Consider the following 72,089-nt stretch of genomic DNA (forward strand, 5'->3'; position numbering starts at 1 on the left):
ATTTCGCTCGGATTTCCCCATGTTGGTACCGCCAGACGGTGTGCAGTCACTGTTCGTGAAACAAGGTATATGTACGAGTCTCCCACTCACCCCCACGGTCTCGACGACACCAAACAGCACCAGCCAGCAGCGGTACAGTCTCAGGGTCACCCCTGGTGTAAAATCTTGTTTGGACTTCAGTAGCTGGGCTGTCCGTGCGTCGATCGAGATCCAGAGTCAGTATGAACACCTCTGCCACTCGGCGTGTCAACAATGTCCCAGCAGGACGGTTATCGGGCTTGGGGTATGTAAGGCACCAGTATAGTGAAGCACAAGACAGTTAGGCCCATACAATCCCGTGACAGTGTTGTGTAATCCTGGCTCGGGCGCACCTCCAGCCCGATGTTGTGCACTATATCTCCGAAGTTCCACAGTTTGCAGGGCCCAACGCAGTATCCTGCCTCAGTTTTGTGTGTGCTGCGTAGTGGCACCAATGTGGACTTAGGCCTTCCAGTCAGTGTATTAGTCCACAATCGCTAGCCCTACCCCCCAAGTTTCTCGCCTCATTGGTGCAAATGTACATTCATTCTTGCCTGGCGTGGCAGCAGGGTTTTCAGTGCAGCGTGTTGTCGGGGGTCAGGCAGTTGCATCAACGTCTTTCCCAGTCACAACCCAGGCATCGTGGGGGACCTGTGCAGGATCGTCGGCCACAGCACCGGGCCATCTGCTGTATATTCTCCAACCAGGTGCGCTATGTATGTCGCATGCCAAGATGAGCCGATGCAGGAGGCACACGTCTCCCGGGAGGCGCCACGCCAGAAAGCCTCCGTCACAGCGGCTCCCAGTGCGATCGTCTCTGCAGGATCCTCCCAGGTCAGGGGCTCTCACCTCGCAATCTCCCAGCTCTCACCTTCTGGCGGTAGGCTCATGGAGTCATGTGTTGCTTCATCCGGAACGCTGGCTAACAACAGGCAGTAGTTACAAAGGGACCTCAGGGCACGGCGTGGGTCGCAAGCAGTACGCAGAATCTTCAGCACTGGAATCTAGGAGAGCGCCGCCGCCATCTTGCGATCGCCGGTCTTTGAGCTCAAACAGTAGTAAAAGCAGTGAGGAACAGCATTCCGACTGTATATTTGCTTCTCGCTTGCTGCTAGGGGCATTCAGCAACGCAATCTCATTATTTTCAGTCACTTTTGGACACAGCAACAGCAGCATTTTAGACGCGATTTGCTCCATCCGGCAGAGCTGTGTTACATAGCAGCCATCTCGCTGTGCGCCCTCTAGCGTCCTTCCTGGCTGTGCTGAACTTGTGCCTGTGTTTGTGTGTTTGTGACCGGAATGGTCTGGGGCAACCTGTATCATAGTGTACTGGACGTTGTGGTTCCTCTCCATGGAAGTACAGATTTTGCAACTCTTCATTTTGTGACCGAAATTGCCTGGTACAACCCATCTCAACGTGCACTGGTCATTGTGCCTCATTTCCAGGGAGGTACAGAATTTGCAACTCCTCGTGTTTGAGACCTGAAGTGTCTGGTGCAAATTATACCAACTCGCACCAGATGCTGTGCCCGGATTACCTGGGCATGACCCTGATCATCGTGTACCACTCAGGGTGACTCCTACTATCGAGAGGCTCCCCTGTGTTACTCCCCAATCTCTCCGTACCTAGCCCCTCCCAAAGACATCTTGGCGCCAGTTTGTAGCGAGACTGAGATTGACTGGGTTGAAGGAACACTTCCGAGACAGTTCAGAGGAGGTTCAAGAAACTACGTGACTCCATTGTGTTTTGAGATCTGTGAGTGAACTTCCTGAGTGGCTACTAACCTTCCCTTGTTTATGTCTACCTCCAAATTAAAACTTGCCACATATCCCCACCTCCCGCCTCAGTTTTGTGCGTGCTGCGTAGTGGCATCAATGTGGTGTATGAGTGTATTAGTCCACAATTGCTAGCCCTCCCCCACAAGTTTCTCGCCTCATTGGTGCAAATGTACATTCAGTCTTACCTGGAGTGGCGGCATGGTTTTCAGTGCAGCGTGTTGTTGGGGGCCAGGCAGTTACATCAACTTCTTTCCCAGTCACAACCCAGGCATCGTGGAGGACCTGTGTGGGATCGTCAGCCACAGCACCGGGCCGTCAGCTGTATATTCTCCAACCAGGTGAGCTATGTATGTCGCATGCCAAAATGAGCCGATGCAGGTGGCACACATCTCCCGGGAGCCGCCCAGCCAGAAAGCCTCCGTCACAGCGGCTCCCGGTGCTATCGTCTCTGCAGGATCCTCCCAGGGCAGGGACTCTCACCGCAATCACCCAGCTCTCACCTTCGATCAGTAGGTTCATGGAGTGATGTGTTGCTTCATCCGGAACGCTGGCTAACAACAGGCTGTAGTTTCCAAGGGACCTCAGGGCACAGCGTGGGCCGCAAGCAGTACGCAGAATCTTCAGCACTGGAATCTAGGAGAGCGCTGCCGCCATCTTGCAATCGCCGGTCTGTGAGCTCAAATGGCAGTAAAAGCGGTGAGGAACAGCATTCCGATGGTATATTTGCTTCTCGCTTGCTGCTAGGGACATTCAGCAATGCAATCCCAATATTTTCAGTCACTTTTGGACACAGCAACAGCAGGATTTGAGATGTGAATTGCTCCATCCGGCAGAGCTGTGTTACATCACAGCCATCTCGCTGTGCGCCCTCTAGCGACCTTCCTGGCAGTGCTGAACTTGTGCCTGTGTGTGTGTGTTTGTGAATGGAATGGTCTGGTGCAACCTGTATCATCGTGTACTGGACGTTGTGTCTCCTCTCCATGGAAGTACGGATTTTGCAACTCTTCATTGTGTGAACGGAATTGCCTGGTGCAACACATCTCAACGTGCACTGGTCATTGTGCCTCATTTCCACGGAGGTACAGAATTTACAACTCCTCGTGTTTGAGACCTGAAGTGTCTAGTGTAATTCATACCAACTCGCACCAGATGCTGTGCCTGGATTGCCTGGGCATGACCCTGATCATCGTGTACCACTCAGGGTGACTCCTACTAGCGAGACTGAGATTGACTGGGTTAAAGGAACACTTCTGAGACAGTTCAGAGGCGGTTCAAGAAACTACATGACTCCATTGTGTTTTGAGGTCTGTGGGTGAACTTCCTGAGTGGCTGCTAACCTTCCCTTGTTTATGTCTACCTCCAAATTAAAACTTGCTACATATCCCCACCTGCTTCTTGAGGACCAAGACTCAGGGGCTGCTTTGGATGTCGTTCAGAAATTGTTCCGAATGAATCGGTCTCGGAATCGTTTTCGAACAAATCGGGTCCTGCGAGTCCGATCGACCGATTGCGATGCTTCCCAACATCGTTCGGTTGGACTTCCATTGACTTCAATGGGAGCTTGTGTTCCAAACAAGAACACAGCTTCCCATTGAAAAAAGGGGTGGTTGGGGAAAAACTTGCACCCTGTGGCGGGCACCCCATGGTGCCTGCCACACTGTGCATGGTTGTGGAGAAGGGTTCCAAGGGTACCCTCACAGGACTGATTAGGAAGGCCCTGGGTGAAGTGGGTCCTTCTACGGGCCCCCAAAGACAGATTCCGTCAGCTCTTTTGAGTCAGGCAGACCAAATTGGAACGGCTGTCCAAATCAGTCATCGTAATCGCTCGCTTGGGAACCGTGTCGGACAGTTCGAACACTATCCAGCCATCGTAAACGGTCCCTGGGAAACGTGACTGAGTCGGTCCGAAAGGCGAATTCCGAATCAGATTTGGACGAATCGAATCCCATTCTGAGCCTTTCCGAACCACATCGGAATCGGCCTAAAAGTGTGACTTTGGACGCATGAGGCCTAGTATCCGGGAGGTAGGCTGGTTTTCTTCCATCCGGGGGTGTAACACAATCTGGGTGAACCAGAGGGTGTAGGAAGGCTGGGGTCATGGAGTATGCGGGGTGTGATCCTTGGACCTGCAGGGTACTAGTAGAACCGCTTTAAGGTGCTGAGTGCGTATGTATGCAAGAGTGTTCCATACAGACTGGCCTGGTATCTGTCACATCCGCGGTGGTGCGGTGTGAGTGGGAGTGATGGTCAGTCGACCGCCCGGGTTTCACGACACTGGCCGACGGTGCCGCTTGATTAGTTGATTTCATGGCAAAAGCACAATACATTTGACATTGGGTTTACCCGCGTGGCTCCTGCCTATGGTGCTGCTAAAAAGTGTTCTTGTTTCATGTATGTACATAACTTTGATATCATTGTGACCCGGGGTTTCCACTATAACTGTGCAGGACTATATTATCAGGATTGCTAGGGTGGGCCTACGGTGGATAGCGTGTTGCACCGTATAAGGGTGCTCTCTCTCTCTTTTGGGGGGTAGATTAGGAGTTGTCCACAGTGTACATACTGTTGATATCATAACAATACTAATGGGCCTAGTAGTGCTAGTAATATTTCCAAATGTATTTTATGGCCAAAATTATATGATGTTCATGTTATAATGATTGAATATGTGTGTTTAATATAAACGTTATTTACAAACATCCTGTGTGAAGTCTCTTTTGTGACGCTCAGTATATTTATTGCATGTGACTGCTGTGCCTATGCTTTACACATTTCCGCTGAGGAACGCCTGACTGCTCAGTGCCAAGCTACCCAAGGGTGAGCACAGGTTATACAGCAAGTGTAATCACCCGCGTTTGACGGGAGCGGTAGGTTCTGCCTGTCTGGGAGCACCCCTTCAGCCAACCAGAAAGTGCCAGTTCTAAAAGTGATATTTGGGCATTGGTCTGGGATGGGGGCCCTGCATGAATAGTGCAACAGAAACTAACAACAGGATGGTATGATGGGGAGATAGCCCTACCTGATATCCAAAAATACTACTGGAGGTTAAATTGACCACCATAAATTGTTGGGTCTTCCGTTCCCCGGAGGAACCAGCATTCCAGATAGATAGACTGGTGCTGCAACCAAGGGGACATCTCAGGGCTCTTTACAGTACTCCGAGGCACTCGCCCTCCTCCCGTTCAGGAATAAATTAAAAACAGTACTTTTTGAGGAGGCATGGGGCGCAATCTGAATCCCCTCTTGTGAAGGCTGGATCTTTTTTTGACAGTGCTTAGAGACCTGCTGGTGATAATGCGCTTGATAAATAAAAATTAACATAACATAACAGCAACATTCATGGACCAATGGGACTGTAGTTGACCTCTAGCACACAGCCACACAGGCCCTAGGCTGGAGGAGTAAGATCACGCAGGCCACTCTCGTCTGGGACTCAGCAGCATTCGGTACACTGGTAAAGTTTGACATATGGGACCTCATTGGTCTATATCGAGTGGGAGTCTTGTGGACACAGGAAGATGTCATTCCCTTAACAGACTTGCAGCGGGACTACCAATTGATGCCGGTCAAAACATATTGCTACATACAGGTATGTTACGCATTGAGGGCGGTGCTGCTGAAAGCAGCGGAACTCTCAGAGTCTTTGCCCCTGAAGGACAGACTGCTTGACGAGTACATGCCACATAAAGCCTCATCCCTAACGTACAAAAAGCTACTCAATGATGCTCCTGACACTCTCAGGCAATTGAAGAGCACTGGGACCATGACTTGGAAGTCCAGGAGGACGAGTGGGCAGAGGCCCTGGTGTCCCCTGCTGAGGTGTGTATACAGGTGGGTTTCCACCTAGTTCAATTAAAGATCCTTCACTATTCCGATCACACTCAGACCACACCGGCTAGAGGCTGCATGTATGGGTTAGGTATGTGGAATTCCCTCACTACCTAAGCAAAGTGATGTCTCCTGAATATCAAAGAAGAAACAGATTAGCTCCTTATGGAGCGTATATTGTTCAGCCTAGGGCTGGCTGTAGCTAAACTGAATGTGGCAAGACTATGGGGCGCGGAAAGGCGCTGCAGCTGGTGGACTGGAAATGTGATGAAGATTGGTGTATATTGACCAAGTGGGTGGTATAGGAAGGCCAGGGGTGGCCCTAAAAGTGGGCAAATATCTGGGGACGTTGGAATAGCTACAAAGGTAATATATGTGATGACCTCGCCCCTGTCAGTTTGGAGGAAATGCTGCCTAATGTGGTCAAGTCCAACATTGCTGTTGACGGTGGATGGAGAAAATGGAAAGGTCTGATGTTTCAATGAAGACAGTGTCAAAGAATTACCAGTGCACAGGTCGATTTTTGTATTTCTTTTTATTGTAATACCAATAAAAAAATCTGTTAAAAAAAGAAAAAGTTCCAACACTCAATATGCAATACCACAGCCCCCCTCGAGGTAGGCACCCTACTAGTTGTCAGGCCATCACCTGGGCTACCAAGTTCCCATGCAAATGGTGTGTTGTTATTTCCCACTCACATGCAGCAATATCCGGGGAATGTAAACAACTAGGCCATGTTCACAGGGTTTCTCCTTCGGCCCCAGTCAATAAGATGTAGTTACTTCGAGTCAAGAAGGGTTGCAAAAACCAAATGCAGTATATCCCCCGGAGCCTGGTAGACCGAGTTCTCAGCTTACCTGCTCTGGCGGAATGAACCCTGGCAGCAATACAGTGCAGTCCTACCCTGGATTCGGAAAATTTGGGCTGCACATGGTCACACATGCAGCTCCTGGCAGATGTCGACTTTCTCTCCTGAGCCTCACCTACCAGTGTCCTGACGATCAAAGTTGCTCCTGCTCCTTTCAGACACAGTAAGTCTTGTTTATTTATTTATTTATTTATTTATTTATTTATTTATTTATTGCTATTTATAAAGCACGGCAAATACCCGTTTGTTCGTCCTTGCTTGGGGATGAGGGCAGTCTCCTTGCTATAGCGGGGCTCTGACGGCCTCTCCTCCAGGGGCGGCTCTAGGCTCATGGTGGCCCTGGGCAGGGAGCGTAGGTAGAGGCCCGGCCGGGGCCCGCACCATTTCTTAAGAGCCTCAGGGGCCCCAGTAGGGGCCCGCACCATTTTTAAGAGCCTCAGGGGCCCCAGCCAGGGAACGTGCACCATTTATAAGTGCCTCAGGCCTGGGGTGGTGGCCCCTGGGGGTTTGGTGTCCCTGTGCAGGTGCACAGCTTGCACATGCCTAAGGCCGCCCCTATCTCCTCTGATTTTGGGCCTCCTCATATATAAAGCCTCCCTCGTCTTAGTTGTAGCACCAATTTGGGTCATGGGCAACAACCCAGACCTCCACCCTCAGCACTTCAAGGGTGCCTGCTGGCATACGGGGTCACTCCAACGATCCTCACTGTCCTGTCACGCTGGCCTCAGGTTGCCTCTTCTACTGCCCCTCGTGGCATTTGAGGTCATGGCAACTTCCCACACACGGGCAACGACCCAATTGATGTGACACCATTTCTCAGGACACGGCAGCCCCTTCTAGCATAAGGGGTCACAAATTTCCACAATGCTGCACACGGGCAATGAAACAATTGATGCAGCACTGTCCTTCGTGCACAGAGGCTCCTTCTGGCATACTGGGTAGCCAATCTTTATATCGTGGCAAACAGGATGGTCTCTCCTGGTGTATGGGATCACCAAACTTCACAATACAGCAAATGGGCAATGGCCCGATCGGTGTGGCACAGTTCCTCACACCTTGCTCAGGTGCACCACACATCTGGGCTTCTCTCTGGATCTCGATCCCTCCAACATGCTCCTCTCCCTCAAGGTCACATAGGTCTTGGCAAGCAGGCAGGTAATGGCGCTCAGGACTCCAGGGCAGGTGATCTTGGTTTCCCTGGGTGATGTCCTCTCACCCAACAGCGAGACTAGCAGGCTAGGCCCCTAGTCCTGGTCACAGGCGGCAGTCTTGCAGAGCTTACCCTCCTCATGCAGCCCGGCTGACTGCTTGGCAGAAGACAAAGTATGCGGTCTCAGACTCCCCTACTCATAGTTCTTTTGCAGATACAAAATGTGATTTAGGGGCTCGACCTTTGAAGCTTTATGTTGGGTTTCAACTTCTTTGATATGGACATCCCTCCCCTTCATCCTTCCTTCTGAAAGATGTCTGTCACAGCAGACAGGACTCAGAAGCTGATTAACCCACAACAAGATTCACAGGAGTGACCAGGGTTCATACCTGGATGTCAACAGTAGTGATCTATGCATCAAAGGGTAATCTCGGGCCCTCAGCCCTACCTTTATGAATCCCTTATGAGTCCCCGCTCACTCTTACTGAGATGTGTCCATTCCCTTTCCTTGTCATCTGCCACTGAATCAAAGAGCCCTTTGAAATGCACAGAGAAAGCCTGCCTCCCCCTCACCCTGGCAGACTTCTTCCATGACAAGATCTCCACCATCAACAAAAACTTCGAACCCTAACCCACCTTCTACAACCTCTACAGCCTCTTAGCTCCCACAGATGTGAACCCCGACTACCTACTCACCACACAGAACACCACTGCCATCATGAACGCCAACCTCTCAGGAGCACTCACAGACCCCAGGCCCCACCACATCTTGAACCTCTGAATTTTCAACGCATCCACCATCACGTCCACTTTTCCCAAAGAACGGAAACACGCAGAAGTCAAACCTCTTCTCAAGAAACCATCCTCCTGTCCAAGTGAACTCAAGAACTACTGGTGCATAGCTCTGCTCCCCTTTCCCGACAATTTTTTTTTTTAACAGCCATTAACCGCCAACTTACTCAACACCAGAAGAACAACAATCTTCAGGACACTTTCCAACCCGGATTCCGCATCAACCACAGCACCGAAACTGCCCAAATCGCTGCCACCAATGACATCAGATCACTCCTGGATCTGCGAGAAACGGCCACCTGGATCCCCCTCGACTTCTCAGCAGCGTTTGAAACTGTATCCCACCACACCCTTATCAAAAGGCTTCATCACATTGGAGTCAGAAGAGATGCCCTCAAATGGTTCAACTCTTTCCTCAATGGAAGAACCCAGAGAACCCGCCTACCACCTTTCACCTCACAACCCAAGAACATCATCTGTTGCGTCCTTCAAGGCTTGACCCTCAGCCCCACTCTGTTCAACACCTAAATTACCCCTGTGGCCAACAACGTCAGAGCCCATGAACTAAGCAACATATCCTACACAAATGGCACCTACCTCATCATCTCTCTATCAGAAGAATCCTTCACCATAAGGGCCAACTTCCACATATGCATGACAAGCGTCACCAACTGGATGAAAAACAACTGCCTAAAACTAAACACAGACAATACTGGAGTGCTGATCGTCTGGAACTGCACCTCCCTGTGGAAAGATTCTTGGAGGCCCTCCGAACTAGGACCCTCATCCACTCTGCCATACCAAGCCCACAACCTCTGCATTATTCTGTACAGCACTGACACTCAAAGTACGGCCCTGTGGACGCATTCGGCCCTCCTGACATTTAAATGTGGCCCCCTGCTCACTAGCAACTCTGGGCTGGTGTTTACTCGACTCAGCACTAACAATAAACTGAAGCTAAATAAACAGGCACACATTTATTTAAATGTTAATTTGTGTTGACGAAAGAAAGTAACTAGTGAGTCCTGCACTGCACAACTTTAAGAACATTTTCATTTTTAAAGACCTCTAGCAGTAAAAGTGTAAAAATATGATGGTCTCTTCAAAATTCAAAAAGTGTATTTAGTTAACCCGCAGAACTGTTTCACCTTTGTTGATCAGATTATATCAGTGTAGTAAGAAGTATTATTTTAAAAGTGATAGTTTTAAAACATGATTTTATAAACATTAATTCTTCCCTCCACCCTGCAATAATGACAATGGTCAACTAAAGAGGCAAATCAGTTGATATGTGCATATTTTTGGGTGAACTGGGTTCCTAGTATAAATAAACTAAGTTATAAGTAATCAAATCAAAAACAGGAGAAGGTTTTGTACAGCGCACTTTCTTAAGTCATTTATTTTGAGGTACTCTTATTTGAGATATGAAGAAGAAGGTGGGCAAGTGAAATAAAACAATTGCCTAGCGTCACACAATTTGATTAAGCGGAGAAGCTGGGATTCATCCGAATTTTTCTGGTTTCACATTGTACAATTATGTTTCGCTTCCCTTACACCTACCATTCCACCAACTCCCCCCCCCACCCAACCGCCACCCCGCTGGCAACAATGCGGCCCTTGGTCACATCACAGATCAAACTTATTGGCCCCTTGGAAGATGTTTGTGAGTACCCATGCTGTACAGCAAGCTTACCATGAAAAGGCAGATCAATGAAGTCTCAATCGCCTGCTTCCTCACTCTCTGCATGCTCCAGAAAATATTTAAATGACTACCTATCAACACCAGACGAACCATCACTCAAGCCCTAATCAGAAGCTGGCTGGATTACGACAACGCACTCTAAGTCGGAATTGCCACTCACCTATTAAAGAGACTGCAGACCCTACAGAGCTTAGCAGCCAGACTAATCATCAACCTCCCAAAAAGGTTCTACATCATCCCTCACCTAAATGGCTCCCCATTCAGAAGAGGTGTCAATTCAAGATGCTCATCCACACCTAGAAAACCCTACACTACCAGGGACCAGTTTACATCAACCACTGCCTGAACTTTCCACAAACCTCCAGACTTCTGTGCTCTGCCTCTCTCTCCCTTGCACACACACCTGCAACCGCCATAGCAACAGTGGAGGACGCTCCTTCTCCTACCTTGCGGCAAAATCCTGAAACGACAGCCCTCTTCCCCTCCGGACCTTGTCCTCCCTCCTAGAATTCCGAAAGGACTCAAGCCTGGCTGTTCAGCTGGGCACTGTTGAAGCCTCAAGACTCTCAGTCCCTGTATTTGGAGGGGAAACTTGTGCACGGGGGGTTGATAAATATAAGAATTGTTGAATTTATTCAATACATAACCACTTAAAGTTTAACTATCACATTTTAGATACACAGTGTTAGGACAGGGAGGGTGCTAACGGGGGCGGATCACATGGACACCCACACCCGGGTACCATGGCACCTGAGGTGCCTCAACGGATGGAAAGGGGGGCGGGGGCAGGAAGGGGGGGTCATACAAGCAGGGACAGCTAGTAGGGGGGGGGCAGAACAGGCTGGAAAATACTTACACTGGAGATACCGATCATACTAACCTTAGCAAAATAGAAAGAAATAAAAAAGCAAAGGTTTTTTTTTTCAGAGTATATGAGAAAAACTCCAATGGCTAAGATTAGCATATTGTCAATGAACGTATGCGGCCTCAATGATATAAAGAAAAGACAGAAAGTAGTAGAGGGTCTAAGAATATCTGGGCCGAATATCGTGTGTCTCCAAGAGACACATATTGAATGGTCGCAGCATTATCTGTTGAAATCTCTAGGATATCGACTTATAGCAGCTACATCACAGGGGACACGTACTAGGGGGGTCGCAATTTTAGCAAAGGGCAGTGGGCTACAATTTTCACAGTCCAAAGCGGATATTTTAGCTAGATTTGCAATTACAGAATGCCATCTTAATAATGGTGAAGGTAAATTCACATTATGTACAATATATGGGGATATTATTGACGATCCAGAGGTATTGATTAAGGTGTCCAACGAGTTATTTCACTGGCCCCTCCCATTGATTCTTTGTGGAGGTTTTAATATTCATTTACCCTATAATTGGTCCACAGATCCTGGGTTTATTTATCAAGGCAGGAAACCGAAGGTCTATCTCGCTCTTAAAGACTTATGTTTTCAACACGGCCTTTCTGATGGCTGGGCCATGAGTCACCCAGGCGACCCTGGTTATACTTATTATTCATTTCCACATTCAAAACATGTAAGATTAGATTATATGCTGCTTTCGAATAGCTTACGCTCTACATGTCAAATCAATAAACTACCTAGAATTCTGTCGGATCACAACCCGCTTAAACTTAATCTAATGAAGGGTCCTGAAAATCTAATATAAATATATGGACATTTGAAAGAGCTTTGCTATACAATAACGCATACAATTCCCATATGAGAACATGGATTCCAGCTTTTCTATCAGATAATATCGGGTCTACCTCCATCGACATAGTCTGGGACACTTTGAAAGCAGGGGTTAGGGGCGAAACGATGAAATTCTCCTTTCACCACAACAAAACAGAAAAACTAAAAATGGCTTCACTGGAAGAAGATTTGCGTAAAGCAGAAGAAGGACTTATTAAAACAATACAGGAAGGTAACCCAATTGCTAATGCAGAGCGCAAAGTGGCTATCGCAAAAAATAACATCTTGGCAATATTAACTGATAGAGCAGCTAGTAAGGCTAATATCAACAAAGCTAAAATATATGAGCTTGGGGAAAAAATGGGCCACCAATTAGCTGTCAGAACCCGCAAAGAGATATCTTCTGCTCTAATTAAAGAAATTAGGGACCCGGATTTGGGTCTAAGATCAGATCCATCTGAAATATGAACATCCTTTCAGAGATTTTATAAAAACCTCTATCACGAGGATAATACCGAATGCGGTGATCCCAATATTTATATGGAATCATTTACCCCATCACACTTGGAAATTGCTGATCAGGAGATATTAGATAGTACAATCAGCTTTGATGAAATACTTCTAGCAATTAAGGGCCTGGCTAATGGAAAGGCTGCAGGCATGGACGGGATTCCAACTGAATTCTACCTTAAATTCGCCCCTCAACTCGAGAACATCATAACCCTCCTTTTCCAAACTATCTTCTCCGGAGGGAACCCGCCTAGGTCATGGTCCGTTGCCAAGATAATAGTATTTCCTAAAAAAAACAAAGATGAGAAAGAATTAGGCTCATATCGACCAATCACACTGATTAACAGGGATTCTAAAATATATTCAAAAATACTAGCAGATCGATTGGCTCCCGTAATTCATAATATTGTCTCAGAACGACAACATGGTTTTGTTCCCGGAAGGTCTAAGACTGATCATATACAAAGGGTTATTTCCCTCTTTGATTATACGGGGGTGACAGGAGACCCTATGGCCCTCATATTGCTCGATGCAGAGAAAGCGTTTGATAGGGTCTCCTGGAAATTCCTATGGGCGGCCCTATCAAACTGTGGGATAGGCAGAAACTATTTAACAGCAGTCCAACAACTTTATGTAAACCCCAGTGCCCACGTATTAATCAATGGGGCTCTATCAGAAAGCTTTGCCATCACGCGGGTACAAGACAGGGCTGCCCCTGCTCGCCCCTCCTATTTGCTATCTATATTGATGTATTTATACACAACTTGGAAAATAATAATTTCATTCCCCCAATTCAAGCTCGCAACGTAGAAACTAAATGTCTGGCATATGCCAACGATATAGCTATTATCACAGGTGACCCTAATAACGCCATTAAGTGGATAGAACAAGAAGCCCACCCCTTCGCCAAAGTCTCGGGGTATAAATTAAATCGTAGTAAAACTCAGATCATCATAAATAATAAAATCACGATGCAAGATCCACGTATAATTAATAAAGCAATTTAGGCGTGAATATTAACGCTAATATCGAAAAAATGGTTGATGATGATCTTAACCCTCTCATTAGTCGCACTAAGAAGGAACTACTACGCCTACAAAATTTACAACTCACTATTGGAGGGAGAGTTAATGTAGTCAAAATGTTATTTTTTACGAAGTTTCTCTATTTTTTTCGCACAATAAACCTAGAATTCTCCCAAACAGTTTTTAAAAATATAGACGATATGTTTTCACGTTTTATATGGGGATAGCATAAGCCACGAAGAGCACTCAAGTGGATCACTTTACCTAGAGATCGGGGGATGGGCACTGCCAAACTTTAAACTGTATTATTGGGCAACAGTGTTGAGTTTTAGTGCATACCTTTTGAAAGAAGACACCGATGTCCATAATATTCCCACTCCGCAAGAACTTATTTTGGGAGATGGTTGTGCAGGTTGTTTATGGCGTCACTCTAACGATGACCATTTTAAACAGGTGAAATTCAAGACTATCTCTAGCGTTGTTAAAGTGTGGCGGAATGTTAAAAAACTAGTTGGTCTAGGTCGGTATTCCTTTTATACACCTACAATACAGAATTCGGATCTCCCAGAAATATTTCGAGATTCAATATCGAATAGATGGGCAGAATTAGGGATAAAACAACTAGGGTGCTTTTTTTCTGAGAATGGTATCAAGTCTTTTGAGGAACTAAAAACCGAGTTCAAACTATCTAATAGAGATTTCTTCAAATACCTCCAAGTGCGGGATTTTATTTTAAAGAAAGGGGGAGGTCACATCAAATTCCAATCGTGGCAAACGATGGACAAATTATTATCTATAAGAAACCCCTAGAATTGGTGAGATATATGAAGGACTCAAAGTCGTTTTGTTTCTTCCAGGAAATCAAAGGTCAAGATAAACTCCTTTGCCAGGAAAGGTAAGTTTTTGTCCTTTCAACAAATTGCTGCTTGCTTGCGTTGGGCGCCTTTTTACAATAGGAAAAGGTTTCACTTAGCTTAAAGTTTTCTTTCTTTTCTTGCAGCACGAAGCACGAAGAAGAGACTTCCAATCCGGATGGTCTTGGGCGTTGCCAGGTGATCGGGTTCTCTGGATACAGCTGACGTGAGTTCTCTTCGTGGACGGATGAAGGCAAAGCGTCTGGAAGCGTCAGGTGTGGCTATTTATACTCGAGCCACACCCGAAGGATTGATGACGCACCGTGCACTCTCTCTCTGCGTGCGTGTGCGTTTCCAGATTATTCTTTTCTAGCCGGTCTGCCCGAAGCTGATCTGCCCGTAACAGAGCCTCCCTTCACCGATCCTTAATGCAAGTTCAAGTTCAAGTTATAATTCACAATACCACTTTACAGAATCTGATACTGCAACAAACCATCATAACCTAGACAAGAGCAATAATTTGAAGCAGAAAATGTTACACTAATAAATCATAATCATTAAAAGATCTTTCACTATGGCGCGCAGGGTGCACAGGACAGGGGTGGGTTTTTAGAAGGGCTTAAACTCCCCTCTCCAAGGGCATTAGCGTGACGGAGTCATGACAGTACTCCTCTCTTAAGAGCCCTCCCAATACTTGAGGAACTGGCTTTGGTTTTTCTGGGTACTGAAGATGAAACTGTCTTACCAATCGTGGAGCATTGCGTAAGTTAGAAAGAGGTTCCCAGGATCGCTCCTCTGGGCCATAACCCTTCCAATGTATTAAATAAAACAATTTCCCACGGATTCTTTTTGAATCTATGATTTCTGAACCTCAAATTCTGGAACTCCATCAACTTGTATAGTTGTGGGGGGTTTCCTAAATCTGGTCATAGGATTACATGGTTTAATCAATGACACATAAAATACTGGATGAAATCGATATTTGAGCGGCAAAGTCAACCTTACACTAACAGGATTTATTACCTTTTCAATATCAAATGGCCCGATAAACCTAGGACAATTTCTTACAAGTCTTTATTTTTAAATTCTTTGTGGATAACCACACCTCGTCTCCAATGGAGTATTTGGGTTGTGGTCTTCTGTGTACATCCGAAGTACTCTTTTGTCTTTCTTTTGCTTGTGCCAAATGATAATGGGCCAGATTTTGGATGTGAACTAGTTTTTTAATGTGTTCCTCTAAAGACGGGATTATAAAGGGAAACCTTATTGACCCAGGGATAATTTTTGGATGAAAACCATAGGTACTAAAGAATGGTGATAAATCAGTGGAGGAATTATCCATGTTATTGTAAGCAAATTCCAATATCCATAATATATCTGACCATTCTTGTTCTTCCTCCACTAATGCACATCGTAAAAATTGTTCTATGGTTTGGTTGGTTCTTTCTGTTAGGCCATCAATCTGAGGATGATAACCAGAAGATGTGCGGACATCCATGTCTAAAGTTTTTCCTAAGTTTTGCCAAAAGTGAGAAATAAATTGAGGGTCTCGATCTGAAATTACTACTGAGGGGATGCCATGTAAGTGAATTATTTCTTTAGAGAATATTTGTGTTAACTCTTTAGCAGATGGGATTTTCTTTAATGGAATGAAGTGGGCCATACGAGAAAAATGATCTACCACAGTCAAAATGGTGTTAAAACCATTCGTAGTTTTTGGAAGATCGACTATGAAATCAAGGGATACAGTATGCCAGGGTTGAGGTGGTATTGGAAGTGGAAGTAGAAGTCCACTCGGTGCTTGATGTTGTGTTTTATTCTGGGTGCAAACTACACAGGTTTCAAAATAAGTCTGAACATCTGTTAACATAGATGGCTACCAAAATGTTCTTTTAATCAAATGACTAGTTTTTGTTACTCCTGGATGTGCAGACATTAAAGTATAATGATGTAATTGTATCACTTTCTGTTGAAGTTCTTGGGTGGGTACCATAATTTGTTCATTCATGTACAATAAGTCATCTTTAACTTGCAATAAAGGATACTGATTTTGCCACTCTTTCATTGTTTTTCCTTGTATATCTTTTTTGATTTCCTCTACTACATCAACATGCGTAACTCCAATCTTAAAACAGTGATCAGACAATACTGGCTGGGTTTTTTCAGGTAAACAATATTTTTCTTCTGGGATTCCAATACGTGACAAAGCATCAGCTTTTTGATTCTCTTTTCCTGGGCGATAAGTGATTATAAAATTGTAATCATTAAAGAATAGTGTCCAACGTAACTGCCTAGCGGTGAGAGCTTTTACTGAACGCAAGCTTTGTAGATTTCTATGGTCCGTATAGGTTGTCACTGGATGTCTAGCACCTAACAAATAATGACGCCATTCTTCGAAAACTGCTTTGATGGCTAACAATTCTTTGTCAGCAATAGCATAATTTTGTTCAGTAGGGGTAAGCTTTCTTGAATAATATGCTATGGGATGCATCTGACCAGTTTCCTTATGCCTTTGAGATAGAATACCCCCAATGGCAAATTGTGAAGCATCTGCTTCGACTATGAAGGGAATGGATGGATCTGGATGCATGAAAACTGGTGCAGAAGTAAACTGTTGTTTTAGATTTTGAAAGGCTTTTTCTGCATCACTAGTCCATTCAAATTTTACATTTTTTTGTAATAACCTAGTTATTGGGGTTCTAATTTGAGAAAAATTACAAATGAATCGCCTGTAAAAGTTGGCAAATCCTAAAAAACTTTGAATTTGTTTTACTGTGGAGGGACTGGTCCAATCGAGAACTGACTGTATTTTGTTTGGATCCATCTCAAATCCTTTTGGACTTAAAACATACCCAAGAAATTCTACTCTTGTAGTATGGAAGGTACTTTTTTCTAATTTTATGAACAAGGAATTGTTAAGGAGTTTTCGAAGAATTGCTCTTACTTGTTGTATATGTTCTGTGGTGTTCTTAGAATAGATGAGAATATCATCTATGTAAACTATGCAACAAATATCCAAAAAATCTCGTAGAACTTCATTTATAAAAAATTGGAAAGCTGATGGAGTGTTACAGAGTCCGAATGGCATGACTTGATACTCATATAAGCCAAATTTGGTATGGAATGTGGTCTTCCATTCGTCTCCGCTTCGGACTCTTACCAAATGGTAGGCTCCTCGCAAGTCCAATTTGGTATAAATGGTAGCATCTTTTAATTGATCTAATAAAATTGGAATCAGTGGAAGTGGATATCTGTTCTTAATTGTCACATTATTTAGAGCACGGTAGTCAATACAAGAACGGAATTCACCTCCTTTTTTAGGAATGAAGAATAGAGGTGAAGATACAGGTGACTTAGAATGTCGAATGAAACCGTTGGCAAGGTACTCATCTAGATATTCCCTCAGGTGTTCATTTTCTTTTTCAGTGAGGGCATATATCCGACTACATGGTAAGGTAGCCCCAGGCACTAAATCTATTCGACAATCAAAATCCCTATGTGGTGGTAAAGTATTGGCCTATTTTTTATCAAATACGTCATGAAGATCAGAATATTCCTTTGGAACTCCTTCCAACAGCAATACACTTTTAGAGTCCATAGGAAAATTATGACCTTGTATTAACAATTCTGAAATGTGGGGTTGAAAACAAGAAGAATGACAAAATTCAGAATCGAATAGTACTGTTTTCTTAACCCAGTCGATTTTGGGGTTATGTTTTACTAGCCAAGGTATTCCTAGAATTAAACGAAACTGAGGGGCATCTATAATATCAAATGCAATGTCTTCTTTATGCATGGATAAACACGTCATTTGAAGAGTTTCAGTGTGATATTGTATGAGTCCAGATGATAATTCCTTACCGTCGACTGCTCTAACCACCTCTGGGTGAAGTTTAGGTTCTGATTTAAAATCTAATTCCTGCAAAAAGTGTGTGTCAATAAAATTGCCTGTTGCCCCTGAGTCAATTAAAGCGTCAACTGACCAAACTTTTTCTTTTCTTTAGTGAGACTGTAAAGAGATTTTTATACTGAGGTGATGAAAAGTTACATCTGGCGTTGTGGAGGCCAAATTAGATAACGTACTCGACAAACTGACCTCTTGTTTTGTCGAGCAAGTTAGTTTTCCGACTGCTGAACTAAAGCTGCCTCAGTGTTTTTTCCTTTAGGCTTATTTGGGCGTATTGGACATTCTTTAACGAAATGTCCTGGTTTGCCGCAATAAAGACATTGATTTAACTTTCTCCTTTTGTCTTTCTCCTCTTTAGTGAGAGGTCTTTTTATGGTACCTATCTTCATTGGTTCTCCTAAATCTAATTTAGTTGAAAGTTCTGTCTTGAAACTAACCCTGTCTTTGAAAGAAAACAGCTTTTGTTCAGTTTTCCCTTTTTCCCCTCTGCGTTTAGATAATCGGTGATTTAATTTAACCACCAGATCTATGAACTCTTCAATATCATCAGGTGGATCTAAGATTTGTGTAATCATATCTTTTAGCTCATCTTTTAGGCCCTTATAAAAAAGCGAAACCCTCTTACCTTCTGGCCAATGAGCTTCTATTACTAATCTGTTGAACTGAGATATATAATGTAGTAAGTCTGATGAACATTTTTGTAAATGAAGTAGTTCATGATCTGCAGACTGAACAAAAACATGTTTAGCAAACAATTTTTTCATAGTATTCTTAAATCGTCTAAGGTCATAGAGAATAGGGTCATCACGTTCAATAATTGGCACTGACCAAAGGGCAGCATCTCCTCCTAGATAGGATAATATGAATGCTATTTTAGAAGAATCATCAGGAAAAGCTGTGGGTTTGGCTATAAAATGTAGATGACATTGATTTAAAAAGACTGAGAACTTGTTACTGTCCCCATAAGACCTTTCTGGTTGTGCTAAGGGAACTGGTACTGGAGTAACCACTTGAATCTGAGTTGGTTCAGATGGAGAACTAGAATGTAAGGTTTGGAGTCCTGGTTGAAAAGTTGGTGGCTTCAACACCGATCTCTGAGTTGGGGAAAAACTCCAGGTACTAGGGCCAGAAACATTTGCTCCTTGTATACTGTTTTGTATGACAGTAATATCCCTACGAAGGGCGGCATTTTCAGATTGTATACTAGTCAACATATCTGCTATGTCTTGCAAGGAAATCGAGGCTGTAGGATCCATAACGTCTTGCCTTCTGTCAAGGTTACAAGCACTCTTACCTGTAGGATGCTTGTAGGTGGATTTCGCAGAGACGTTATGGACCAACTTCCCCGAGTTCTAGGCAACACCCAGTGATTTTAGATTCACACTAAGGTAATTAAATAGAATTTAGGGAGGAAGGCCGGATCGGGGACGCTACTTGTTCCTTGGTTGTCGACCTGCGAAGCAACAAAGAACACTTCTGTAATCTTAAACCCCTTTTTTTAAGACCTGTAAACTATCTAAGTCTACCCTACAGTAATTCTCTTTTGTTATACTCTAAGAGAGCCTACCTGCGACTTTAGAAGCTAGGCTTCGCGTCCGTGTTGTCGTTGTGAAGAGTCTTGTATTTTGCGTGGGTTGTTTTCGAGAGGGTAGAGGCCCATTCAGTAAAATCTGTGCTCCTAAATAAAACAATTACATGAAAGAATAAGTTACTGTTTTTTCCTATGTCGAATTGCACCACATTTATATTACCAATCTGTTCTTTGTATCACTTACTCAAAGTACTCTCTCGAATCTTTCACGTTCTTCACAACCTATGTAAAAAAATATGACTAGCAAAAGAAGCAACTAACTAAACATAACATCAAATTTACAAGATTTCACTTTGATTAAGTCTCAAAGTCGTTTTGTTTCCTCTAGGAAATCAAATGTCAAGATAAACTCCTTTGCCAGGATTCAACAAATGCCTTCGGATATGCTTTCAGGTAAGTTTTTGTCCTTTCAACAAATTGCTACTTGCTTGCGTTGGGTGCCTTTTTACAATAGGAAAAGGTTTCACTTAGCTTAACGTTTTCTTTCTTTTCTTGCAGCACGAAGCACGAAGAAGAGACTTCCAATCCGTATGGTCTTGGGCGTTGCCAGGTGATCAGGTTCTCTGGATACAGCTGAGGTGAGTTCTCTTCATGGACGGATGAAGGCAAAGCGTCTGGAAGCGTCGGGTGTGGCTATTTATACTCGAGCCAGACCCGGAGGATTGATGACGCACCGCGCACTCTCTCTGCGTGCGTGTGCGTTTCCAGATTATTCTTTTCTAGCCGGTCTGCCCGTAGCTGATCTGCCCGTAACAGAGCCTTCCCTGCACCGATCCTTAATGCAAGTTCAAGTTCAAGTTATAATTCACAATACCACTTTACAGAATCTGATACTGCAACAAACCATCATAACCTAGACACGAGCAATAATTTGAAGCAGAAAATGTTACACTAATAAATCATAATCATTAAAAGATCTTTCACTACGGCGTGCAGGGTGCACGGGACAGGGGTGGGTTTTTAGAAGGGCTTAAACTCCCCTCTCCAAGGGCATTAGCATGACGGAGTCATGACATTCTCTCTCTCTTTTCTCTCTTTTTTTCTTTTATTAGCTCAGCTTCATGCTCACTGAACAAATGTATATACCTTTCTTCATATTTTCTATAATCAATAAAATGTAAGATTTTGCTACCTGTTCTGCAGGGGTGGGGGGGTAATGTTGTTTATACATTTCAAATGCAAATAAAAAAATTTAAAAAAAGACTCTCAGTCCCTGGTTACTCTTGTGGATGATTAGCCGTGCTTTATAAATCCTGTTTGATTGATTGATTGATTCCTTATCTCATGAATTGGTGACCAATAACTTCCTGAAGCAAAACAATTGCCATTACAAAACTGTGCTGGCAATGGTATGGTTTGAGTGGAGAAGTTGACATATACATTATGCCTCTTTAATCAAAGAATGTAAAAAATCGAGGCATGATTAGGAGAGGCAATAATGTAAAATTATAACACTTCTGCGTGATCACCAAAAGAAACTTGCAATAGGGATGGCATCTCTCAAATTAGATATGAGGTTAATGGTGAACCTTCAACAATTCTAATCAATTTAGTAGTATTTGTAAGTCTTTTCAGATTATCATTTCAGTGGCCCAATCCTGAAGAATGAACATTCCCAGGCACGATTATCCAACAACAAAGAGGTATTAATGACATTCAGTTCGTTATAAAAATCTATAAGAAAAACAAATGACTAGCAGCAGTATTCCTAGATTCGTTCAATAGAAACCAGCATATTCCTTTCTTCTTCTCAGAGGAAGATTGAAATCTTCCAGTTTTCCTCAAAGGCCATTTAGCACAGAACTTTATGATATGTCCAGCGTTACCACAACATAGAGATACACTGTCACTTTTTATCACTCTCAAAGTACACCTCACTACTCAAATGTGCATTGTCCCTTCCCCAGACAATCGTGAACTGCATTCTCAGACGAAGGACCTCTAGAAAAAGTAGAAGAACTTTGTTGGGACTTTATTCTTTCCATTCTTCTCTGTAATCTGTGCTTAATTAATAGTGCTAAATCAGTTAGTTCGGAAAAAGAAGCAGGACATTGTGATTGAACAACGTTGTCCTTCATTTTCTCCTTCAGGCTACGTCGAAGCAATGCCATTTCAGTTTCTTCAACCCAAATAGTATCACTTGATGGTGAAGGAAACAAGCAATATAATTCAATACTTAATTTTTCCTTGCTGGGTATCACACAGTGCCTCTTCCAGGGAATACTCCAAACATGGTGTTCACACATCTTCTTAAAAGCTGGTGAGAAGATATCAAAAGACTGTAAATACACAAATGAGTTGGTTACTGAAAGAGATGGCCAAGTCATTGTCGATCTGCATAGGCAACTAATCACAGAGTTCACCATGGCTTGTTCTCAATTAAAGTGTACATGGTGAAAATATTTAAAGAATCCAAAAGTTCCCTTAGTTTTACTGGATCTCCAGAAAAATATGGCACACTTGAAGGAACTCCTGAGATGTCTATAGACAAGGACCCCAAAGTCTGAGTAAGAACTGATCTCTAAAGGCGTAAATCTTATGCTAGGTCCTGGAAAGGCTACATTGCATTACCAATCCTATGGAGTATGTAGATCTATAATCTGTCGAGGAATGGGCACTGAGAAATCTACTGAGCAAACCTGATTGCCCAAGGAAAGGTTGACTCTTCCTACTACTTACAAAGCCACCGGCACAAACTTTTACATGAGAAAGGTGTCAAGTGTCTATTTAACGGGGTCGGAGTTAGTAAGAAAAGAACACAAAGGGTTAAAAAGTGTATTTCTTTATTGAAGATGGAAATAACACTTCCATTGCACTTTGCCGACTTTGGGGCTGAGATTTGATTGGAGCGGGACTGCGAGGACCAGCAGTCTGTGCAGCTTTCCATCTGCTGCAGCTGGGTCCTCTTCCTGCCCCACCTCCCAGGATTACAAAACGACTCACGGCCCCCGCTCCGCGGGAGCCGCTCGCAGTCGAGACTTTTGCTGGGTTGTTTCCTGTTAGCACCGGACCTGCCATAGCACTTTGCCGACTTTGGGGCTGAGATTTGGAGACACCCTTAGAGCGGGACTGCGAGGACCAGCAGTCTGTGCGGCTTTCCATCTGCCGCAGCTGGGTCCTCTTCCCGCCCCACCTCCCAGATTACAAAACGTCTCACACCCCCGCTCCGCAAGAGCCGCTCGCAGTCGAGACTTTTGCTGGGTTGTTCCCTGTTAGCATCGGACCTGCCATAGCACTTTGCCGACTTTGGGGCTGAGATTTGAAGACACCCTTGGAGAGGGACTGCGAGGACCAGCAGTCTGTTCGGCTTTCCATCTGCCGAAGCTGGGTCCTCTTCCCGCCCCACCTCCCAGGATTACAAAACGACTCGCGGCCCCCGCTCCGCGGGAGCAGCTCGCAGTCAAGACTTTTGCTGGGTTGTTGCCTGTTAGCACCGGACCTGCCATAGCACTTTGCCGACTTTGGGGCTGAGATTTGAAGACACCCTTGGAGCTGGACTGCAAGAACCATCAGTCTGTGCGGCTTTCCATCTTTCGCAGCTTGGTCCTCTTCCCGCCCCACCTCCTTCTACTTAGCTACGCACATAACCGCGCATCGCGGGACGCGCGCGGGCGAGCACCGGACGAAGCCCGGGCCAAGGGCGGGCCCGTTATAGCCCGTTCGAGACCGCGAGAGACCGGACCGGGCACATTCTCTGAACTCTTCTACTTGAAATAAGCGTGTGCATTGTTGAGTAAGTTATTGTGTCTCCATTTACTTTGTCAGGCCACTTGATACTATGTCTACACGTGAAAGTAGAAGTAAAACTGCTAATGCTGGGGCAACGCTGACGGGTACCTTGGACAACTTCATAATAAGAACACATTCATTAATTGACCAAGGCATAGTTCTCATGGAACGACGCGTCTCGCAAGACCTAGCAATGGCAAAGAGATCCTCCAAGGGAAATTTTGCGACAGCCCATACTGAAGATCATACCCTAAAAACTAACACTACTAAAACACAAGTGCTTATACACTGTCCTCCTTCCACGCCTGATGGTTTAACAGATAATTCTTTGTTGAATTGCTCGCAACAGTCCGAGGCACCAGAAGTTGTTATAATATCATCAAATACCGAACAACCGGAGATGTCTTACACCAGAAAATTAATGGGGAAACGCACAGGGGCAGTTCCTAAGAAAAAGCGGGTTAATACTAAAAGCATGGGAGATAGGCATTCAAAGGTAGCCAGGGGGAGGGGTGGGAGTGATATTTCTTACAGATCGAAGAGGGTGGACGATGTTAATAATTCTCAGTTGGAATTGAACCAAAACCTGTGTAGCAGAGCCATTGAAAATGCTGTGGGTAGGACTGAGGCGGGAGAAGACCATTTACTTTTAAAATTGGGGGCTTTGTTAAAATCTTCCTTGGAACCTTTAGAATGTAGACTATTAAACATTGAGAAACAGCTGTCTCTTCTTGAAAAGACTACTATGAATTTAACGGTTCCTATGCAAGTAAAACAGCCAGAAGTGGGGACTGCAAAGTCAAACAAACCTCTGAACTTAGAAATAGTTCCCTCAACACCACCCCCGGTGCAAAAACAAGCCGTCAATGCCGCTACTACATTAAAAACGACAATAGCTCCAGTGGAACTGTCTAAAACTAGCATGCAAGTCCCAGGAGACCCTATGTCCCTTAAAAACTATTCTAGGGAGCCACGGGGGAACACACTAGATGGGAAACATTCAGGAGGTTTCTGCCTTAACTTGCCACCAGAATCTAGTCCGTACCTAGTGGTATTAACAGGAGTGCCAGAAATAGATAATTCTATTCATGAAACGCACATGGCCCTAAAAAATAAGGTGTTACACTGGCTTAATATAAATCGACCACTACACCCACATGTAAAAAGTGAGATACTGATGGTGCGGAGAGTTGCATGGGTGGGATATAGCTGGAAAACTATCCCTGGGGATTGTGTGGCGGTCAATTTTAGGGACCCCCGCACAGTAGACTACATTTGCCCCTGGGGTAATCAAAATATAAGATCATCAATAGAACCCCGGCCACTCTCCTTTTTTTACCCACCAACAACCCCACCTGATCAATGGGATGAGTGGACCAGGGTTACGAACCATGCCCATGGCAGAAGGGAAAATAGAGGGTACAGGACAATGTTAGAATGGGGAGGGTCACCAACACAAAATATGTATAGCAGCTTAGATCTGGTTGACTGACTGTACTCAAAGGAGGAACAAGAATTAAATCTGGTTCTGAGGCAGGGAAAATTGGACCCCATTAGTGTAAACAAGATAAGTGTTATGTTATGTTATATTTACTTTTGTATAGCGCGCGGCTACTCAAAAAGAGTGTCCCGGCGCTTTGAGTAAGGAGAGCTACAGCACAATAACATAACACAGTTAAAAGAAGACAAAAGGCAGAAAGGGCAAACAACAAAGCGGCCTACTGGGTAAACAACCAGGTTTTGAGACCTTTTCTAAAAGCAAGTAGGCTGGTGGCTCCCCGGAGTGTGAGCGGCAGAGAGTTCCACAACTGTGGCGCCAGTAGTCCAAAGGAGCGACCTCCCAGGTGAGCTCTCTTCACTCGCGGGACAACCGCCAAAAACAGGGATTCTGACCTCAGAGAACGAGCCGGATGATAAAAGGCAAGTCTCTTTTGGAGGTACTTTGCTCCCACCGCATGGAGAGCCTTATAGGCCAAAGTCAAAGCCTTAAAGGCAATCCGTTTGCGGATTGGAAGCCAATGAAACGTCTGCAGCAAGCCCGCTGCACTGGCACGTCTGTTCAAACCAAAAATAGCCCTCGCGGCAGCATTCTGCACAACTTGAAGCCGCTGTAGCAGATACTCTGGCAGGCCCAGGTAAAGAACGTTCGAGTAATCTAACCTAGAGCCGATCAGGGCCTGCACAGTCAGCTTCCTGTGCTCCTCAGACAAAAGGGGAAGAAACCTCTGCAGCATCCTAAGGAGGCCGAAGCAGGTGCCCGACACACCAAGGATCTGGGATTTCAACGTTAGCCCCTTGTCCATCTTGACCCCCAAGTTCTTAGCAATTTGGGATGAACAGGACGGAGGGAACATATTGATGGGCCACCAAGCCTGCCAGTCTGGCTCCGTATCGCACCCAAAGAAGAGTACCTCGGACTTATCGGAATTGCACTTGAGGCTGTTCAGTTGGAACCATTGAAAAACAGCCCCAAGGCAATCCCGGATACTCTCCCCATCAAAGTCTCCTCCTCTCTTACACGAGAAGAGGAGCTGGGTGTCGTCTGCATAGGATACGATCTGGGCCCCAAACGACTCCGCCAGCGCCGCCAAAGGGGTCATGAAGATGTTAAAAAGGGTCGGGCTCAAAATAGAGCCCTGTGGGACCCCGACACCCAGAGGCGGCATCACGGCGGAATCTGGCGAGGCCCACACCGTTTGCCGGTGGCCAGCTAGAAAGGAGGAAAAACAGCTGAGCACCGTCCCCCGCAGTCCTATCTCATAGAGTCTTGCGAAAAGGCCATCATGGGGGACGGTGTCGAAAGCCGCCGACAAATCCAGCATCACCAGCATGGCTTTGCCCCCAGTGTCCAGAACCCCTTTAATGGTTTCTGAAACCTCAAGGAGCGCGGTCTCTGTGCTGAGATTTGGACGAAAGCCCGACTGGGTGGCGTGCAGAATCTCATTTGTCTCTAGAAAATTGGAGAGCACCGTCTGAACATGCTTTTCCACAATTTTCGTGAGAGCCGGCAGCAGAGAGATAGGCCTATAGTTGACTGGGGCCTTCGGATCCAGACCAGGCTTCTTAAGCAGAGGAATGACCATTGCCTGCTTCCAGGCCTGCGGAACCACTCCCTGGCTCAATGAGAGATTCAGAAGCGGGTTCGCCAACGGATTAATCACCTCCGCAATTTTCGCCAGAAATTTAGCCGGGCACGGGTCCAGAGGCGAGCCCGATTTGAGATTGCCCATGAATGCTAAAGAGGCAGGGGCAGAGATAGGTGGAAACACGCCCAACGTCAAACCTGGTGAGGCCAGAGGGGACAGGTTAGCCTCAGGGTTAATCGGCCCAGCAGGTGCCACCGATGGAAAAGAGTCCTGTATAAGTTTGATCTTGCTAGTGAAAAAGATAGCAAGGTCCGAAGCCCAGGAATCAGATGGCCTCTCATCAGAGGTATTGGACCGTGGAGATATACATTCTCTCACTATAGTGAAAATCTCCTTACAGGAGTTGGAGGCGGCTTCTATCCTCCCTTCCAGGTAGGCTTTTTTACCCAGGCGGATGTCCCGGTGATAGGCCTTAACCGCCGTCTTATAGGTCAGCTTGGCCACAGTATCGTATTGTGCCCGCCAGGCTCTTTCGGCCACCTTACACTGCTGCCGCGTAGCCGACAGTGCTGCGGTGAACCAAGGAGCGGAGACCCATTTCGGAGTCAATCGGGGGGCCAAATCCGGGGCAAGATCGTTTAGCCTGTCTAAAAGCCATGCTTGCAAGGACTCCAGATCCTTCTCCAGGTCGCCTGAGAGGGGGCAGGGGTGATCCAGGGCGGCCTGGGCCAGCATCGCAGGGGTCACTCGATGGTAAGCCCTATGGACTCGACCCTGCTGCTGAGGCAGAGCAACAGCCGATTTAACTGTGCCTTTGATCGAAAATTTAGCAAGCAAATGGTCTGACCATAGTACCGGGATAATCTCTATCACCTCAAGAGGGGATGACGAGAAAACCTGGTCGAGAGTATGCTCCTTCTCATGCTTAGGCCCCTGAAGATAAGGGATCAGCCCCAGCGGGGCCATAGCCTCTAAACGTTTGATAGCGGCTGGGTCCGACGGATCATCCATCCGGAAGTTGAAATCCCCGGCCACAATGCAATGTTCCACTTTCAGGGCCAGTCCCAGCAAAACGGAGTCGAGGTCTTCAAAAAACGTTCCAGGTGGGCCAGGTGGTCTGTATACCAGTAATCCCTTAACTGATTGGTGCGGAGCCAGAGTGATAGAAAAAGCAAGGGTCTCAGAGCTGCGGATGTCATCCACTGGTAAGATAGCACAAGACGTGCCTTTCTTCACCACCAGTGCCACTCCACCACCCCTTCCCTTAGCTCTATCCTTCCTGAAGATATTATAATCAGGCGGGATTGCCATGGCGACGTCCGGATTAGAGAATTCTCCCCACCACGTCTCAGTAAGCATAAGACAAAGTGGCTTTACCGTATCAAGGAGCTCAAAAATGTCTTGTGCATGTCTACACGCCGATCTAGTGTTTAATAGCATGCAGAGATATCCAACACTGGCGATGTTATTGTTGGGAGACGATGACAGAGCGCGGCTGGGGCGCCAGCCACAGCCAGGGCAGCTGGACTTACCTCGATGGCGGCCGGGAAAGACAGTGCAGCAACCACTAGCTAGATTATCGAGAGAGCGGAGTTCCCCAGGAGTATATCGCAGCAGGGGTGACCCAGGATGACACATGCCTGGTAACAGAGCCCAGCCTGCCGCCCCGAACGCCTCCGGGACGCTGACGGGCAGGACTCTGGCTTGACTCCGGCGCGAGTCAGGCGCCACCGCTGCGCGTCTCCGCTGCGCGAAGGGAAGTGAGCTTTAAATGCAGCCTCACCTGGTCTCCAAACGGAGCACTAGAGCGCTGGATCAGGTGAAGCGCTGGAAGAACAGCACCCCCAATATGGCGGCCAGGCGCCACGAGTGAACAACCACAATCCAAAAAACTCCGCTCTACAAGCGGTGGGGGGCCCAATTATGGTGCAAGTGTGTGGGCGCGGCGGCAGTATTAAAAACAGGGGCTAAAGAAATGAAATCAACAGAGATACAAAAAAACGGTAATTTTAAAATTCAGGAGCGCTGCGCGCCTGCTGCAACATAAAACAGAGTGGGCATAGCGATCGAGGATTATTCGACATATGTGTCATTGTATTTCACACCGTAGTGTGCTAGAAGCAGCTATTGGCGAACTGCCTGACATTGTTATGTGTCCGGTGGTTGATTTTGCAAAAAAGTCCTCGCCCCAGTTAGGGGTAGAGGAAGTACAAGGATCGACAACCAATCAAATAGTATTACAAGTTATGTCAGGCTGTGAGGAAATTAGCCCACCAATTATCAAGATGGACAAAGTTATTATCAAGCTGTAATGGCAGAGTTTTTGGGCTCTATTTAGCAGTGATATAGATCATTAGTCTTGCTCACATCTAGGATAGGTATTCTTAGCCTGTGTTGGCCCTTTTAAGCCCTTTCTTTCAGACCTAGAAGAGGATAGCTGCTTATAGATCCTTTATTTTTGACTCTAACCTGTCTATTGCCTATTGGCTTTGACATACTAGACACATTGGTATGGTTTATGTAGGTATTCTGACAGAGCTAAGGGGCATTTCATCCCTTTCAGGCCTACAGGCCTAGAGCTAGAGAGACTCCATCTTGATGAAGCTGAGAGGCTTTTCAGGGTAAAGGCAAAGTTTATAGTTAAGGCTGTTTTTCACTTGGAGAGAACCGGTCTGGGCCAGCCCTTATCGGTAGGCTGTATTATTCTCTGTGTGGAAGACACAACAAAAGGCCGGCCGGCTGGGTGTGTGTCCTTGATGCGAGGTGATGCAGAGACCTGGTGTGCGGCAGGCGGATGGCTGGAACTTTCCATGAGGAAACAGCATTCTATATCAGTGAAGTGCAGAGGCGGAGCCAGTGAGTCGTGTGGAGGTGGCGGAACCAAGCAGTCGAGTGGAGTTGGCAGCGCAGAGAGGGTTCAAGCTAGAGAGAGAGCTGACTTGAATTGAAGGAGCAGAGAGTGTTGGTAGATTTGGAGGAGTGGAATTGCAAGAGGAGAAGAGACAGGACATGCTTGGAACAGAGAGAAGACAAACAGACAGTCAGTGAGCTGGAGCTGAAGGAAGCAGTCAGAAGCAGTTACTTATCAGGAGGAGGTGTGAATAGCTGGAGTCTGAAGTAATGCCTTTTAGAAGAGACGGAGGAGAGATCGTGGACTAACCTGTGGGAGCAGAGGGAGTTATTTGGACATTGGTGCAGAGACAGAGTGAACAAGCTAGTGGAATGAAAAGCATCAGAGCGGCAGGAACCATTAGATTGAAGCTGGAAGGTGGAGACAGTTCGTGGGGGAGAGGAGTCCAGTGCAAAGTGATCAGCGCAGAGGTGTACCCAAGAGTGCAGGAGAGAGAGAGAGTCTGAGATGAGCCAAGGCACAGACGAGAGAGGAACCCAGATGACAGCTAGAACTTCACACTAATCAGGTGAACTCCACCCTTAATCTTGTCCTTATTCCCTAAGCTATTGTATGTTTAATTCTTTTCTCTTTCAGCGGTGTGTGCTATCTATAGTCTTTGTCAGTTACAGATCTGTGTAAGTGTTTATATTGTTCTAATAAAACCAAACTGTAAAGTGCCTTGTATCCTTGTTCAATCTAGGTAAATGTATCTCCTAGGTGTTTACTATTTTGTTATGAATGGATGAGTAACCCCAATCAGGTAAGTGGTGATCACATAAATAGGGAGTGAGTGGACCTATGATGCCAAGAATAAGAGGTACATTATATTAATTGGCTAACTCCTAATAATGTAGTAGCAAGCCCTTAGTGAATAGGGAGAGAGACTTCCCAACATATAACTGAAGGTGTTCATAGGAATGTGGTCGTCGTTGATATGCGGCGTTAGTGAGAACGCTGGGTTGGATACCAGCGTGTATACCCACAAGATTGTGGCTTGCATAAGTGAGAGCGTCAGGTGGGAGACTGGCGTGTAGGTTTGCCGGATTGCGAACCGTTTGGAAAAGAGAGCATTGGGTTCTGCAGGCCCATGTGTAGACGCACCGGATTGTGTGTCATATCTGCCCTAGGGTAGACCAGTCTGGGTCGGGGTGGCCGCGAGACCAACTGATGTGAATATAAGTGTGGTGTAGGGTATGGATATCCCTAGTAATCAGTGAGTATTCTTAGTATCCCTATAGATTTAGTGGTGTTTTTAATAATATGAGCTTGTATATTGCGAGTTCCCCATCCTCAGGTAGGTACCCAGGTGCCTGTATGGATGGTCCTGAGGAGGGATGTGATTACGTTCTGGCTGGGTTGGAGGGGCCCCTAGGGGCTGATCCCATCTAATCAGAAAATCCAGCCATAACACAAGCCTACAGCAAAGGGGAACTTTTTAACCCTCCTATCATGGAATATAGCAGGCTTATCAGGCAAAATAGCTGACCCAATATTTATGTCCTTTATAAATGAATTTTCTATAATCTGTCTTCAAGAGTGTTGGAAGAAGGAAGCCATTCATATAAATGGCTTCCAAACCTTCCACACACCCGCTAAGTATACCTTGAGGGGCAGAGACTCTGGAGGTCTCTGCATTTATATATCTAATACCATAGACATCATTGTAAAGAAGCAGAATTTGGTGTCAACTTACTACCAGACCTTGAAAATCAGTGCGGGAGGGACTTTAAACATCACTCTAATTAACTTTTACAATAATATCCCAAAGTCGGAATTAACAAAAGTTATGGATGAAATCACAATATGCATGAAAAATGCCTCTGATGATACTTCAATGGGGCACTGTATAGTGTGGGCAGGGGATTTTAATTGTTATTTGTGCCCAAATGGTACCACAGGCATTTGTGGATTAAAAAATCTGGAGGGTCATTTATGTAGTCACTTTTTACACACAGTCACTGGGAGATTGTTTAACACGCTATTGTTTTCATTTGACCTGGGGTTCGCTAATGAACTTTGTTCACCCCAAGTGGACTTTAAACCAACCTTTAATGGCAGGGGATGCAATACACTAATTGACTTTCTCCTGGTATCAAACAGCCATTCTTGTAATGTCTCTGATTTCGAAACAGGAGCTATCGGATTAAGTGATCACTTTCCAATTAGCCTGTCACTACATTTTTATAAACCAAAACAATAGTAAGCCAAAAGATACTGTGGAAAATGTATACTAATTATTATAAAGGAAACAAAAGGTCCTCAGCATAAAGGAATAAATGCAAAAATGTTATATAGACCACAGTAGGCTACTATATATTTCAGTCCCTTGTCCAGCCGGACAGGGAATTTAATAATCAAACAAATCGTTCAAGGTAAGGGTACATATTAGCAACAAAGCATTATAATTACAGTAGGGCACAGTCCTGTACCGTACAAGGGAAGGGAAAGTGAGAAAGTAATAGAGTGAAGGAATATCAGGCAAACAGGGTGAGCTATCAGGGCACTGTCATGAATCAAAATTAACAGTGTGTCCTGGAGTAAACCATACATACAGTAATATAATAAGGTGAAACGTATGTCTACTCAACGGAGTCGACGTTTCGATCCTGTGCTCAATTTATATAGGGATCATCTTCAGGACTTAAGGAATTGTTTTTGCCTGAATGGAAATTAAACGCCAGAGGCTTAAAAATTGGAGGACTTCCGATAAGTTTGCAGCAATGCTGACCGGGCAGGACCATATAATAGCTCTGTTGAGGCTTCAGTTGCCAGGTCTAGACATCCAATTAGTTGGACACGTGGTGAAATGTGGAATCCTCGCGGCTGGTACAGCGTGGGTTGAAGGGGTGGCCAGAGTTATGGCTCCGTGCAGGCGTCCATTAGCACGATTTGAGGTGCAGATAGTGCGCCAAGTTATGTTCTTGGTTCCAAAAGCTATTCAAAGCGTCTGAGTAAGCGGAGTTCTAATGGGGGCAGCGTGAGCGTTGACGCCGTCTATGGAAGCGCGGTCAGTTCAGTGACTGATCCGCGAATAATGGGGGGATGTTGGGATGCGGGTTGCGAGTTGTGCCTTGTTATTTGTGCCCAAATGGTACCACAGGCATTTGTGGATTAAAAAATCTGGAGGGTTATTTATGTAGTCACTTTTCACACACAGTCACTGGGAGATTGTTTAACACGCTATTGTTTTCATTTGACCTGGGGTTCGCTAATGAACTTTGTTCACCCCAAGTGGACTTTAAACCAACCTTTAAAGGCAGGGGATGCAATACACTAATTGACTTTCTCCTGGTATCAAACAGCCATTCTTGTAATGTCTCTGATTTCGAAACAGGAGCTATCGGATTAAGTGATCACTTTCCAATTAGCCTGTCACTACATTTTATAAACCAAGACAATAGTAAGCCAAAAGATGCTGTGGAAAATGTATCCAGCCATAGGTTAGCTCTAGCTAAATTAAATGGCTATTCCATAAAATGGAATAGATTTTATCCTGTAGATTTTCTTCAGGGACTTATAAAAAGCTGCTATAAAGACTTTGTGGCCTGCCTAAAGGAAGAAAATCATCATGTTGCAGTTATTACTGCTTTCCATGATATCTCACAAGAAATAAGTAAGACCTTAACTGGAATTTCGAAAAAACACTCCGGCAAAAAAAACAATGGATGGTTTGACTCAAACTGTAGGAAGGCGCATAAAGCTCTGATAAATACATTAAAAAGAGAGCTGAAAAATCACCTTGAGATAAGAAAGGCTAGGAAATCGTACCACGCTGCCATAAAAGTAAGAATAAATGGGTTGAAACAGGAAGCATGGCAAACCTTGCAACAAGCCTGCCAATCCCCTCATCTTCGGCAGAAACGCTTGGCGTCACCTTAAATAGCGACCTCTCACTCAGAATGCAAGTGGGTCAGGTGGTCTCCAAGTGTTTCTTCCAATTGAGAAAAAAACGGAAGGTTCGTCGTCTGCTGACCCCGGAAGCCCTGACACAGGTGGTGATCGCCACTGTGATCTCTCACCTAGATTACGCAAACTCGATCTATCTGGGCTTCCCTCAGTTCCTTCTGAAACGCCTTCAGATGGTGCAAAATCACGCGCCAGACTGATTCTTAGCCAGCCCAGATGGCAATCAGCCACCCCCCTTCTGAAGACACTCCATTGGCTCCCTGTGGCCCAGCGCTGCAACTGTGAAGTGGGTTGTATGATCTTTAAAGCGCTCTATTGCAAAAGTCCTAAATTCATCACGAAACTTATCACGAAGCATGGCCCGTCCCGTAATCTGCGCTCGGCTCACCAATGTCTCTTACAGACACCATCCTTTAAACGCAAACGCTCGGGCGGCTGCAAATTCGGCACCCTGGCTCCTCGCCTGTGGAATGCCCTTCCTCTTGAGATCCGACAATGCCCGGACCTCATGTAATTTAGGAAATCCTTAAAGACCTGGTTCTACCAACAAGCATACCACTAACTCCGCAGGCTTAAACTCTGACCCCGTCCTCTGTCTTCTACAGCGCCAGGAAACCAATCGGTGTCAGTGCGCTTAACGAATCATTGTTAACATAACATCAAAAGATACTACAAGTTTTTGGAAGGTGGTGAATGCACCTTTCTTCGTAGATAGGAACACTGACACTGTGGAGATGGCAATTGATGAAGGTGTCTGGGTAACCTACTTTACTGATCTATATAAAAAAGATAATCTAGCAGGGAGCGCCCAGTCACCAAGCAGCCCATTGTCGGACAACAACTCAGAAAGTGCATTCCCTTTGGATATCACCTTTACGTTGTCTGAGGTTGAACTGGCAATTACGGAAAGTGCTGCAGGAAAGGCCCCAGGGCCAGATAGGGTCCCTGTGGACATATATAAGACAAATGAGGACCTCTGGGCTCCCCTTTTAACTAAGGTTTTAAATAGTTGTAACAAAGAAGGGTTTTTAAATTATTGGCAGGAGGCAATCGTGGTCCCTATTTTTAAGAACGGGGATCGAAATAATCCTAAATGCTACAGACCTATCTCACTGTTAGACTCCCTGATGAAAGTAGCAGGGCGGGTGATTTTAAACAGACTTCAGATATGGGCAGATGACACAGGAGTATTATCAAAATTTCAATATGGTTTTAAAGCAGGGGTGGGCACTGTAGAACAAGGGTTGAACCTGGCAGTAATGATTGGCAAATATATGATAGCAAAAAAAGGCAATCTTTTTCTAACCTTTGTCGACCTTAGTTCGGCATTTGACTGCCTAAGCCATGACATACTATGGGACACTCTGTTAGAAATAGGCGTTGATTTTAACATTTTGGTTTTTATAAAGGAATTATACCGGGGAGCGGGTGCCAAAGTACGTTTTGGCAAAAAGGATCAATGCACTTTTAAATTCCCAATAAGAAAGGGTGTTCGTCAAGGCTGCATCTTGGCACCCTTTTTATTAAATCTTTATATTAATAATGTGGCTATACACCTTATGGGTGAAAAACAGGACTTTGCTCAAATAGGAGGAAGTCCTGCCCCAATCTTACTTTATGCCGACGATGCGGTGCTCATGGCAAGGACCCAGATAGGTCTACAGAAAGCGCTTGGATCCTTTTCAAATTACATAAGCAAGATGGGCTCAAAAATTAACATAGGGAAAACCTTCAGTATGTGCTGTACACATAAAAGAAATACTCACTGTAATGTGTTTTTTGAGAAATCGAAGATAGAATCAACGAAATCTTTCTCCTATTTGGGGATTATCTTTCATAGAAATGGAAGTTGGACGGAGGCCGCAAGTGCCAGGAAACTGGCTTTTTCTCGCACGATTGGGGCAGTACAAAAATTTGCAAACAGACTAGGAGGTAGACCAGTAAATGTTTTGATGGAAATTTATAAATCTAAATGCCTATCAACTGTTTTATATGGTGCGGGAATATGGGGGATTGCAGATACTCTAGATATACAGCGATACAAAAATGCTTTCCTCAGCTATTTATTGGCGGCTCCTAAGACAATGTCAACTTATTTGTGTCATAAGGAGCTAGGCTTAGACTATATTACAGACCTTATCAAATTGAGCCTCGTACTTTTGTGGCATAAGATTTGGACATCGCCTGAGACGGAACTAAATAGAAACATTATAGAAGATTGTCTCAAGCTACAGGGGGACCTAAACATTGATTGGCTTATTTATGTAAAGGGATTCCTTAAAGAGATCGGACACCCTGAATTTTTCCACACACCATCTAAGTTAGGAAATATTTCAAGGAAAAAGCTAAAAGATATCTGTCTTATTTTGCTAGAAAATAAACGGTGGCAGCTAGAGAGCAAAAAAGCCTCCGTGATTGAAAGTGAAATTATCTTGCAGGGAAAGGGCATCCAGAAGTACCTGATACATTTTCAAAGTTGTTACACTAGGATGATATTGACACGCTTTAGGGGGGGAAATCTTTTCAGGATGATTACATTTCCCGAACTGAACACTTGGTCAAGTGACTTGACACCCTGCCCCTGTGATGACTCATCAAAGCAGTCACTGATACATTGCACCTTGTTTTGTAAATTTTATACAATGTACAGAATTAAGTATTTAAAACCGTTACTTAAAATATGGGATCTAAGGCAGTGTAGACCGGCATTATTAAAACTAAGGATGTTAGAAGACAAGATGGCCATGTATTTAGTTGCCATGTTTTTAAAAAATGTAATAAGATGCAGATTATCTATGAACTAAAGAAATATAGGATCGTTATATGAGCTTTTTTAAATAACATTTCGGGAATGTATTATTGAGAAATGATAACTATTGTATTTTCTTTTCATGCTGTGCTTTTATGATTTTATATTATGAAATCGAATAAAGCTATTTTCTGAATCTGATTCACTGAAGTTAACAGCAAGGCACTAACATCCTACTGATATCAGGAAAGAGAAAATAGCCAAGTAATACCAGGAGTAGAATCCAGAAGTAGAATCCAGAAGAAAATAATTCAAACTGCTATTGGCAAATATTACTTCCTGGTTGCTGGCCTGTGCACCGGCCCGGGAAGCACTTGCAGTCGTCTGTTAAGGCTCGTGAGGAATCAGCCCATTGTTGGCGCCTCAACCACTCCACGGGGAGACTATCCAGTCCATCCGTGGATAACGACTGCCCCCTACTCCCTGCCACCGGCCGGCACCCACTGTGTGCGCCTCGCCCAATGCGGCTATCACGGCTAGGAATGATTAGGCTTCACTCAGTCCTGATGATGATCCCTGTAACTATGTAATGGGATCGAAACGCCGTCGACAACTTCTACACCATATACTCTGTTGTGTATCTGTTACTATGTTTCAAGTAATGGTGTAAATGTGAATTCTGTTATTGCTATATGCACAGAAAACAATAGCTTTTGCCTAAAAACATTTCTCTACCTTCTATCCACTCCGCTAACCATGACAATTTGTAAACGTCTGGGCACAGGCTTGTGCCCATCTCCAAGAAATTGTTGAAGGTATCTCCTAATATTGTGGTTCTAAATTAAATATTAGACCTCTGCCCGGCTGGGCAAGTCAATTTACAATATAGTTTCCATTGTGTCTATATTTACCTTTTGACTATATTCCTCCTTGCATAGGACCGCTGTTGTCTTTACTCAAGAGATGCATTGTGTCACCCTGTCAAAGAGGAAAGATGTAGATTAGGAAAGATGAGAGAGGGAGAATGAAAACGAGAGAGGCACAGACCTCCGTCAAAGCGACCCTTCGGGGGCCCGTTGGGCATTGCAGCGCCGGCCCGACAAGGAGCAAGAGCCCGATGATAAAGCATGACATCCTTTGGGGTGTGTGAGGGCAATTCAGAGGAAAGACTTGGCCTTCCCCTTCGGGATTGGATCCTTGATACTGGGGATGAATATCTGTGCCTCTCTCTTTTTCATTCTCCCAGTCTCATCATCCCTGACACCTTGCACCCACAACATGGAACAGTGTCCCTTGTGATTTAACATTCATTTGTGGAGCACGGACACTGGACCAAAAGAAGCTCTAGGTCCCCCCCCTCTCCTTTTTTTGACGTAAGAGATGCATTGCGACACACTTTTCTCTTGTATAATGCTCCCTTATATATGCCTCAAGCAGGAACTTATATTACAGCAAAGAAAACTGTCTGGCATCTAGACTTGGGAACCTCAACATCCTCCAATGGACTAAACACCATCTAGGAAAGGGTTGTTTTAAATGTTACTTCCTGTGCCTTTCCAGGAACACATGGCGTTCGTTTGACAATGAAGAAGAAGCCGGGGTTTCACCTTCTGTACACTGTGCTGGACTCTGAAGTCCTCTGCCCTCCTCATTCCATATGACATGCGGAAACAATGAGAAAGAAGTGCCAGAAAGATCCTCCAGACAGGAACCTCCAGCTTTGGACAAAGCGTGGTGTCCCCGGCCGGACTGGGGACAGCAACCAGCCCTGGCAATCTGCTCGACTGGCCCAAGTAGGGGGGTACTAGTAAAAAGCACTGCTCCTGCTTGTGTTACAGGAAGCCGGTATTGCAGCACTGCTTCAAAACCAACCCCTACTGGTCCAAAACCAGCCCTCACTGACCCAAAACTGGCCCCCACCCTCTTTCGGCCCACCAGGAAAACGCCTGGCCCCCACTACGTCCAGTCCAGCTCTGGTGGTGTCTAATGGTAGGTGCGTTCAAGCTCCTTCTCCTTCTAAACTTAAGCAGCTCAAGTAAGGTCTTGTTAGTGTCTTCAGCACAGATCTTTTCAAGTTGATAAACAAGGCTTGGGGAGAGGATATGGCTTAATGTCTAGAGCTGCAGACTTTGAAGCTGGGGAGCCAGGTTTGAGTCAGAGGCTCAGTCATCCTGTAATTCTGGGCAAATCACTTAATCTCCACATGCCTAAAAATGAATGAGTCCGTGTGTAAGGTAACTGGTGCTCATGTAAAACGCTCTGATACCTTCGGGTCGAGTTCGCGCTATATAAAACTGCAAACAAGAAACAATGTGCTTGAGATACAGTTGCTTGTCTTACTGGACCTCTTCCAACTTTTGGACACACTTCACATGCACGAGACCGCCCCTTTATGTGAGCAATGGCCTGCGGAGAACAGGCCTTGCCACGAATCTAGCCTTGCCTGCTGGCCTTTCAGAGGCAAAGGCCTGTCTGAAGTGTCCTGGACTCCTCACGGGCCAGTGCCCCTCTACTCACACCACGAAACTGCAGGAGGCTGCATAGCGCCGGTGCATCTGGCTCAGGCGTGCAACGCCCATTGGCGCAAAAGGCTTCAGGCCCCCGACCCCCGTTGTGTGTGTGTCAGCCCGGGCTGAGACAGCTTCCCGGGCACACAGACAGCTGCACCCTAGTACTTCACAGGTCTTTAAAATACCATTTACTTGCTAACGAAGCTTTGTTGTGTTTTCACCCCTTCTTGGAGCCCCTTCATCTCCACTCTGCATATTGCTGGAAGAATTACCCCCCCCCCCTGAAATTTTTTGTAGCCCCCCCGAAATGTAGCTCTAGTTGCGCCTCTGATCTGGCTACTGACTGGACCATTTTCCACAAATAACATGTCCAGGGATTTAAGTGTCTCTGCCTCTCTCCCAGTGCATTGAGTCTCATCGCCTTGTTTACACTCCCCTCCCAGGCGGAGCCGGAAGTGCCCAAATCCTCCTTTCCGCTCCGCTGACTGCTCTGTCTTTGGTTCTTTCTAATAAAAAGGGCCGCACAGCCCCCAGCACGGCAATAAACTCTGCACTTCCAGGATTCTGTAAGAAAATGACCCTAAACCTCAAGGGGTCCTGCAAAGAATGCCCAGACTAAAAAAAAAGTCCAACATTTTAAAGGAAGAATGTGGATTGTCGTAAATTGAAATTACACTGTCAACGAATAGCACGTGCTTCATTGCTGATTGTATGAGAGCAGGAAAGACTTGCTCAACTGGATGAGTGATTGGATGATAGTGAAAAACGGCCGATTGTACGTTCTGAAGAGATGTGAGATTGGGTGATAGTGGGAAATGTCAGATTGTATAATATGAACAGGTGTCAGATTGGGTGAGAGGGGGAATGTCACATTGTATAATATGAAGAGATGTCAGATTGGGTGAGGGGGGAATGTCACATTGTAATAATATGAAGAGATGTCAGATTGGGTGAGGAGGAAATGTCAGATTGTATAATATGAAGAGGTGTCAAATTGTGTGAGAAGGGGAATGTCACATTGTATAACATAAAGAGATGTCAGATTAGGTGACAGTGGGAAATGTCAGATTGTATATTATGAAGAAATGTCAGATTGGGTGATGGTGAAATGTCAGATTGTATAATATGAAGAGATGTCAGATTGGGTGCGAGGGGGAATATTACATTGTATAAAATGAGGAGATGTCATTGTGGGTGATAGTGGGAAATGTCAGATTGTGTAATCTGAAGAGGTGTCAGATTGGGTGAGAGGGGGAATGACACATTGTATCATATGAAGAGATGTCAGATTGGGTGACAGTGGGAAATGTCAGATTGTATAATATGAAGAGGTGTCAGATTGGGTGAGAAGGAAAATGTCACATTGTATAATATGAAGAGATGTCAAATTGTGTGAGAAGGGGAATGTCACATTGTATAACATAAAGAGATGTCAGATTAGGTGACAGTGTGAAATGTCAGATTTTATATTATGAAGAAATGTCAAATCGGGTGAGAATGTGAATGTCACATTGAAAAATATGAAGAGATGCCAGATTGGGTGAGAGGGGGAAATGTCAGATTGTATAATATGAAGAGATGTCAGATTGGGTGATGTGGGAAATGTCAGATTGGGTGATAGTGGGAAATGTCAGATTGTATAATACAAAGAGATGTCAGCTTGGGTGAGAGGGGAGATGTCACATTGTATAATATGAAGAGATGTCAGATTGGGTGCGAGGGGTAAATGTCAGATTGTATAATATGAAGAGATGTCAGATTGGGTGATGGGGAAAATGTCAGATTGTATAATATGAAGAGATGTCAAATTGGGTGAGAGGGGTAATGTTGCATTGTATAATACCAAGAGATGCCAGATTGGAGGAGAGGGGGAAATGTCAGTTTGTATAATCTGAAGAGATGTCAGATTGGGTGATGGGGGAAATGTCAGATTCTATCATTGGAAGACATGTTGAATTGGGTAATAGTGGGAAATGTCAGATTGTATGATATGAAGAGATGTAAAATGGGGGAATGTCAGATTGTATAATATGAAGAGATGTCAGATTGTGTGATGGTGAAATGTCAGATTGTATGATATGAAGAGATTTCAGATTGGGTGATAGTGGGAAATGTCAGATTGTATAATATGAAGAGATGTAAAATGGAGGATTGTCAACTGTATGATATGAAGAGATGTAAAATGGGGGAATGTCAGATTGTATAATATGAATAGATGTCAGATTGGGTGATGGGGGAAATGTCAGAAAGGGTGATGGGGAAATGTCAGATTGTATAATTTGAATAGATGTCAGATTGGGTGATGGGGAATTGTCAGAATGGGTGATGGGGGAAATGTCAGATTGTATAATTTGAATAGATATCAGATTGGGTGATAGTGAGAAATGTCAGATTGTATAATATGAAGGGATGTCGGATTGAGTGATGGCGGAATGTCAGATTGTATAATATGAAGAGATGTCAGATTGGGTGATGGTGAAATGTCTTTTTTTAAAAATATTTTTTATTGACATCACATTAGGATATTATTTGCATAAATTCGTAATATAAATCACAGTGAAGAATAATAATAGCTGTCATCATTAAAGTACATTCACTAAATCTGAGTAGATATATATAATCAGAATCAACATCTGGTATAATTGATCAGCAAAAATTCAACAAAAATAATTACAATACACTATAAATAATAATTCTTACTACAACCCATCAATCCTATATACATAAAGGCGGGGTAATAGATTTCTTTATCTAAATTAATCTATATCGCGACAATAGGACCCTAAATTTTCTCAATCTTAACCATGATTCTAATCCCCTAATCTTTGCCAGAGCAGTTTCCAGGCCATGGGTTTCTTTAATTATTGACCACCAATCACAAATAGTTGGCGGTAGTGGTGAAATTCACCTCCGAACAATAGCTAGCCTGGCTGCCCTCATCATTATTGAGAAAGACCATGCGACAGCTGGTTTATCAGCTTTATTGCCAAGCATAATTTCTACATCCGCTAGCATAGGGCCCACACCAAGCTTACTAAAATACACTTGACCAATCTTCTGCTAATAAGTCCGCAGTTCCGAGCATTCTATAAACCTGTGAGTAAGATTTGCAGCTTGAGTACCACATTTAGGGCACTTGGGCCCGATGTAGGACACCAAATACCGGTCGCTAACGGACGTTTTTGGTCGTTACCGACCAGTATTTGGTTTTTGATATATAGGGGCCTTAAATTTTACAGAATCGGTAAATGTACCGATTCTGTAAATTTACCGAATCGGTAAAATACTGAATCGGTAAATTTACCAAATCGGTAAATCTAGATGTAGGTGGCACTGAAAACAGTGCCACAGGCCCTTAAGAATTCGTTATTTACCACAAAATAATATTTTGTGGTAAATAACGAATTCCAGTGTACATGCACATCTGTGCATGTACATCTGTGCCATGTGACACACATACATGCCCTAAGAGCATGTATGTGTGCCCTAAGGGCATGTATGTGTGTCACATGGCACACAAGCCAGAATCAGGGGTGCAACAGGGTGTCAAAGTGACACCCTGTCTCCCTTGACAATTCGGTAATTGACATTGATTCCTATGGGCCAAGGCCCATAGGAATCAATGTCAATTACCAAATCGGTAAATACCGATTTGGTAATTACCGAATCAAAGCGATTCAGTAAAAATTACCGAATTATTTCAATCTCATTTACCGAATCTAGAATACCGAATCGGTAAAATTCGGTATTCTAGAGTTGGTAAATGAGATTTACCTACATCGGGCCCTAGGTCTTCTCGCTGCCAGTATTAGCTCCTGCCCATTTGGCAATCCTCTCTGGTGTATAATACAACATGCCAACTGTGCACATTTGTAGTAGTCGTAAACTAACAGAATGTACAGAGTAATTTATGTTACCCAGAGCCTGAGTAATCATAACGGGTGTTAATGTCATGAAATTTCAGATTGTATAATATGAAGAGATGTCAGATAGGGTGATGGTGAAATGTCAGATTGTATAATATGAAATGATGTCAGACAGGGTGATGGTGAAATGTCAGATTGTATGATATGAAGAGATGTCGGATTGGGTGATGGTGAAATGTCAGATTACATCATATGAAGAGATGTCAGATAGGGTGATGGTGAAATGTCAGATTGTATAATTTGAAGAGGTGTTAAATGGGGGAATGTCAGACTGTATGATAGGAAGAGATGCCAGATTAGGCGGCAGTGCGGAGTGCCGGACAATGTAATAGGAAGAGCTGCCAGACTGGATGACATTGAGAAATAGTAAGTGCATTATATGAACACATGCCCGATTGAGTGGTAATGAGAAATGACAGACTATACGGCTAGAATGGATGGTAATTCCACGTTGCTTGATATGAAGAGATGCTACATTGTGTGGTAGTGAAAAATTATATGACAGGGAGAAAGTGGGAGGGAAGTGAGAAATGGCGATTGTATTGTAATGAGAGTATTAGAATATATATTAGTAAGCAATTCCATATTATTGGGCAGAGTGGAATGCTAGAGTGTATAGTAGGGTAGTAACCTACTCTATGCAGTCTTAGATTGTATGGTAGTCATAAGTGACCTAACGCATGGTTGAGAGAGCTGCCTTACTGCATGTATAGGTGAGAGATATCTTAATGTGTGCTAGTGAAGCTGCTGGATCGCATGGTGGTGAGAGCCTCCAGACTGCTTGTGCCTTTCCAGAGAGCATGGTAGTGTGCAAGGATAGTTTATCTGGTGTTGGATTCCCGCCTGCATGACAGTGAGAAGTTCTAGAATGCACGATAGAGGAGAGGTGCCAGACTTCATTGAAGTGAGCCGTTTCGGACTGTATGATAGTTCACAATTGTCAGATTTTGTTGCAGTGTGAAATGCCAGATTTTATGAGTCTAAAACAGGTTTAGTGGTGAGAAGTGCCAGATTATAAGGTAGCGAAAGCGTCAAATATTATGGTGTATTTTGCGACTATTTAAGGAAAAAAATGGCTACATTTTGTAGGATTTAGGGGAGTTCTGAAGGGCTACTCATAAAACATTTCTAATAGTTCATGGTCTGGAAGCCGTACACACCACTACCAGAGAAGTTTGGAGCTCTTCCTTCTTCAAGAAAGCATTGAGAACCAAAGGATCAAATAGTTCATTTTACAGCACAATTTCTGAAACAAATTAACTGAAACCTCCTAAGGTTTACAAACAGATCTGAAGAACAACATGAACAATATTTCAATATATTCCAATATTCCAATCTGGAAAACAGTGCACCTGAAACACTCGACACATACCACACAAATGTTTTTCACTTTTTTCACAGGTGCTGAGGAAATTCTACCCATAATTGTGTATTGAGCAAAGAAAATACATAAGAAAATCAACAATTTAAGGTCTCCATTTTAGAGATAATCACGGAAAAAAATAGATGGTGAAATGGATATCAACAAGTACAATTCATACTATGAAAACATTTGTCACAGTGAATTTAGCTGGCAAAATGGCTCAGTGAGTTAAATGCTCCTCACTAACTATGTTGTAGCCTGCAGGTCATCGGTCACACGAGGCCAATTCAAGCTTTCACTCATTTGAGGTCGGTAATGAAGCAAATTAAGATTGTGCTGTTAACTGCTCTTTGAGACACCAAAAACTGCAGTATGAAGCGCCATTTAAAGGCAAGGTATACATACTAATATTTATATTTACATGGGATGCATGTGTTATTGGGAAATTAGGTAGCCAGGAGTAACCCTACTAGAGCAATGCGTGATACAGTGCACCATAACCATACTTTGAAAACGGTATGTGTGATTTCTATGACAGTAGATAGAGATTAAAGCAATATTATATACCGTGATAGGAAATATAATGCACATCAATTCTCTAAGGGTATTGAAAAGACCCAGTGCTTTACTGATTTGTGAGAATCAGGGGCGGATTAAGATCTTAGAGGTCCTAAGCACTTAAAAGATTGTGGTGCCCCCACATTAATCTAATATTCAAAATATAAAGAATAATAAACCGAAAAAAAATATCTTTTTTTAATGAAACAAAACTTACAGTAAGATGTTAAATAATGTTTATTTCTGTCCACTTTCACTTTATTTATAGGTTCCGCTGCACCATCTGCCGTTTTGCACCGTATACTTCATGGTAAATCTGGCAATTAAAAATGTCTGTGGTGACCCCCTCCCTTGATGTCCTAGGCACCTGCTTATTTTGCTTAATGGTTAATCCAGCCCTGGTGGGAACAGCTTACATGAATTTCAAGTCAAATTGCCATTTCATAAGTTCTGTTGGCTGCAATCTTCACAAAACTGACCTCTAACACAACAGTCCTAAAGAAAGCATCGAAAGGCATAGGATCAAGCAGTTATTTGGCAGCACTGTTTCTGAAATAAATGAACTGAAACCCCCTGAGGTTTAAAAACAGATCCGAAGAACAACATGCAAAATGTTTCCATATATTCGAATGCAATAGTCTCAATATTTAATTTTCTGCCTCCGCAGACGCATCTTATTGCTGCATTGGGATTTGCTGTGAGCTGGTCACATGGCTGCTTATCATTTTAGCTAGGGCCTACCCTGTGTCCACCCACAGCATCCACAACTCGGAGCCTATAAAGAAAAGTGTGGGGTCTTGTGATTAGCCTTTTTGGGGCTTCCTAGGGCTTTGATTGGCTCTGGCTTGAGCTCATACACCACTTGAACCAGGTACGTTAATATTGGATTTTGTACCTTATCTGTATTCATAATGCATGTTTCTGGCCAATATTGTAAAGAGGCAAATGTCATATTTATTACAAGCTGTGTCTTTGTTTCATAATGAAGGGCCTGGTTTATAGTATGGTTGAAGGATTACTTTTGTAAATGTTAAAACAAAAAAATGCCACCACCATTGGATTGAGTGTATGACAGAAAGGTTTGATCAGTCCAAGTAAGGACTAAAAAAAGACTTCGCAGACTTGAAATGAGTTTCTTGCAAAAGGGCTATGTTGATCTGATGATCTTTTATCCATTGTGTAATCATCTTGATAGTTTGCCTATTGTTTAAACCATTCATATGGCAAGCAATTACTTCAAGAAGACTCATAAAACCTCATTTAAGTGGCAGACTAACCAGTGGAGCTCTGAAGGAAAAGGAGAAAAATAAACTAAAAAAATTAATGGCACAAAGTACCACATTCTGCTGCAGTCCAATGTCAAAAGCGAGCCTCCTTCCACCCTTTCTTCCATTTTTTTCAGTCCTACTCTACCTCGTGGACCCTACTATATCCCATCTCTCCCAACTCGATCTCCACCTCTGCCTACTTCTCTGGCAGTCAGAGACCCTACCGGCTTTAGGCTCCGTCTTACTCTCCTGTCTACTGAAAACTGTGCCATGTTGTTGCCCCCGAAAGATCCATCAACCCAGTGAAACTGTCACCCCCTGTTGTTTGAACGTGGTATCATCCAAATAGTAGAAGAGCTGGAGCTGTTTATCTCGTTGAGCCGAATCCTCCAGAAAAGGTTATGGTGCAGGGAGCTCACTGAATATTTGCATTCTGAGGTTTTGTATCACCGCGAGCTTTGTTTGCTGGCACATGAAACACTGAGCACCTGCTGCTTGGAACTGTGCAGGCAACTGCATGAACCCTTTGGATTCTGCACAGAGTCATATGTTATGTCAGACAATACTTACAAATTAAACACAAGCACTAAAAAAGCAAGTATAATGTGTGCAGATGATGCCGCCGTTTTCTTGATTAACCAATGTTTGCACCAGTTATCTAAAATCCTGCGGTGGCTGGTTTCACCACTGGACACAGTGCAGCTTTTTCAATTTCAAAGCATAGAACTGAGCAGAGCCCTCCAATCCAGCTTGGATTCAAGTGGCGTGGAGTTACAGGGAAGGCAGAGCGCACAGAAGATGCATAGAGGGATTTAGGGCACGATTGTTATGCCAGCCAGGCGATATTCTCACAATGATAGGCACCACATCAACCTAAAGGGTATCTGATTCCATGTCCCAGTATGCATCATCGCCAAAATTATGACCAATCTCTTCTCTATGTCTATTTGGAATCTTACATTCATAATATTATTCCTCTACAATTCCTCAGAATTAAAGAAGCCCAAAAGTCCAGAAAGAAACTATTCTGAGACTATTAAATTGCCTTGCAGGTTTTATGGCTGAATAATTCAGGGGACTGAAATGATGCATCTCTCTTATACTTGAGTGAAATACATATTGACTAAATCTCAAGGTGTTTCTTGTTGAATTCTTTCTTCCAAATACTTTCATATTAGTTCGAAAAACTGCTTCTAGCAGAGAGATAATAAACAGGTTGTGGAAGCTTCTCTATTTCTTATTTGTTAATATCAGTGTTAGTATAGATCTACTCCAAATCGATGGCACAGCACACTTTCACTTTTACTTTATTTCAGCCAATGGCCATAAACGTAATACAATGTCATCTAAAAACTGTACAGATGCCATCCATAACATTTTCTTAGAAGTGACCACTATTAGCCTAGGAACACAAAAATAGGTTTACGAGCGCTGACCATAGAGAAAAACCTAATATGGCCTGTCAAGCATAAGTTACGGATTATGAGAATCATGCTGTAATATTATATATGTTTATAAAAATTACAAACCGGAAGTAGTAAACTTAAAAAACGTAGGTACTATAATAAAATACATTACTAGACACGTTTATACTGTATTTAACTCGTAGATCACAAGAATGTATCCTTGGTAAAACAGAGGTGATATAAGTACAAGGATACAGCTGAGGTTACCTGCCCTACCCTGTCTCACAGGACAGCCTAGCTAAATAAAGTGCAAGTGCTCAAGCTTACATTATAATGATAAAAAATCAAGAGTTAAAATCAATAAAAATATAGTATACAGTAAAGGGAAATTTTACATTAAGGATTGGAAATGGCTGTAGTGAGGGAAATGGAGCCATTTATTTATTTATTTATTTTAGTGTTTTATAGAGCGCGAACTTGACCCGTTAGGGTATCAGAGCGCTTTACAGGAACAAAACAGTATACAATAGATTTGAAGTCAACAAAAGTACACATAATATAGGAAGGGGCGGGGTGCTGGGTACATAAGGGATAGAGGGTATGTATGTACATTATACATTATACATATTACTCGAGGCGATAGTCTCAAAAGTGTACAATAGGGTAGGAGGTGGCGTGCTGGGTACGTAAGGGATAGAGGGTACCTAAGTACATTTTGCATTATGCATTTACTCATGGCGATCGTCTCAGATGTCCGGGGGTTGAGACGAAAATTAAGTGAGGAATTCGCCCATAAGGAAGGTTTTGGCATCCTTTTTTAATTGTTCCAATGAGGGGATTCTTCTGATGGCAGGCGGGAGAGAGTTCCATACTCTTGGTGCGGTCCCAGAAAAGGCCCGATTGTAGGGTTTTTTTTCGCAGGTGCACAGGTTGGAGCAAGAGGTCTCTGGCGGACCTGGAGTTTCTGGTTCCTCCAGATAACAACTGTTTCTGTGCAAGATAGGCAGGGAAGTTTGAGTATAGTGCCTTGTGCGTAATGCATGCCAATTTGAGTTGAATTCTGGCCTCGAGAGGAAGCCAATTCAGAGCTTTCAGATGAGGTGAAATGTGATCGAATTTCCTTGTATCAGTAAGCATTCTGGTATGTACCGAATGAGGTCACACACTGCTCGTCCCATCAGCGTGTGACCCCGGAGCATGATGGTCGATGTAGTCGGTATCAGCGGGTGCGCTTCTACCCGGGTCTTGGGTCTTCAGGGTATTCACTTGTGTGCTTGCCATCCCTGGACACGTGTTTCGCATTCATTAACGCTCATCAGCAGGGATTAGGCGTGTGCACGGGGTTGCTGCGTGGGCTGCCAAAAATGTTCATAGGTCCAGATACCTCTTAAGGCGCGCAGATGCTTTATCTCGAGGTCGTCACCTCAACCGGCTCAAGGGAGCCTGTATAAATAGTATGTACCGAATGAGGTCGCACACTGCTCGTCCCATCAGCGTGTGACCCCGGAGCATGATGGTCGATGTAGTCGGTATCAGCGGGTGCGCTTCTACCCGGGTCTTGGGTCTTCAGGGTAGTCTAGTGGCCGCATTGAGGCAGGCTTTTAAAGGTGCCATAGAGATCTTGGGTAGCCCGAGAGGGTAGAACAGCCATATTCCAGTCTAGAGATGACTATTGCCTGGACTGCCATTTTTAGGTCGGGAGCGTCGAGGAAGGGTTTCAGTTTCCAGAGGTAGCTCAGCTGGAATCTGACTGCTTTGGCCATCGAGTTGATGTGGTCTTGCATGTTCAAGTTGCAGTCAAGGGTTATGCTCAAAGATTTGGCCGAGTCAACAATGGTTGGGTGGCAGTTTAGAGCTGTGATAGCCTTAATCCATGTCTGAATCTCAGGATTAGTTTTTGGTGGGGAAATTAGGAGAAGTTCTGTTTTGTTTGTGTTGAGTTTGACTTGATTGGAGGCGAGCCATTGGACAGTCATTTTCAAGGCTTCATTCAGAGATAGAATCTCCTTGAGGGATGAGGTTTTGATGTAGATCTGGGTGTCGTCAGCGTACATGTGGTAAGGGGTGTTCGCGGAGCATAGTACTTCGGCAAGCGGTTCCAGGTAAAGGTTAAGGAGGGTGGGGGACAGGGTTGAACCTTGAGGGACTCCAACCATGACCAGGGAGGGGGCAGACAGGTTATATAGACAGACTATAGTCATAACATAACTAATGCGCTGCGAGAAGATAATATTTTGGAAGAATCTAGTGCTTGGGAAGTGGTTGGTTCATGGTTCATTACGACAGGAAAGGGAATTGCCAAGATTAGTGAATGGTTTGGTGATGTGGGTTAAGGTCTAATGAAGAATAATTATAATAGCAGGGATCAATATTTTCTACGTTTAAATGGTCGTTTTGAAGTTATATGCTTGAGGCAAAGGTTAACATGTCGTTGTAAAAGGAAGACAGTGACCAGTAAAAGGAAAAGAGAGAAGAAATTGAGCTTGAAAACATCAAACCGAAAAATGTATGAGTTAAAAGCACTGGAAGAAATGAAAAAACTAAAAGTGACATGGTTTATTGTAGAGTTCTGTAGTGTGTTTTGTGATTATTTCAAAAATTACCAGAGGGGGAATGTCAGATCAGTTTTAATAATTACAGCACTAACATAAAAACAATTCCCTTATTTTTTGTTAAAAGACATCCGCCCAGGATGGTTAATTCTGACAGCTGAGATGCCTCATCTGAATCAGAAGGGAGGGAGCCTCCTGTGTTGTGAAGCCAACAGAGGGACAGACAGCAAAGCAAGAAACAAGCATCCTTGCTAGGGTGCCTGCTGCCTGAAAGAAATGTAAATGAGGGCAATTGGTCAATCTGATAATGTAAAGGGTCTGTGGAAGCCGATGTTGGCCTTAAGAGATAGAGTTCCCTTGAATCTTCGTGATGAAGATGTATTCTTTTTCAGAGGTACTGAAAGTGTCAGATCAAATGTATTAATTAAAAGGCTAAGGTTTGTTAATGTGTGTTTAAGTTAGCATGACAAGGCAACAAAAATAAATCTGCTAGCCCTTTCTCATTTTGTATTAACAGCTCAAGAAAATGTGGTTTTTAAAAGTGCAATGGAAAGCTTGCTACTTGCATGTTTTTCACTTAACAGAGCTTTGCTGATCACAAAATAGTCAAAATGGGATTCAGTTTGCGGTGAATCTTCATTTACTGTAACAATCTTGTGCTTTGAAGGAAGCCATGCCAGAGATGTTCTCGTAATGTGGCAAAACACTCACAGCCACAACTGTTTGTGGTTTCATTTTAATGGTTCACTGTTTAGCAGCGTAATACCATGTGCCGTTATACACAGGTTAAACAGATTACTTGACCATTCATTTTAGGCTTTTTCCTAGAGTAATCCTGTTGTACGTGCCACAATTTTTGAAAAGTTTAATGGTTTTTGTCATGTAACTTATATTAATATGTTCTATGGTACCACTTGACACAATTCAAAAAGAGTGCTTTTCTAGATTTCTGAACCTATAAAATGTGCTTGTTTTTGGGATGTGTGCCAGAGCCTATTCCCTATTCTCCAGAGACAGATTCCAAGACAGTCCATAATTTAAATCTGTACTTAAAAATGTTCTCTTGACTTAGGGTATATATTGATCCTAACTTGAATTGACTAACTACCTTCTACTGTCTGCAATTATTTTTAAATGTTGAATATTCTTCATGGTTTGGACCTTGAATCTTATCTTGTGTAGATTTTCGTTACTTGCCATGGACCCTCATGCTTTCGGACTCACACGGCCCTAGTCCTGCCAATCAGCCCTTTAGTAATTTATTGGTGCAAAGCCCCGACACCAGCGGAGCTCTGGAGTGCAAGCTTTTAATGGACAGTTTTGTCAAGTTGGCTATATGCTCTCTAAGTATTTAGCAATGGAGAAGAAACGTGTCCACTCTACATAATCTAATCACTACCCTATATTACCATGGCACCAATTACCACTCCCTCTTTAATCGCAGGATCCAAGGAACCTCCCCAACATTTGAGAATGTGCCTTCTGTACAGTACTGGAAAGTTTAGTTGTTCCTGGTGGAGAGACCTCTTTTCGAACACCCCATAAATTTTGGATGTGTCCTCTCCTCATTCTCATCCATGAATTGATTAAATCCTGCACTTGGTAGAAGCACATCTTCGACCATATGCAGAATGCGATTCTGCCTTGCAAACATCTGTGTATATACCCAAATTTAAAGTTTGTGGGTATTCCTTAATCTCTTCTGCAAGGCATGCCAGCCCTAGACCCACCTCTCCTCGACTGAGGCACAGATTTACTTCCACCTAATTATTAAAAATGCTTGTGTCCTTTTTCATGTGTGTAAATAGATTTCCATTCGTAAGTTCGTGTTTTATTATTTACGGATGTGGACTTGCACTCGTGATCATTTCATTTGTGTACCTAGTTTGAATTTAAGATGGTAGCAGGCAAGGAGAGTGGAGCCAGAAGTGTGTCTGTGATATAAAATGAAACCCTCAACCTTTACTCTGATATCCATCACAACGAAGGAGGCCCACTTTTACATATCATAGGATGTTCTTAAGTGCAGCTTTTCATTAACATTCGCTAGAACTTCTAGAGCCATTGATGGTAATTCATATCTGAATTTTCTCCCAACAGTTGGCTTCATATTGTAGTACATGTATGTTTACGAATTCTATTATACCTAGAAAACGGTGTTTGTCGCAGCTTCTCTGAGTCTTCCTATATGTTTTTCGAAAGGTCGGTGTAACCTAACAATAGTAATTATAAGAATCTTTTTTAAAGCTGATCAAAAATCCTTGTGTTGCACTTTGTGGGATATTAACTCTGTGGCATTCCTGAACGTCCAACTTCGCCTGGTTTCCCGCCTCTTTTGAGGGCCCCTCCTCTAAAACAGGCCAAGTAATCTACCCTGTTTTGTTCATTTGATTCAAATCCAGACAGTTAAAGGATTTTTTTTTATCATTGTATCAGCTCCACTCCCAAATCTGATTTTTCTAACTTCAAACCCCATCCCCAAGTACTTCCTCGGTCTTTCCCTTGCCCAGAGCAGAGAATGTTTCACCGAAAAAAGTGTATCGTTTATTATCACTCCAAGATGGCATGAGCTAATTTTTGCAGTTTTGTATGGAGAGTGAACGCGACCCATGGGCGTTAGAGCCCTTTACATGAAAACCAGACGTTTCACGTGAGGAGAAGACGTTACACGTTTTATAAGGTTCCTCACTAAAACTTCAACCTAAACGTATCATCAGTCAGCCTTCTGTGAAGAGCTAAGGTAAACAATAATAATGAAAAAGCCCCACAATTTTTTTTAAATACCCCACTATTATTTCCCACGGGTACTTAACAAGCAAAACCCCCCTCCTGGCGTGATTAGGATAGCAAAGACCCAGAGTTTCCACGCGCTGCTCGATCATTCGGGCCGCCATTTTTGGAACGCTAGCTTCTTGAATGGCGGAAGCCCACCCTTCGTGTTTTGTGTTTGAGTCGTGTTCAGGCATCCGTTTTAAGTGCCCGTGCTGTCGTGGCTGTTCATAGTGTCGCAGTAGGTTGTGAGGCCTATAACTCTGTGGAGCATGGGCCCGTCTGTGGCACTAAAAGGCCCATGAATAGACTGACCACTGACCCCCTGGGGGAGGGAAGAAAACAGAACCCTTCACACCCCAGCAGGCCATCAAAGCCGACTTTCAACTTGGCCTTGAACTTGAGGCCTTGTCTGTCCCGTATGCAAAGGAGTTTTCATCTTTTTGTTCTACTCGTTATTGGTGCCTGTAATAGGGGAAATGTGTTATTTCCTGTCCCCATAAATGTACGTTGTCCTCTTTAAAAACAGTCTCAGCATCATCTCCATGGGGGAAGTGCCGAGGGGACAGGCGCGTTTCCTTGTAAAGTCCGAATTCCCTGCTCATCTGTATGTCAGCGCTTGTGAAGAGTTTCTAAACAGATGTTTTAATTTCAATGAATTGTTTTATGGTGCGCAGACTTCCCCGATCGTGTTTCGGAGGGCGGAACAGCGCATAATTAAGGCATACAAATCATACTTAAAATAAATGGAAAAATGACAGCGCTGTTCACTATGTATGTACAGTGCATCCGTAATATTCGTAAGCTTTTTTCTTCACAATCTGTCCGATGATAGTTTTGTCAGAAACAGTTGACATGGGATAGTTTTGATGAAAATACATAATGAAATGCCAGGAGAAACAGGGCAACATGAACCATTAGCTGAACTCCATTATGAATTACAATTTACAGAAAATCTAAAACACAACTTTTCCCGTGAACCATGCTGAGGGTCAAACGGTGAGAAGACAATAATGTAAAAAAGTGGGGCAGAACCAAGAATTTGGTGACAGTGGTGTTAGAATGATCTCAGGTTACAGGAGCCTGATGGGAGTAAAAACTGATGGGAATCGACCACTTTTTACCATATTTTTTAAAGAGTGGAGCAAAGAAAAAATCACCCTCCACCCAACTAATAAAATACTTAAAAATGACCCAATTATTAATGGGTTGGTATCAATATTCTTTAAAATGAGACACAGTTCTCATTAACAAGGAAGTCTACTCTAAACTCTATGGGGCATATTAGCAAGAACCTCGTTAAAATTATCACTGTTTTAGCGGCAGGAAACTGCCCCTAAAACGCCGATAATATGCTTGCTAATATGGGCTTGCTAATATGCGTTATGGAATTCCAATAGAAGTCCAGGTTAGATGTCCTGCACATCTAACCTGGGCTTCCATTGGAATTCTATAGCTCATATTAGCAAGCCCATTATCGCCGTTTTAGCAGCAGTTTCCTGCCGCTAAAACGGCGATAATTTTTACGAGGTTCTTCCTAATATGCCCCTATGTGCGTTAAACTTTATCACAGCAACCTCCATCGGTAAATGATTAGTCAAATCATGGACCTGGTCAAGTCCAAAATACATTTTAAAGGAGGCACCTTGCGAGGGCAATAGTGCAGCCCACAGATGGAGTTACTGGGTCCTGGGCTTGTCACATCATAGGTCCTCACTCTAGTAAAGTAGGGGGCCTGATGTGGAAAGGGGTTATTGTTTTGTCACAAACGTACTTGCATCTCAGGCTTGGAAAATGTTGCGTAGGCCTACCGCTAACTAGACCAAGCATTGGAACTTTGGGCCAGATTTAGAGTTTGGTGGACAAAGAACTCTGTCGCAAACATGGGGAGGATCCTATCCACCAAAATGACGTCTGCCTGTCCTATTTAGAGTTGTGTGGACATTCATGTTTCCCCAGTGGTGCCCACACAGGCTCTGCCATCTGGAACCCTACGCCAAAGTTGTAGAGCCGTCAGGGTAGGTGTAGCAGACCATATGACCTATTTTGAGTGGAAGGTCTGATGTTTTTTTTTTTTCGGGACGTGCGGGGGAGGAGGGGTAAAAGTGCAGGATCCTTGTGCTTCTTGAACTATGGAACAAGATCCTCATTCTTGCTGTCACATGGATCGAGCTCCTTGTGCTTTCAGCAGGTCAGCTCAAGCTCCACATGCTTCCCCTGTATGTGGATCATGCTCCTCTGGCTTCCTTTTCATAAGTACCAAGCTGCTCCTGCTCATACCCATATGGACCAAGCTTCTCATGCTCATACCCATATGACCAAGCTGCTCATACCCGTATGGACCAAGCTTCTCATGCTCATACCCATATGACCAAGCTGCTCATACCCATATGGACCAAGCTGCTCATGCGCATACCCATATGGACTAGCTTCTGATGCTCACACACATATGGACCAAGCTTCTTATGCTCATACCCATATGGACTAGCTTCTGATGCTCACACACATATGGACCAAGCTTCTTATGCTCATACCCATATGGATCAAGCTGCTTATGCTCATACCCATATGGACCAAGCCTCTCATGCTCATACCCGTATGGACCTAGCTTCTCATGTTAATAGCCATATGAACCAAGCTGCTCCTGCTCATACCCATATGGACCAAGCTTCTCATGCTCATACCCATATGACCAAGCTGCTCATACCCATATGGACCAAGCTGCTCATGCTCTTACCCATATGGACTAGCTTCTGATGCTCACACCCATATGGACCAAGCTGCCTATGCTCATACCCATATGGATCAAGCTGCTTATGCTCATACCCATATGAACCAAGCTGCTCATGCTCATACCCCTGCCTATGCTCATACCCATATGGATCAAGCTGCTTATGCTCATACCCGTATGGACCAAGCTTCTCATGTTAATACCCATACGAACCAAGCTGCTCATGCTCATACCCGTAAGGGCAAAGCTGCTTCTGCTCATACCCGTAAGGACCAAGCTGCTCGTGATCATACCCATATGGAGCAAGCTTTCCACGCTCATACCCATATGAACCAAGCTGCTCAAGGTCATACACGAAAGGACTAAGGTGCTCCTGCTCATACCCATATGGACCAAGCTCCTCATGCTCATACCAGTATGGGCCAAGCTGCTCATGCTCATACCAGTATGGGCCAAGCTGCTTCTGCTCATACCCATATGGACCAATCTGCTCATGCTCGTACCCATATGGACTAGCTTCTGATGCTCACACCCATATGGACCAAGCTGCCTATGCTCATACCCATATGGATCAAGCTGCTTATGCTCATACCCGTATGGACCAAGCTTCTCATGTTAATACCCATATGAACCAAGCTGCTCATACTCATACCCGTAAGAGCAAAGCTGCTTCTGCTCATACCCGTAAGGACCAAGCTGCTCATGATCATACCCATATGGAGCAAGCTTTCCACGCTCATACCCATATGAACCAAGCTGCTCAAGGTCATACACGAAAGGACTAAGGTGCTCCTGCTCATACCCATATGGACCAAGCTCCTCATGCTCATACCAGTATGGGACAAGCTGCTCATGATCATACCCTTATGGACCAAGCTTCTAGTGCTCATACACATAAGGACCAAGCTGTCCATGTGCCCCCAGCTCCTCGTGCTTCCTGTCCATGTGCCCCCAGCTCCTCGTGCTTCCTGTGCATGTGCCCCCAGCTCGTCGTGCTTCCTGTCCATGTGCTCCCAGCTCCTCGTGTTTCCAGTGCATTTGCCCCCAGCTCCTCGTGCTTCCTGTCCACGTGCCCCCAGCTCCTCGTGCTTCCTACCATGTGACTCAGCTCCTCGTGCTTCCTGTCCATGTGCCCCCAGCTCGTCGTGCTTCCTGTCCATGTGCTCCCAGCTCCTCGTGTTTCCAGTGCATTTGCCCCCAGCTCCTCGTGCTTCCTGTCCACGTGCCCCCAGCTCCTCGTGCTTCCTACCATGTGACTCAGCTCCTCGTGCTTCCTGTCCATGTGCCCCAGTTCCTCGTGCTTCCTGTCCATGTGCCCCCAGCTCCTCATGTTTCCTGAGCATGTGCCCTCAGCTCCTCGTGCTTCCTGTCCACGTGCCCCCAGCTCCTCGTGCTTCCTACCATGTGACTCAGCTCCTCGTGCTTCCTGTCCATGTGCCCCAGTTCCTCGTGCTTCCTGTCCATGTGCCCCCAGCTCCTCATGTTTCCTGTGCATGTGCCCCCAGCTCCTCGCGCTTCCTGTCCATGTGCCCCCAGCTCCTCATGTTTCCTGTGCATGTGCCCCCAGCTCCTCGTGCTTCCTGACCATGTGCCCCCAGCTCCTCGTGCTTCCTGTCCATGTGCCCCCAGCTCCTCGTGCTTCCTGTCCATGTGCCTAGCTCCTCACAGTATTTGCCTCTGTTCCTCGTGAGGTTTTCGTCCTAGCTCCTTTTCCCGAAGAGCACATTTTCGGATGAGCGGTCTGCGATGGATGGAGCTCTGTCGCTGGGGGCGCTGCTGTGCAGTTTCTCACCTGAACATGCAAGTCAGGCCTGATGGCATGTAAATGTGTGGATCATCTCAGGGAGGGCTGGGGAAGGCAGTCAGATAGGCTGCTGCTATCGGTCTCTGTTTGCAGACTTTTAACAAGCGTCCGTCCAGCTTTACCGGTTCTTGAGCGGCGGAAGTGCACATAAAAAGCATTTTGCCTTCGACCATCTTTCTGTTCGTTGCTATTTACCGGTTTCTGGTAACACTCCCACTCTCTCAATTTGTCGCTCACTGTCTCGTTAATTATGTCTCTCTTCTCCTATTTATTGATTCTTCGTTTCCCTTCAATCGCTTCACTCTCCCTTTGTTTATCTCTATATGTGCGCGTAGATCTGTGCGTTATGTGCGCGTGTGTCTGAGACTTTTTCTTTCACCGTATACGTGGCAGCATTTATGTGTACGTCTCTTTATTTGCGTTCGCCTGAATGTGTATTTGTGTCCTCATTCGCCTTCTGTGTGTCTGTCCGCATCTGGTTGTCTATGTTCTCCATATGTGTGTCTTTATTTGTAGTTTCTGTATATTTGTCTGCTTGTGTGCATATCTGTTTTTCTTCTAACGCATCTGCGCGTGTTTCTCTGTTTGTGTGTTTCTGTGTGTCTCTACGAGAGCCTCCTGTATGCTTCTGTGTGTCTCTTTTCCTGTGTCTGAGTGTGTGTTCGTGTGTGTGAATTACTGTGTGTGTGGTTTCCATAAGTCACGCGAAAACATTTCTAGGAATCGGTGAAATCTTCGGAAAAACAAACAGTCCGTTCCCTTCCTCCCTGGAATGTGTTGAAACCTCACGTTGACATTTTTCGTCTTCTCGGTTCCAGTGAATTCTTGGCTCAACAACCTCAACCGCGTCCCTTGTTTAAGGTTAAGTCTGTGACTTCGTTCTCTGGTGAGTGGTTGGTTGTGAGGCGGTCACTTGGAACCGAAGAAGTTGACTGCAAAGTGCACGCGCGTTGCAGTTTCCATGGAAAGCTGCAGGCACTTGAACCATGAGAGGGAAGAGGGAAGGGTGGGCGTGTAACTGAAACAGGCCATTCTCTCCAAATATCTGCTTCTCCGTGAATCCACAAAGTGAATCACTTTTGCCCCATAGTAGCGCGTTTGCTCTTTCATAACCTCTTCTGAGAATGTCGAAAGTGTCTGCGGTTCTGCTGATGCCTGTCTCTCGCTTTCACCTCTCGTGGTACTGTTAGGCTGTTGTGACAGATCTCATGTAATAGGGGGGTCCGTACACCTGCTGTAACACGCCCGGAAGCACGCTCGGAACCGTCTGGGCCTAATAGGGGCCTATGCAGGGGTGTAGCTAGAGCTTGTGGCGCCCGGGGCTATCCCTCAGGTTGCCGCCCCTGGCATCCGCAGCCCTGTGATTGTGTGAGCTTAAGTCTCGGACTCGAATTTTGAATCTCACCTCACTGTCAAATTTCGGGCACAAATATTTCTCACATGTATCATTGGAATGCTAGTTTTACATTGGTCTATTAACTAGTGCAAGTAAGTGTTAACTATCTGAACTCGCAGTTGTAGAGGGCTGCGCACAGCACCCCAGGGCCACTCGCATAATTATACTGGTGTGATTTTTTAAAATACTTTTAACCATATTGGTCATCCTGCCTGACTGTGACCGCTATGTGTGTCCATAGGGGTTGGTTATGCTGCAGCCTATCGCCCTGCACTGCTACTGCCACTGCCCCAGACTCGACTCATGACTGCCAAGGTTTCAGATTGCTATGTGTGACATTTTCATAATTGTAGTGTAATTATGAGTAACATTTCAATGACTATGAGTGACACTTTCTCCCGAGCAAAATCAAGCAATGAAGATGAGGGAAACATATAAATATCAGAAATTACTCCCATTTGAGCAAAGAGAAACTCTAACAGCTGCAAAGCACCAGAAATGGAAGGGAACTACCCTAGGGCCCATGTAACCTGACTGGACAGTGGCTTCAGACACTCGCCTCAGACACTCTGCATCGGGCAAGGCTCAGGGGAGTGAGGGTGAGGCACACAAAAGTTACAGCCAGCCAGGGCGGTGTTGTGTGTAAAACGGTATGTCCCGTTATGAGACAATCAAAACATGGTAGACGCTGACACACCAAAAGAGGACGGGTTAATGTTTGACATAGGCAATAAAAGGGGTGTGCAGTTTAATTTTTTTTTCTATTAATCCACCATACGTTTTGGCAGGGAGCACTTCTTTATCAGTTTCCCAGCTGACGACGAATGTCCCAGTAATGTTAAACACAAAAGTCTGGAAAAACTATTAAAGTCAGAAAGACTAATAGTAATAATGTGGAAAGTGTCTAGACTAATGCCATTCAGAAAATGTCATTCACCATTTGTAACGTTGAAGAGATGTCAGGAGCACAAAGAAAGCTATATGTAAATGTACTGTAGCACATAAACAGGTAAGCGCTTTCAGCCAAAGAGAGAGAGAATAAAAGATCTGCATTGGAGAGGCAGTGAGTTCAGGTACATAATGTCTGTGGACTGATGCTGGGCTGCATTAGTTGCCTCAGGTGATAAAATATAACGTGCACTGTTTTAAATCACTTTCTGAGCATGTATTTGACAAGAATAACTTTCTGGATTATGTTGCTCAACGACACTAATGTATGTTGCGATTTTCAGTGCTACAGGACTGTGAATACAAAAGCAGAAGAGCTAATAAAACATAAAACAGATTGTGCTTTAATTTAATTTAGGAAACAGTCACTATATGGGACATCTATTTAGGAAAAACACAAAACTTTCCCTCCCAAAGCTCGAGGTTAGCACCTCTCAGTATGTAAGTCACAGTATCAATTTAGGAAAAAAGTGTCTTCCCTTCATGAAGTATACACGTCAAGTGCCCAAAACACCTTCCATAGCTGCCAAGGTTTCAGATTGCATATGTGTGACATTTTCATAATTTCAATTTAAATATGAGTGACATTTCAATGACTATGAGTGACACTTCTGTGCTGGCAAAATCAAGTAATGAAGACGACTGAAGCATATCAATATAGGAAATTGCACCCTGTTGAGCAAGAAGAAATTCTAAGAAGATCTGAAAACTACTGAAAATTACCTGTGGCTTTGCTGTTACTCAATATTTGTGACTGCTGTAATTTCTATTTTTATGCTCTTTGTCTATCATATATGGCCCAACGCCATTGTGTGGTTTCATTTATATGCCTCTTATGTTTATTTCTAAAGCACTCTAACATCTTTCGCAGCCCCTCTCTCACAAATTTACAAATTGTACATTTGTTTTCTAGTGCTGCTCATACCTAAATCAGAGAGGTTGGTGGCACTTACTTGGGCAGTGGTCGCAGAGTCCTGAAGAGTGTGGCTCCAACAATTGCTTGATGACACACCGTCTCTCAAGGCAGTGGCTGCAGGTTCAATTAGGGCACTACTGCACGCTGTGGTAATTTGGGTTTGCCAGCCCTCTCATTTAACCGTCACCCTCCAGGCTGGCAGGCCGGTGAGTCCCTGGGCGGGCTGGGCCGTCTAGTGACACGCAGACTATGTCCTGGCAGCTGCTGCAACCCGGGCCACTCACTTTATTTCTCTTAGACTCCCCCTCGGGTCTGGCATTATTAAATTGAGGAGGGGCGTTTAAGGAAAACGCAGAGCTAGTGATAGGGCCGGTGCGAGCAGCATGCAGCAGGCGCCACGCTGCAAGCACCATATTTGCCTGGCAGCCTGCTCAAGCGCCCTCCAGCACAAGAAGGCGGCATGTGAGCACCAGAGGCGCAACTTCAAACACTTCACTGAGTGCAGAGCACTACATCCATAGGAAAGTAAGGGAGGGTGCACAGACACAGAGGGGGCACTCTATAACTCAGTGCCTACACGGGGTGAGGGGTTATCATGTGGAGAGTGAGGACATCGTATGCATAGACGCCAGTTTAAAACTGTCCAATAAAGAGTGACTAGGAGCAGCACGCGCAATCAGGGATGGGTACCCACCAACTTTATTCTTTGAATTGCGGGGTAAGGATAGCGCATGCCCACAGGATACCACTCTGAGACGTCATCCTGTGCAGAGTGAGGGCAGGGTGTGCCATTTGCGGAGCCACTCAAATTCAGAGGCAGCAGGTTAACCCTCAACCGATTCTAGCCTTGCATTTAAATTCAGCATTGACTGACGATCACCATCGACGATCCGGTCTGCGCTCTGCAGAGGTGCAAGCAAGCAAGGCAGGCTGGTTCAAGCCGTGAGTTACTTAGAGCGGGCCCCGGCCGCAGCAATTCGAGTTTGCCGCCCGGGTCCGGCCCGCCTCCAGTAATAGGCAAGGCGTGCATGGTGCTGGAGCGCGTGACTCGCGCGAGGGCTGGCCACATTATGTCCAGGGCCGTCATTGGTAGCGCTTTCGCGCGCGCTACAAGATTGACGGCCCTGGGACGGGACCCGAGCCACTGAGAAACACTGCACTGCAGGCAGCATTTTCAAGGTGTTCTTGCTCGTCACACGGGGGCTGCACGGCACTGGCGGCAGCTTATAGTTTATTTTATTATAGAATTCGAGTGTCTCAAAATACATTATAAATGCCGCCGCAAGTGCCGCGCGGCCCCCGTGTTAAGAGCAAGCACACCTTGAAAATGCTGCCGCCCCCAAAATAGTGGCGCCTGGGGCGGTCCGCCCCCCTCGCCCCCCCCTAGCTACGCGGCTGGGCCTATGGCTGTGTCTCACAAAGACTCACACCCGGAACCACACTCTCTCTCCCTGCCCCTGCCCCAAGGATGCGTCGCACAAGGGCTCACACCCGGAACCACACTCTCTCCCTGCCCCAGGCCTATGGATGCTTCTCACAAGGACTCACACCCGGAACCACACTCTCTGCCTGCCCGGGCCTACGGATGCGTCTCACAAGGACTCACACCCGGAACCACACTCTCTGCCTGCCCCTTCCCCATGGATGCGTCTAAAAAGGGCTCACACCCGGAACCACACTCTCTCCCTGGCCCAGGCCTATGGATGCGTCTCAAAAGGGCTCACACCCGGAACCACACGCTCCGTGCCCCTGGCCTATGGATGCGTCTCACAAGGACTCACACCTGGAACCACACTCTCTGCCTGCCCCGGGCCTACGGATGCGTCTCAAAAGGGCTCACACCCGGAACCACACTCTCTCCCCGCCCCAGGCCTATGGATGCGTCTCACAAGGACTCACACCCGGAACCACACTCTCTGCCTGCCCCGGGCCTACGGATGCGTCTCACAAGGACTCACACCCGGAACCACACTCTCTGCCTGCCCCTGCCCCACGGATGCGTCTCAAAAGGGCTCACACCCGGAACCACACTCTCTCCCTGCCCCAGGCCTATGGATGCGTCTCAAAAGGGCTCACACCCGGAACCACACGCTCCGTGCCCCTGGCCTATGGATGCGTCTCACAAGGACTCACACCTGGAACCACACTCTCTGCCTGCCCCGGGCCTATGGATGCGTCTCACAAGGACTCACACCTGGAACCACACTCTCTGCCTGCCCCGGGCCTATGGATGCGTCTCACAAGGACTCACACCTGGAACCACACTCTCTCTCCCTGCCTCTGCCCCATGGATGCGTCTCACAAGAACTCACACCCAGAACCACACTCTCTGCCTGCCCCGGGCCTACGGATGCGTCTCACAAGGACTCACACCTGGAACCACACTCTCTCTCCCTGCCCCTGCCCCATGGATGCGTCGCACAAGGGATCCCACCCGGAACCACACTCTCTGCCTGCCCCAGGCCTATGGATGCGTCTCAAAATGGCTCACACCCGGAACCACACTCTCTGCCTGCCCCAGGCCTATGGATGCGTCTCACAAGGACTCACACCCAGAACCACACTCTCTGCCTGCCCCGGGCCTACAGATGCGTCTCACAAGGACTCACACCTGGAACCACACTCTCTCTCCCTGCCCCTGCCCCATGGATTCATCGCACAAGGGCTCACACCCGGAACCACACTCTCTGCCTACCCCAGGCCTACGGATGCGTCTAAAAAAGGCTCACACCCGGAACCACACTCTCTCTCCCTGCTCTAGCCTATGGCTGTGTCTCACAAGGACTCACACCCGGAACCACACTCTCTGCCTGCCCCAGGCCTATGGATGCGTCTCAAAAGGGCTCACACCCGGAACCACACTCTCTCACCCTGCCCCTGGCCTATGGCTGTGTCTCACAAGGACTCACACCCGGAACCACACTCTCTGCCTGCCCCAGGCCTATGGATGCGTCTCAAAAGGGCTCACACCCGGAACCAGACTCTCTCCCTGCCCCTGGCCTATGGATGCGTCTCAAAAGGGCTCACACCCGGAACCACACTCTCTCCCTGCCCCATGCCTATGGATGCATCTCACAAGGACTCACACCTGGAACCACACTCTCTGCCTGCACAAAGGCCTATGGATGCGTCTCAAAAGGGCTCACACCCGGAACCACACTCTCTCTCCCTGCCCCTGGCCTATGGATGCATCTCACAAGGACTCACACCTGGAACCACACTCTCTCTCCCTGCCCCTGTCCCATGGATGCGTCTGCACAAGGGCTCACACCCGGAACCACACTCTCTCCCTGCCCCATGCCTATGGATGCGTCTCACAAGGACTCACACCTGGAACCACACTCTCTGCCTGCCCCAGGCCTATGGATGCGTCTCAAAAGGGCTCACACCCGGAACCACACTCTCTCTCCCTGCCCCGGGCCTACGGATGCGTCTCAAAAGGGCTCACACCCGGAACCACACTCTTTCCCTGCCCCATGCCTATGGATGCGTCTCACAAGGACTCACACCTGGAACCACACTCTCTGCCTGTCCCAGGCCTATGGATGCGTCTCAAAAGGGCTCACACCCGGAACCACACTCTCTCTCCCTGTTCTGGCCGTGTCTCACAAGGACTCACACCCGGAATCACACTCTCTGCCTGCCCCGGGCCTACGGATGCGTCTCAAAAGGGCTCACACCCGGAACCACACTCTATCTCCCTGCCCCAGGCCTACGGAGGCGTCTCAAAAGGGCTCACACCTGGAACCACACTCTATCTCCCTGCCCCTGGCCTATGGATCCGTCTCACAAGGACTCACACCCGGAACCATACTCTCTGCCTGCCCCAGGCCTACGGATGCGTCTCAAAAGGGCTCACACCCGGAACCACACTCTCTCCCTGCCCCTGACCTATGGATGCGTCTCACAAGGACTCACACCCAGAACCACACTCTCTGCCTGCCCCAGGCCTACGGATTAGTCTCAAAAGGGCTCACACCCAGAACCACACTCTCTGCCTGCCCCGGGCCTACGGATGCGTCTCAAAAGGACTCACACCTGGAACCACACTCTCTGCCTGCCCCGGGCCTACGGATGCGTCTCAAAAGGGCTCACACCCGGAACCACACGCTCTCTCCGTGCCCCTGGCCTATGGATGCGTCTCACAAGGACTCACACCTGGATCACACTCTCTCTCCCTGCCCCAGGCCTACAGATGCATCTCAAAAGGGCTCACACCCGGAACCACACTCTCTCTCCCTGCCCCTGGCCTATGGCTGTGTCTCACAAGGACTCACACCCGGAAACACACTCTCTGCCTGCCCCGGGCCTACGGATGCGTCTCAAAAGGGCTCACACCCGAACCACACTCTCTCCCTGCCCCATGCCTATGGATGCGTCTCACAAGGACTCACACCTGGAATCACACTCTCTGCCTGCCCCAGGCCTATGGATGCGTATCAAAAGGGCTCACACCCGGAACCACACTCTCTGCCTGCCCCAGGCCTATGGATGCGTCTCACAAGGACTCACACCCAGAACCACACTCTCTGCCTGCCCCGGGCCTACGGATGCGTCTCACAAGGACTCACACCTGGAACCACACTCTCTCTCCTTGCCCCTGCCCCATGGATGCATCGCACAAGGGCTCACACCCGGAACCACACTCTCTGCCTACCCCAGGCCTACGGATGCGTCTAAAAAAGGCTCACACCCGGAACCACACTCTCTCTCCCTGCCCCTGGCCTACGGCTGTGTCTCACAAGGACTCACACCCGGAACCACACTCTCTGCCTGCCCCAGGCCTATGGATGCGTCTCAAAAGGGCTCACACCCGGAACCACACTCTCTCCCTGCCCCTTGCCTATGGATGCGTCTCAAAAGGGCTCACACCCGGAACCACACTCTCTGCCTGCCCCGGGCCTACGGATGCGTCTCAAAAGGACTCACACCTGGAACCACACTCTCTGCCTGCCCCGGGCCTACGGATGCGTCTCAAAAGGACTCACACCTGGAACCACACTCTCTCTCCCTGCCCCGGGCCTACGGATGCGTCTCAAAAGGGCTCACACCCGGAACCACACTCTCTCCCTGCCCCATGCCTATGGATGCATCTCACAAGGACTCACACCTGGAACCACACTCTGTGCCTGCCCAAGGCCTATGGATGTGTCTCAAAAGGGCTCACACCCGGAACCACACTCTCTCTCCCTGCCCCTGGCCTATGGATGCATCTCACAAGGACTCACACCTGGACCCACACTCTCTCTCCCTGCCCCTGTCCCATGGATGCGTCGCACAAGGGCTCACACCCGGAACCACACTCTCTCCCTGCCCCATGCCTATGGATGCGTCTCACAAGGACTCACACCTGGAACCACACTCTCTGCCTGCCCCAGGCCTATGGATGCGTCTCAAAAGGGCTCACACCCGGAACCACACTCTCTCCCTGCCCCATGCCTATGGATGCGTCTCACAAGGACTCACACCTGGAACCACACTCTCTCTCCCTGCCCAGGGCCTACGGATGCGTCTCAAAAGGGCTCACACCCGGAACCACACTCTCTCCCTGCCCCATGCCTATGGATGCGTCTCACAAGGACTCACACCTGGAACCACACTCTCTGCCTGTCCCAGGCATATGGATGCGTCTCAAAAGGGCTCACAACCGGAACCACACTCTCTCTCCCTGCTCTGGCCTATGGCTGTGTCTCACAAGGACTCACACCCGGAATCACACTCTCTGCCTGCCCCGGGCCTACGGATGCGTCTCAAAAGGGCTCACACCCGGAACCACACTCTATCTCCCTGCCCCAGGCCTACGGATGCGTCTCAAAAGGGCTCACACCCGGAACCGCACTCTATCTCCCTGCCCCTGGCCTATGGATGCGTCTCACAAGGACTCACACCCGGAACCATACTCTCTGCCTGCCCCAGGCCTACGGATGCGTCTCAAAAGGGCTCACACTCGGAACCACACTCTCTCCCTGCCCCTCGCCTATGGATGCGTCTCACAAGGACTCACACCCAGAACCACACTCTCTGCCTGCCCCAGGCCTACGGATTAGTCTCAAAAGAGCTCACACCCAGAACCACACTCTCTGCCTGCCCCGGGCCTACGGATGCGTCTCAAAAGGGCTCACACCCGGAGCCACACGCTCTCTCCGTGCCCCTGGCCTATGAATGCGTCTCACAAGGACTCACACCTGGAATCACACTCTCTCTCCCTGCCCCAGGCCTACGGATGCATCTCAAAAGGGCTCACACCCGGAACCACACTCTCTCTCCCTGCCCCTGGCCTATGGCTGTGTCTCACAAGGACTCACACCCGGAACCACACTCTCTCCCTGCCCCGGGCCTACGGATGCGTCTCAAAAGGGCTCACACCCGAACCACACTCTCTCCCTGCCCCAGGCCTATGGATGCGTCTCAAAGGGCTCACACCCGGAACCACACTCTCTCTCCCTGCTCTGGCCTATGGCTGTGTCTCACAAGGACTCACACCCGAAACCACACTCTCTGCCTGCCCCGGGCCTACGGATGCGTCTCAAAAGGGCTCACACCCGGAACCACACTCTATCTCCCTGCCCCTGGCCTATGGCTGCGTCGCACAAGGACTCACACCCGGAACCACACTCTCTCCCTGTCCCTGGCCTATGGATGCGTCGCACAAGGGCTCACACCCGGAACCACACTCTCAGCCTGCACCAGGCCAAAAATGTGTCTCACAATGACTCACACTTCGGAGCCGCAGTCAGCGCTCTGCTGTGCAGTGCCTGTGCCTGACAAGGACTTACACAAGGAGCCGCACTCAGCGCTCTGCCTGCACCTGGCCAGTGACTGCGTCTAACAAGGACTCGCACCCGGTCCACACTCAGCGCTCTGCCCTCGCCTGGCCTGTGCCTGTGTCAGACAAGGACTCACACCGGTCCACACTCAGCGCTCTGCCTGCGCAGGGCCTATGGATGTGTCTCACAAGGGCCAAGGACTCACACCCAAACGAACCTTTTCTCATTCAGCACCAGTAAAAAAAAACGCAAACCAGGAGCAATAGCATTCAAAGGAAACCACGAACCCCGACATAAAAGTAAACGAATATCGGTCTGGTTGTTGAAAAGTGGAATAAAATCATGCAAATACATAAATTCAAGCCAGTTGGTGCTACCATCCAATTCCTCTAGATCTGGGCGAGGAGGGTTATGGCGTCTAGCATTCCTGTATAACACCCCAAAACGACGGCGGCGTCGTGGCACTGAACACGTCTTCAGGGATTGCAGGGGACCAGCGCGTCTGATTGGGGAGGTGTCTGGTTGCAGGTGCGTCTAGGTGGAGAGAGATGGAAGCAGAAGGGAGGGTTGTTTTTTATTTCGCGGTAGGGTGGCTGGGCCGCAAGGATTTGCTGGAACAGTCCAGGTTTACACTGTCTGGCGAGTGCTCATGGGTTCAAGAGAAGAAGTCAGCAGCCCCTTGCAAAAAAAGACATTTTGATAACGAAGATTGAGTAAAAGTCGCATTTTATTTCTCTTGGTAGCCGATTGTCTGTGTTTTCTATATGGCGGCAGTTGTCTCGGAATCACCCAGAGCCCTTTGGACGATGCAAAAGTGTAGTCCCACTTCTCTGTTTGTGGAATGTGCTGGTTTTTGGGTTTCCGGAACCTATCTCACGCTGTTTGTGCCACTCCCTGGTCGTAGCCGTGTAATGAGCGCGTTTTGGGGTGCTTGTGGTGCTAGGAGGCCCGAGTGAGCCACGCGCGTCCTTTTTTATTTGTAATAGCGCCAAGCATCAGGAGGCACTTCGTAATTTCCGAGAGAAGCTCACGCTGAGTGGATGAAAGTTAGAAAGGATGCCGCCATCTCTTCACATTAGTGGGGCCTCGAGGGAGGGCACCCTAGCGGCAATATTATTTTTGGGAGAGGACGATTTAAAACTTTTGTGAGAATTTGTTTTGCTTTTTTAACAGATCAGATAATTCCTCGTGTGGGAAGAAGAGCGGGTGCATTTTTTTGAGTTGATAAGGAAACGAAGATTTATATTTGCGCCTAGAAGAACCACTGAGTGCGCCCAGGAGCCATCTCAGGCACCGTATCTGCAGGGTGTGTACACACGTCACCTCCCAAGCGAAGCGCAATTGACCTAACCTCATTTGACGGTGCCATGAAATAGTCCGTCAGTGCGTCTGCCATTGGTTCATACGCGAATATCCCAGCTCGGACCGACGCACCGTCTGATTATGCAAATAAAACGCATTATAACTTGAAATACACCCACACAACAGGGACTAGACATTACATATGATACCGTGAGTATTGACGCATTGGATTTCGTAGTACACCTGCAGACACCCTCCCTACACAATACTTTAGTCGTTATTTGTCGTCCGTATAGCGCACGCTCTGTCTTGGCGTGGCTTCGCAGCGGATTAAACAGCTATCCTTTGCCGACAATCCCTTAGAATTGCCGCTTCTCTTTCGTTTCATTGTTAGAGGAGGTTTTTACTATGATCTTGAAATACGAATGCAAATTCACCAGATACATACTCGACTGCGCGTTCTCCCGCCGCGCCCAGAGTGATCTCTGCAGCGCCAAGAAACCAAGTACTTGTTGAATACAGCGCTACGCTAAAGTGCACCCTATGTAGCGTACGATAATCAAAGACAAAATAACATATCGTGCATTAGTTGTAATCTTTGGAGAGACGTGGTACTGGCTAATTTATTTCAGATTCATCCGGCGGTACACCTCAGTGGTGAATATCCAGCGTATTCTTTATGTGATATATATATATATATATATATATATATATATATATATATATATATATATATATATATATATATATATCTCGAGCAATGTCTAGCAGATCTCAGGACGTCGGTTCTTCGGGCTGTGGGTAATTCTATTAGGAATAGTTCCATTACGGATGTGTACATTAACGAAAGGTCACATTGGGAGAATACTGGACTCCAGTAAACTGTCGCCCCGGCTGTTAAATGAACTAAAATTGCGTCTTTGCTCGGTGAATATGTTTTCGTTGTTTTTGTAGCGGGTTCGGTGTTAGGACAGTGAAAAGTCAAACTGAAGTGCATGGCTTACCTTGCAGTTTCCATTTTGATAGCGAATGTGTCTTTTTTATTTTAAAAAGAAACGTGTTCAAGACAAATGTACTGTTTATACTCTTTATTTACTCAGAAAATTGGAGGTAAGAGGGAGCGGCCTCCGTGCAATATGGAATTATGCCTCCCACAAGAGGTGTGTGATTTACATTTATATGCATGTGTTCAAAAGCAATATATTGATTTTGTTTACAGGACACCTCACAAGTTGATTAGATGATTGGTCTTAAATAGTAATTGATTGTACTGTCTAAACTTAAACTAATAGTTAAACTAATAGTGTAGTATCAGATCAGTTTTAAACGCGCCACCGAAAAGCGGCATTCAGAAAAACATTTTTAAATATACAATTAAGAGCCGAGCAATACTTCGGGTAACGATAATTCGATTTAATAGGTAGACGATATAATATTGTGACCCAGCACTGTCACTGGTATTTTCGTGTCCTCTGCCTGCTATGTACTTGTTGTGCTTCACAAGTGCCGTCAAGCTTCTCCTTAAGTGTACTGCAGTCAGATGTGTACTTGTGTCGTCCGCCTGCCCCTAGTTTTTGTGCCCTCAGAGGTGTCTTTGTGTAGTCTGCCTGCCCGCTAGTTATTGCGGAGCCACATACGTGTTTGTGGCATCTGATGCCCCCTGGTTTCTGTGCAGTTTTGCCCGTCGTTGTGTCGTCCGCCGGCCCCCGAGTTGTTGTGCAGTTACGTGCGTCTGTGTGTCGTAGGCCCGCCACCTAGTTTTTGTACACCATGAGGGTTCTTCGTGTCGTCTAGATGCCTCCTAAGTGCTGCGCGGTCTCATCTGTCGTTGTGTCGTCTTCCTGCCTTATAGTTTTTGTGCACTCACAGGTGTTTTGTGTCGTCTGCCTGATCCCTAGTTTTTGTGCACTCACAGGTGTTTTGTGTCGTCTGCCTGATCCCTAGTTTTTGTGCACTCACAGGTGTTTTGTGTCGTCTGCCTGAACCCTAGTTTTTGTGCACTCACAGTTGTTTTGTGTCGTCTGCCTGATCCCTAGTTTTTGTGCACTCACATGTGTTTTGTGTCGTCTGCCTGAACCCTAGTTTTTGTGCACTCACAGGTGTTTTGTGTCGTCTGCCTTATCCCTAGTTTTTGTGCACTCACAGGTGTTTTGTGTCGTCTGCCTGATCCCTAGTTTTTGTGCACTCACAGGTGTTTTGTGTCGTCTGCCTGATCCCTAGTTTTTGTGCACTCACAGGTGTTTTGTGTCGTCTGCCTGAACCCTAGTTTTTGTGCACTCACAGGTGTTTTGTGTCGTCTGCCTGATCCCTAGTTTTTGTACACTCACAGGTGTTTTGTGTCGTCTGCCTGAACCCTAGCTTTTGTACACTCACAGGTGTTTTGTGTCGTCTGCCTGAACCCTAGTTTTTGTGCACTCACAGGTGTTTTGTGTCGTCTGCCTGATCCCTAGTTTTTGTACACTCACAGGTGTTTTGTGTCGTCTGCCTGAACCCTAGTTTTTGTACACTCACAGGTGTTTTGTGTCGTCTGCCTGATCCCTAGTTTTTGTACACTCACAGGTGTTTTGTGTCGTCTGCCTGATCCCTAGTTTTTGTGCACTCACAGGTGTTTTGTGTCGTCTACCTGATCCCTAGTTTTTGTGCACTCACAGGTGTTTTGTGTCGTCTGCCTGAACCCTAGTTTTTGTGCACTCACAGGTGTTTTGTGTCGTCTGCCTGATCCCTAGTTTTTGTACACTCACAGGTGTTTTGTGTCGTCTGCCTGATCCCTAGTTTTTGTGCACTCACAGTTGTTTTGTGTCGTCTGCCTGATCCCTAGTTTTTGTGCACTCACACGTGTTTTGTGTCGTCTGCCTGAACCCTAGTTTTTGTGCACTCACAGGTGTTTTGTGTCGTCTGCCTGATCCCTAGTTTTTGTGCACTCACACGTGTTTTGTGTCGTCTGCCTGAACCCTAGTTTTTGTGCACTCACAGGTGTTTTGTGTCGTCTGCCTGATCCCTAGTTTTTGTACACTCACAGGTGTTTTGTGTCGTCTGCCTGAACCCTAGCTTTTGTACACTCACAGGTGTTTTGTGTCGTCTGTCTGCCACTCGTCCCAAATCGGTGTGCATCGACAGGTGTATTTGTGCCGTTTGTCTTCTCCCTAATAGTGGTGCATTCACAAGTGTCGTCTGTCTGTAGTCACGTGTCTTTTTGTCATCTGCCTGCTCTCCGGTTGTCAGGCAGTCACAGGTGTCTTTGTGTCGTTTGCCCGCTCTTTGGTTGTCATGCAGTCACATATGTCAGATAGACAGAAGAAAGTCTATGTGCAGTCACATGTCTTTGTGTCGTCTGTCTGTGTGCAGTTACGTGTGCAGTTACGTGTCTTGGTGAGTGATGTGAATCCAATCAATAGTAAGGGTCTTCTCATTCTCTAATACTCCATTTCTTTCTTGTCTTTCATTGTGTCGTCTGCCTGCCCTGGTTGTCATGCAGTCACATGTGTCGTTGTTTCATCTGCCTGCCCTGGTTGTCATGCAGTCACATGTGTCGTTGTGTCATCTGCCTGCCTGGTTATCATGCAGTCACATGTGTCGTTGTGTCATCTGCCTGTCCTGGTTGTCATGCAGTCACATGTGTTGGTGTGTCATCTGCCTGCCCTGGTTGTCATGCAGTCACAAGTGTCTTTGAGTCATCTGCCTGCCCTGTTGTCATGCAGTCACAAGTGTCTTTGAGTCGTCTGCCTGCCCTGGTTGTCTTGCAGCCACAGGTGTCTTTGAGTCGTCTGCCTGCCCT

The sequence above is a fragment of the Lissotriton vulgaris genome, chromosome 5 (genome assembly GCF_964263255.1).
Source record: "Lissotriton vulgaris chromosome 5, aLisVul1.2, whole genome shotgun sequence".
Classification (NCBI taxonomy): Eukaryota; Metazoa; Chordata; class Amphibia; order Caudata; family Salamandridae; genus Lissotriton; species Lissotriton vulgaris.